The 61552-nt window shown below is 42.0% G+C and overlaps 3 long non-coding RNA genes across 3 annotated transcripts; all 3 read right to left on the bottom strand.

Moving 5' to 3' along the window:
• Window positions 1–11365: 11365 nt before the first annotated feature.
• On the bottom strand, window positions 11366–12099 carry LOC144892313 (uncharacterized). Its single transcript, XR_013623506.1, has 3 exons — window positions 11875–12099; window positions 11583–11788; window positions 11366–11490 (listed from the first exon to the last, which is right to left on the bottom strand). It is a non-coding gene; the product is annotated as an uncharacterized LOC144892313 (long non-coding RNA).
• A 12117-nt stretch (window positions 12100–24216) lies between these two features.
• Window positions 24217–26190, bottom strand: LOC144892312 (uncharacterized). Its single transcript, XR_013623505.1, has 3 exons — window positions 26131–26190; window positions 25869–26009; window positions 24217–24998 (listed from the first exon to the last, which is right to left on the bottom strand). It is a non-coding gene; the product is annotated as an uncharacterized LOC144892312 (long non-coding RNA).
• Window positions 26191–37183: 10993 nt separating this feature from the next.
• Window positions 37184–38927, bottom strand: LOC137428748 (uncharacterized). The gene is made up of 3 exons (XR_013623359.1): window positions 38829–38927; window positions 37698–37999; window positions 37184–37221 (listed from the first exon to the last, which is right to left on the bottom strand). It is a non-coding gene; the product is annotated as an uncharacterized LOC137428748 (long non-coding RNA).
• Window positions 38928–61552: the final 22625 nt, after the last annotated feature.

Below are 61552 nucleotides of genomic sequence, written 5' to 3'. Positions count from 1 at the left end.
AAGTGTGCTAGAATAGACCAGAGAAAACATTTATTGTCTTTATTTTTGATATTGATAACTGCTTTTCTATTTTTGATAACACTGGGTAAATCAATGTAGGAAGAAGCTTTTAGAGGATCTGATTTAAGAATATGAATGTCTATGTAAATAATTTTTCCTATATTGAATCCACTTCCTACGATTGAATTATCCACATCTTGCTCTTGTTTAATAAGTTCATCATAGACTCCTGATGTTTTAAAATCTTGATATGAAGATATAAAGTGTGGCTCAGTTCTCATGTATGGTGTATCTATAACTCCTTCGTCCTTTGTCATTTCTAATTTTACTCCCATATAAAATTTAAGTGGTTTCATTTCTTTTAGTGTTTTTTCAATCAACGTTTGAACAGCAGGTTTAACTATTTCTACAGCATCAACTATAGACTCTGGTTCAGGAGGTTTGAAGTTAAAGACTCTTATTTTAATATGTTCTTTGAATGCGCCATCAGAGTTTTTAGTTGTGATAAAATTTGATAAATGTAGAATTGTTTTAAGATGTATTTCGAAGCCTTTCTTGAGGATATTTTTATTACATGCAGAACAGTGTTTTGTTTCCTTCTGAATAGGAGATAGTAGGTGAAGTAGATTAAATGTGTGTTTGTTAGTTTTAAGGTGTCTTTTGTAGTGTTTATATTCTTGTTCACAAACATCACAATACGTTGCTTTGATCATATTTATTTATATAGTAAAATTATACTTAAAACAAAGTGCCTTTTTAGAGGCTTTTTAAAAGATGAAACTGTGCTTAAAGTAAAACACCTTTGAGCTTTTAAACTCGTTTTATGTATATAACTTTACTTAAAGTAAAACACCTTTGAGCTTTTCAACTCGTTTTATGTATATAACTTTACTTAAAGTAAAACACCTTTGAGCTTTTCAACTCGTTTTATGTATATAGCTTTACTTAAAGTAAAACACCTTTGAGCTTTTCAACTCGTTTTATGTATATAACTTTACTTAAAGTAAAGCGTCTATGTATTAGCCAGAAAGTTTAGATACTCTAGTTCATCAATTTCAATTTCACTATCTGAGTCATCAATAAAGCTACTCTCATAACTATCATTTGAACACAAACTATTAGTATCATAACTATCTTCAGATCCTAGACTCTCAGTATAATAACTCTCAGAGTATTGACTGTTAATATCACTCATTTACATACCATTAAACTTCCATCAATATCTATATGTTTTCTTTCATTAGAACTAATAACCACAATATTTTCTACATTAAATGTTATTTTCAAATAATCTCTAATAATCAGAGTACGGAATGATAGTTCACCACTAATATTCATATTATTAATTTCACCCACATCTTTGGGTCTATTAAAGAATATACAAATGTTTCCTCTAGAATCGTTGATGGTCTTATCATTCATTTTCAAAGCTTCTTTATCAATGACCTTTTCAAGCTTTGAGTAAATTGTTAGTAGTAGTGGAGAAACTTTTGTCAAATTTACTTTAATAGAGTTATTAATTAACATAGCTTGTCCCGTAAATTTAATAAAAGGACACATGTTATTCTCCATTATGGGTTTAATCCAAAAATTTCCATATTTATCTTTGTTCAATTTAACATCTTTGACATATTTTTCTATATCTTCCACCGAAGTAGAGATTGATTGAAATTTGTCTTTTGTGTTTTGAAACATTGTATTTATTAGCTAATAAATTTGCGTTTAGTTTAAGTAAAGTTATATACATAAAACGAGTTGAAAAGCTCAAAGGTGTTTTACTTTAAGCACAGTTTCATCTTTAAAAAAGCCTCTAAAAAAGGCACTTTGTTTTAAGTATAATTTTACTTTATAAATATGATAAATTCTGAAGGATATTTAGAATTTCCAGACTCTCCATATGATAAATTAGAGAATTGTCCGGCTTGTGGTAGAGTGGGGCTTAATACAGAATCAGAAGCATATAAACAATGTATTTTCTGTGATTATCTTCTAATTAATGATAATAAAAAATATAGAAAAATATATAACTCTTTTAAATTAGAACCAAAAATGAATTACTTTACAAGATTAATAAGAGAGATGAATGTTAAGTATTATGGTGATAATACACCATTTCTTACAAGGGAAGAGACTATTTGTATTGAGGAAATGTATAAGGGTTTAATGATATTTATTATTCAAAATAATTTTAATGGAAATGTTAATACAAGATACTATATAAACAAAATAATGGATTATTTTGAAATTAAACCTGAACTCAGGATAAAATATAGAGTTTCTCAAAAAACTCAAAAAAAGTTGGATGACTTGTTTTCCAAATATATAAATGAATGATTTTTTACCCGTTTGGGAAAATAAGATAAAATTTAATAACCATAAAAATCTTCCAAATTCATTGAGATGTCTAATAGTTGGTTCAAGCGGATGTGGAAAAACCTGTTTACTTTTAAAGATGCTCCTTAGTCCTAATTTTTTAGATTATGATAATTTAATAATTTTTACAAAGTCAAGTTTTCAACCTGAGTATCAACTACTCTCACAGGGTTTTAATGCGGGTCTTAAAAAGGAAGACATTATCGGTTTATTTAAACTTCAAAACAAACTAAATGATTATAATATTGATGATATAATACAATTATTTTGTGATACACAGAAATCAAAATCAAAACTAAAACCCATAACTTGTATTCTCAGTGATAATACGGATGATATACCTTCACCTCAAGATTTAGATAAATCAAAAAAGAACCTCGTTATCTTTGATGATTGTGTTAATGAGAGAAACCAAACAGTAATGGATAGCTACTATACAAGAGGGAGACATTCTTCTTGTAATTGTATTTATCTTAGTCAGTCATATTTTCAACTCCCTCGGCGCTCAATAAGAAACAATGCTAATACTTTTATTTTATTTAAGTTAAATTCAATAGATACAAATAATTTTTGGAGAGATAATTGTTCTACATTACGTAGTAAGAAGGAATTTGAAAATAATATGAAACACACGATCGGAAAATATAAATATATTGTTGTGAAACAAGATGAGATACTAAATGATATTTTTCAATAAATAAATATAGAAAATGAATACCGAAGAAAGAGTAAGAAAGTTTAAAGAACATCAAGAGTTGGTTTCAAAAGTTGTAAAGCAACAGGAAGACATAAAGAAGAAAAGGAGACAGAAACTAACTGGTGAAGAAGCCTTTGAAAGAAAACAAGAGAAATTTTTTAAACCACTTTTAAAAACTCAACAAACGATTTCACCTACAGTTCCCACGGTAGAATTTACTCCAAAAAAATTTCAAATGCTCAAAGATTTTAGTCAAATGACAGAGCAAGAACTTGGAGAATTAGAATATGATGATGAAGGATTATTTCGGCATCTTGAGAAGGTAAATAAACTTTCCAATTATATTGTAGAAGCTCTTCAAAACAATGAATATTTGAAGGGTTCAAAAACCAGAGCAGGTCTCATTCCAACAGAAGAACCAGCACAGTTCCATCTTGTGAAAGAAAAGTTATTGATATTTAATGATAAATTGGTGTTCTTAAGTTCTGACCAACCAAATGTTGAATTAACCCCAAGATTAATGTTTCTTCTAACAAAAGATGGACATTCTAATTCACCTTATTTTGATGAACCGCTTGAAATGGAAAGAGAGGAAGATAGAGAGTATATTGAGTTGCTAAACGCACTTGATTATGGAGTTTCTGTTGCTGGTAAAAGTAAGAAGAATGAGAAGGAGAAACATATTATTGATGCTTTAAGTAAGCTTGGTTCGGGTGTTAGTTTTCTTCCAAATGACCCATCACAATTAGTTAATAGGTTATTATTGTTGTTAGGTAGTAAGAAGGCTGGAAACAACAATTGTTTTAATGAAGCATCCGCCATTTTAGATCAGTTGATGAATATGAAAATAATTAATAAATGTCAATACAAAGATATTTTATTAGATATTAAATAAGATGAGAAGCACAATTCTTAGTTTTAATTTCACAACGAGTGATTACACAGCTTCATTCCCTTACCCACTACAACTTGACCCCAAAAAAGAATATGAGGCTTCTTTGTTGTCAATGGAGACTTATAATACCTTGTTTAATATCACAGAGAAAAACAACAAGTTTAGTTATAATCCAGGAAGTGGATATAAAACTATAACCGTTTCACCCGGTGCTTACGAGATTTCTCAAATATCTTCAGAAGTCTCTCGCCTTATGAAAGAAAAAGGTGATGAACCAAAAAATATTGTAATAGATATTCAAAAACACACTTCAAAATCAACTATTAAACTTAAAAATAATTATAAAGTTGATTTCACGATTGAAAATTCGTTCAGAGAGCTATTGGGGTTCTCTTCTAAAAAGATTGAAGCTAACGGGACGTCTTACAGTGATAATGTCATTCAAATATCCTCCGGTATAAATTCAGTATTAATTCATTGTGATTTGATTGATGGTGCTTATAACGATGGAATAAGAACAAATACAATATTTTCATTCAGCGCATACTCAACCCCGATTGGTTATAAATTTAATATGGAACCAAAAAATCTTGTCTATTTACCTGTGTCAGGAAAAACCATATATAGAGTAAATTTTAGAATAACCGACCAAGATAATCGTATGATATCCTTTAATGATGAAATTATATCCATCAGAATTCACCTACGTGAAGTTTTTCAATAAATAAATAATGGTTATTGTGAGAAAACACGAGTTGGGAAAATATAAAATAATTACAGGGGATGGGATGTTCCTTTCACCATACTATAAGGGTGAAGGTATGTTTCTTGGGAGAGGATACTATAAACCAAAGAGACAACGGGGTGTGGGACATCAATTTAGAAATAAAGGAGATGGGATAATTGATACTCTAATGGGTATTGGTTCAACCATCCTTAAACATAAAGACCTAATTGGTTCAACTGCTTCAGCCGTGGGCTCAGTTGCGGGTGCTATAAAGAGTATAAAAGATGCTCAAAAGGAGTCTCATAAATTACAAGCAATCAAAGAAATTAAAAAAGGTAAAACTCAACTATCTTCACAAGAACGACAAAAAATCATTAAAATACTTGGGTCAGGGTTTCAACGATTTTAATGCTATATAAATACAAGTATGGAAGCGATTGATAGTATCTATGATTTGGATGATACGATTATCATTTCAAACTCTACTAAAAAGGAAGACTATTTTAAGGTAAATGCTATAACAGGAACAGACTGGAATTCAAACGGAACAAAAAGTTTTGAAATAAATAATCAACAAACTTACTTGAATATAGCTGATAGTTTCTTGCTGTGTAAATTTAAATTCACTAAGGCTGCGAATAATACTAATGCTACACTCGTAAATGATTTCTTCTGGAAAATGTTTGACAGTGTCCGCCTGTATATTGGAACACAAGAGGTTGAAGCGGTTGATTATGTCTCTGCTACATCTGAAATGATGAAATTTACACTATATTCGTTTAGTGATAGAATGGGTAAGGGAGCTGTTGAAGGTTTTATTCCTGATATGTCAACGGGAACAAATGCTGACCCTGGTTATAGTCAAAGGAAGTCAATGTATAATGATGATACAAAAGCAGAGAATAGTTTTACGGTAGCAGTACCTCTGAAAGGTATATTTGGATTTTGTGATTATGATAAAGTTTTGTATGGTCTTAAAATTAGATTTCAACTACAAAGGAATGATAATGTAAATAGGTTGCTTTTTGGGGCTGAAAATGCTTTTGGCGACAATAATAAATTTGTTATTAATGATTTGTGTTGGTATATTAGTGAATATACTCCTAATCTTAAAACGGAAGAGATGTTAAATAGAAGACTTAACTCAAAGAAACCGCTAAATGTATCATACCTTAAAAGAAGATGTCAACACGTTAAACTGGAACACACTACCTACACTTGGAATTTGGGTGTTCTTGAAGGAAAGCCACGATACCTATGGCTCATTTTTAAGAAACCAGATGGAGAGGAGGGTACTGATAAGAATAATGCGCTGAGTGATAATGCTAAGGTGAAACAACTTCGGGTTTCTCTTGATGGAACATTTTATCCGCGAGATAGATTGGAAATTGATTGGGAAAAAAATGATTATGCGGAAGCCTACAAGTCTTACCAAATGGTGTGTGAAAGCAACGGTAATAATGAACCTATTTTGGATATGGTTGCGTTTCAAAAACTTTATACAATCTATGCAATTGACCTGAGTTCTCAAAAGGAAACTATAAAGTCTAATAGAGTGGATACTTCTCTATACATTGAAAGAGGAGAGAATGAAGAAGTTGATGCTTATTGTTTGCTTTTGGAGGAAACAGAATTACAGATTAATACAGATAATGGTGTTATGATTAATATCACATAGGTTTTTTCTCATAAATAAATGGTAGGGGTATATGTTAATCAAATCAATCTTAATAAATTAACATCTTGTATTCAAAATCAAAAGCCTTGTATTATTAACGTTAATACAATTCAAAGAAAAGGAGCAGTAAGAATTGATGTTTTACTCACAAGAGAGCAGGTGAAAACACTAAATGATGCTGGATCACTTAAAATTAAAATGACAAAACCTATGTTAAAGAAATATTCAATAGACGAGTCAAGAGGAGGATTTCTCCCATTTCTAATTCCTTTATTTGCTGGTTTAAGTGCGGCGGGAGCATTGACTGGTGGTATTTCAGCAGCGATAAAAACTGCTAACGAAAGGAAGGCACAACTAAAAGCTCAAAAAGAATTGGAAAGACATAACAAGGAGTTGGAGAAACAAATTAGTGGAAGTGGTGTAATTGTAGATTTTGCTCAAAAACTTGAAAGTCTACCTGATAAAGCTAGATTGTTAGTTGGAGATATGCTTTCCTCTATCGCTCAAGCGGGTGTTAAACTAACTAAAAGGGGTAATGGGTTATATCTTTCTCATAAATAAATGGATAAATGGTTTAAACAATTTGGAAAGAATACAACGTCAAATATAGAACTTGCTAAATATTGTAAAAAACTAAAAATTGATAATGTGGTTATTTGTATGAGAGATGAATTAAAAAAGTTGTCCAAGAATACAATGAATATTATTATGAATTTAGACACACAGAATGGTTCTCATTGGGTTTGTATTCATAATAGTCAGGATAAATATTATTTTGATAGTTATGGTATGCCACCACCTGTTGAAGTAATACAATTCTTACAGAATGGTGTTTATCAAACATTTCAAGTTCAAGAAATTAATTCTAAATGTTGTGGTCAATTATGTTTATATGTATTATTTCAACTCAACAATAATGAAAATTTTTATGATATCATTTTTAATCTAATATAAATGACTTATGTTGGAAAAGATGGTTCTATTTTTGGAAAATCCTCTCAGGATATTGATTTATCAAATTATTATACAAAGGCACAGGCTGAACGACAAAAATATAGTGTAAGTAAAAATATTAATATGAAGAATACTTATAAATTAATCAATTATCCAAACCCTACAGATGCGAATGACTTAATTAGATTAAGTGATTTATCACAATATATATTTTTAAAGAAAACAGCACGTTTTGTTAAACAAGTAAAATTTACAACCACAACACCCGGTTATACTGACCATACACCTTTCCTCATTGAATTTAACTACCTGCTTACAATTGAATTTTATAAAGAAGGACATTTAGTTAATATGCGAATTAATAAATGGGGGTATGATATGCCTGATTTAGGGTATAATTGGTCTTTTTCAATAAACATAGAAGACCTACATGATTTAAATCAGTCTCGTAAAGAAGAATATTATCCACTTGGTGAAGATAAGGATTTATGTGGAAGTACAATTAGTAAACAACAAATACGTGATTTTAAGAAAAGAAAAATATATGATAGTATAGCGATGGTTCGCATGACAAAGAAGGAAGGTAATGAGATAAGGATAGAAAGCCGAGGAATACAAACCGATTTGGTAGTGGGAAGATGGGGTGGTATTACCTGTCATAATATTAATCTCACATATATTTCTGATACATAAATGGCAGGAAGAAGACTACAAGAGAATTATAATTTTTGTATTCAAGGATACCTACAAGAAAAGGGTGCTCGGTATTACATACCTTATGATTTGGAGCATATACATGGGAATTTTGTCATAAAAAACTGGCCTTATACTGATATTGTTAAACCCACAAATAGAGACTTGTTTAAAGTATTAAATAAAAATGAACTTCTCAAAGTTATGAAATATAAAACTCTTTTAGAAATCGTCAACAAATCTTATTGGTATCCTATTATGAGAAAAATAATTATAGATACAAGAATATCTCAAAATCCAGATGAGTATATGTATAATATTCTTTGGGGCTCAAGCTCAAGGGTAGCAAGGGATGAGGAAGGAGTTGAAGAAGAGAAGGAGGAAGGAGTTGAAGAAGAGAAGGAGGAAAGAGAGAAGGAGGAGAAGGAGGAAAGGGAGAAAAAGGAGAAGGAGGAGAGGGAGAAAAAGGAGAAGGATGAAAGGGAGAAAAAGGAGAAGGAGGAGAAGGAGAAGGAGGAGAGGGAGGAAAGAGAGAGGGTGGAAAAATATAAAAATATGACCATTCCTGAGATTAATGAAAGATTGAAGGTATTACGGCAAATAAATAAATCTCAACGCACTGAAGAGGAAAATAAAGAATTAATGACTCTTACGAACATATTGGTTTTTAAATTTGCTATAATGAATTCAGAGCGCAGATATACAACATATAGTTGATGATGTTGGTGTTATTGACTTTAGTTAATTTTATTTGTAAATAAATGGAGGAGAGAGTGAAGCCATTTCTAAGGATTCTTTATGTTTTAAAAATCAAGATAGAAATGTATATGTTGAAAACCAAAAAGGTTTTGGCACTATGTAGGACTTTTTCTCATAAATAAATATGAGTTATTGTCTCAAATGTAAAAAGAAAACTAAATCTAAAAATATCTCTTATGTTAAAGCTAAAAATAATAGAGTTTATCAAAAAGGAATATGTCAAGTGTGTGGCTCTAAAAAGTGTCAATTCATCTCTCCTAAAAGTGGAGGAGACATACAAAAGTTTTTGTCAGGTAGCAAATTTACAACAACTGGAATTCCAGGGGAATTACACCTTCCAGGGTATTCTTTCTGTGGCCCAGGAACAAACTTGGATAAAAGATTAGATGAGGCTGACAATCCTAAACCTTGGTCTAAACCTACAAATAGGGTTGATGAAGTGTGTATGAAGCATGATATTGCTTATGGGAAAACCACTACGTTGACTGAAAAACATAAAGCCGACAGAGAAATGTTGTATAATTTGTCTTTGATACAAAATCCAACGTTGAGAGAGAAAGTTGATAGGTTTATTGTGAGAAATTTGATAAATGCTAAATTGAAACTTGGTCTTGGTTATTCACCCTCAAAAAACTATTAGGCTCTAATGATGTCATCAAGACTGAGGAGCTTTTGGCTGAAGAATTACACAAACCTATAATCACCAAGTTTAAAAGAAGGAAGGTTTATTCCAAAGACACTGACTACATATGGTCCGCTGATTTAATTGAATTGAATAATGACAGGGGATACAGGTATGCTTTAACCGTTATTGATTTGAGGAGTAGATTTGCCTGGGTTGTCCCTTTAAAAAATAAAAAGGGTGATACTTTAATGTTATCCTTTAAGCTAATATGTGATAGGGATAAAAGAAAACCAAAGAAACTGTGGACCGATGAGGGAACAGAGTTCTATAACAAAATATTTATGAAATTTCTTAAGGGGGAGGGTATTAAATTATACAGCACCTTTAATGAAGGAAAAGCAGTTGTTATTGAGCGTTTTAATCGTACTTTGAAAGAGAGGCTATATAAAAAATTCACACAACTCGGTTCTCAAAAATGGGTGTATTTAATTCAGGGTATTGTAGATAATTACAATAATACAGTTCATTCATCAACAAAATCAAAACCATCAGAATCATTTACAAAATTAGAATATGAAAAGGAGATTAATTTGAGAAAACCGAAGTTCAAAGTTGGTGATATTGTAAGAATATACAGATGGAAAAGCCATTTTGAGAAAGGTTATACAAAAAAATGGACTAATGAATTATTTAAAATCGTTGATGTAATGGATACAGTCCCTTGGACCTACAAATTATATGATTTAAATGGAGAAGAAATCTTAGGGTCATTTTATTCACAGGAATTACAAAAAACAAAGCTGATAACCCTTGAAAATAATAAATAAATAAAAAAATGTAATGGGGATACGTTTTTAAATCTGTGAACCCCAAACACAGAATCCCACAACTTTTTAGTTGGGGCTAACTTTTGTGTGTATAATGGGGATACGTTTTTAAATCTGTGAACCCCAAACACAGAATCCCACAACTTTTTAGTTGAGGCTTAACTTTTGTGTGTATAATGGGGATACGTTTTTAAATCTGTGAACCCCAAACACAGAATCCCACAACTTTTTAGTTGAGGCTTAACTTTTGTGTGTATAATGGGGATACGTTTTTAAATCTGTGAACCCCAAACACAGAATCCCACAACTTTTTAGTTGGGGCTTAACTTTTGTGTGTATAATGGGGATACGTTTTTAAATCTGTGAACCCCAAACACAGAATCCCACAACTTTTTAGTTGGGGCTTAACTTTTGTGTGTATAATGGGGATACGTTTTTAAATCTGTGAACCCCAAACACAGAATCCCACAACTTTTTAGTTGGGGCTTAACTTTTGTGTGTATCATGGGGATACGTTTTTAAATCTGTGAACCCCAAACACAGAATCCCACAACTTTTTAGTTGGGGCTTAACTTTTGTGTGTATAATGGGGATACGTTTTTAAATCTGTGAACCCCAAACACAGAATCCCACAACTTTTTAGTTGGGGCTTAACTTTTGTGTGTGTGAGTGGGTCATAATAATGTGCAAACCCTAACCCAACCCCCACATTAAAACACCATATTTGTTAGTCAAAACAACTGAATCCATTACATCAACCATTAAAAAAAAGTTCTTAACTCCATCTCTTTGTATGACCTTCCAATTCTATTTATCTTTTCTCAACTTTTTAAAAACAATTCAATGATAATATAAGATAAATGAGTCTGTGAGGTTTGACATTCATTCAAAAATTCACCTCACATCTAGAACCCTAACCCAACCCAATCCCTAACCCATCCCCATCCCTTACCCAACCCATCCCTAACCCTCACATTCAAAATCCCAACCCTAACCCAACCCATCCCTAACCCATTAACCCAACCCCATCCCTAACCCTCACATTCAAAATCCCAACCCTAACCCTAACATAATCTTTTTTTCCTTTTCTTTTTTTAAATACGTATTTCAATATTTTTTTAAAATGTTTTTTAATACGTATTTCAAAATATATATTTTTCCTCTTCCTCCAATTCTGTCTTTCAAGGCTTTCAAGTTGGAAAAAGTAGAAATGGGAAGAAAGTATTTTCCAGCATCTTCTTCTCTGAACTTTCTTGATATTGCTGAAATACATGTAAAAAAAGAAATATATTACTTATCTAATATTGAATGAAATAACATATACTTTAATTGATTATTAATCAACTGAACTTACCTTAAATCAAACGTCATTAAAGAAAGAACATTGTTCATTGCTTTAGAATCCAAAGAGCCTCCAAGGTAAAACTCTTTCATTGGATTATCAAGGCAAAACTCGTTCTCTTGGTCATGGTTGCTCAAAAGGTCTTTAAACAAATCGATCATTTCACCCCAGGTTGTGGCAAAAGTTGTATTTTCATTTTGAATCTCAGATACAATTTCCTGTGAGAGAAAATAACAACGTATTAATTAATTATTTTTTACATGTAATACACAATTATTATATGTATATTAAAATAAAATATTACCTTCATTGATGAGAAATTTGAATCGAGTTTATCAAGGTGAAGGTTTAGCTCCACACAGCTAGAGTCTCCAAAACGAAACCAGTTTTCAAAGTCTCCAAGGTAAAACTCTTTTCCTAATTTTATGAAATTTAGTGAGTCTCCAAGGTAGGCTCCACAGTTAGAACCATCTAGGCAGACCTCATAATTTGTTTTTCCCAAATTTAGTGAGTCTCCAAGGTAGGCTCCACAGTTAGAACCATCTCGGCAGACCTCATAATTTGTTTTTCCCAAATTTAGTGAGTCTCCAAGGTATAACTCTTTGGCTGGGTCATCAAGGTAGAACTCATTCTGTGGGTCTTGGTTGTTCAAAAGGTCTTCAAACAAATCAATCATCATTTCACCCCAGGTTGTGGCAAAAGTAGTATTTTCATTTTGTATCTCAGATACAATTTCCTGTGAGAGAAAATAACAACGTATTAATTTAAGACAATATTATTATTTATATAAATCAAGCTCTATGAATATTAAAAGAAACTTTGCTGACTCTTACACGAGTCTTATCTTAAAAAAAAAATACAAAAAAAAAAAATACAAAAAAAAAAAATACAAAAAAAAAAAAATACAAAAAAAAAAAATACAAAAAAAAAATACAAAAAAAAAAATACAAAAAAAAATATATACAAAAAAAATAAATAAATAAATACAAAAAAAAATAAAATAAATAAATAAATAAATAAACTTACCTCCATTGATAAGAGGTTCGAGTCCAGTTCATCAATCTGAAGGTTGAGCTCCACACAGGTAGTAGGACTCCAAGGAATGTCAAAGTTATCCAACTCCTTTTCAGCATAGTAGTTCATTCTCAAGTGAAGCAGGAAGTGTGTTTGAAAAGGCCTGTGTGGTTAGTGCCTTTTATAAGAAAGACTGGGTGTGTCATTTCCTGTGGAAATTCCCTTGGGCAAGTGTGGGCAAGTCTGGGCAAGTCTGGGCATGTCTTAACTGGAAATGATGTAATGTCTCAACAGAAAATGATGTAATGTTTCAACAGAAAATGATGTAATGTTTCAACAGAAAATGATGTAATGTTTCAACAGAAAATGATGTAATGTTTCAACAGAAAATGATGTAATGTTTCAACAGAAAATGATGTAATGTCTTAACTAAAAATAATGTAATGCTGGAGAGTTTATAAAGTGGGTGGGCTTTAGTAAAACGTGGGCGGGGCCTACCAAAAGTGGGCGGGGCTTAACAAAAAGTGGGCGGAGCTTAACAAAAAGTGGGCGGTGCTTAGCAAAAAAAGTGGCGCGGAGCTTAACAAAAAGTGTGTGGCACAGGACCCGAACATAATCAATGATCAATGAACAACAATGATCATTGATAGTAAGAGAAAAAGGCCCATAAGACCAAGGGGGTCAGGAATGAGGTGTTAAGGGGAAATGAAGAAAAGTGATGGTGAGAGGGAAATTTACATGGAAGTGAGAATGATCATAGGTTCATAAGGCTAGAAGGATTATAGGTTCATAAAGGAAGAAAATCATAGGTTCATAAGGCGAGAAGGATCATAGGTTCATAAGGTGAGAAGGATTATAGGTTCATAGAGGGAGAAAGAGAGGTGTTTATGATTTTTGAAAAAGACAAGGGGTAAATGACATTAGATAGGGATTTCCCATGTTAAACGGAGGTGTCCCAGAAGCAACATTTATCATCTACTCATGCCCACGTCTCTGGTCCTACGTCGAAGAGGCCGGCTTCTGAAGGTGGTTTGTATAGGGGGCAGGTGGTTTTGGGGAAGAAGACGACAGCCTCTCCAGGGCCTTCCCTACAAGTAACAAGAATTGTGAAACTAATGTCGCCACACAATCATCGAGCTGGCAGGCCAAGGTACAAGCCAAGGTCAAGACCAAGACCAAGGCATAGAACGTCCTTTTCAGGACGGGCGGCCATTCCGACCGTCGAAAACCAAGGCCTGTCAGTGCTCCAACTCAATGTCGAGGGCTGAGATCCCTTAGACCTTTGAAGTCCATTTAAGTCCCCCAAGACCCTTAAAATCAGAAAGACCCAGAGGAACCAAAATAACCAGAAGACCTAAAGGACCCGAGAAGGACCCAAAAGGACCAATATACCCAAAGACCCAGAAGATGCAAAAGTCCCATAAGACCCATAACACACCAAGATCCTGGTAAAAAGTGGTCTTGAGGGTCTTGGGGGGGGGGGGCAAGATCCAAGACCACTTTTACCTTTCAGACCTTTTTAATACTTCAGATACCTTCACATTCCTTCACCCTTCCAACCTTGTAAAACCTCCATGCTCGTTAAGTCCCTTTTGACCCTTGAGACCTTAACACCATTTAGGCCCCTTAAACCCTTCCGGTACTACAGAACTTTAAAATACAAGAAAACAAACACGACATAATAAGAAAAACCGCAGCTTTTCGTGCTGTACTCCTCAAGGTAATCCACAGCAAGACAAAGAGGAAGTCAAATATTGTGCATATTTAAACATATCCATGGAAGAGCGACACTGATTGGTTCATCAGTCATGACATAATTGGTAATCTGAACACCCATTGGTTGACTCAGTCATCACTGTCCCTGGCTCTGATTGGCTGGAGTAGAGGTGAGCGCCATGACTCACCATTTACACCAATACATTGGAGGGAGGGGGTATGCACAGTTGTGGCCAAAAATATTGGCACCCTTGCACTTTTTTCAAATAATAATAATAATAATAATAATAATAGATTTATTTTATATAGTGCTTTTCCAGAAGCCCAAAGGCGCTTTGACACAGTACAAAAAACAAGTGCAAAAAGACAAAAATCAATAGGTAAATAATCAAAGCAAAAGGAAGGAGAAGGAGAAGAGATAGTCAGGGGTTAAATGCTGTGGGTTAAATGTTGAATGCAGTGTTGAACAGGTGGGTCTTGAGTGATGTTTTGAATGTGGTGAGTGAGGAGGAGTCTCTGATGGTGTGAGGTAGTGAGTTCCAGAGGGTGGGAGCAGCGATGGAGAAGGCCCTGTCCCCCCAGGATCTGAATTTGGTCCGCATGGGGGGGGGGGTCAGGAGGTTGGTACCAGCAGAGCGGAGGTTGCGGGTGGGAGTGTGTCTGGAGAGGAGGTCAGTCAGGTAGAATGGGGCCAGGTTATGGAGGGCTTTGTAGGTCAAGAGGAGGATTTTGTACTGGATTCTCTGGGGGATGGGGAGCCAGTGAAGCTTGTAAAGGACGGGGGTGATGTGGTCACGGGTCCGGGAATGGGTGAGTAGACGGGCAGCGGTGTTCTGAATGTATTGGAGTTTATTGGTGATTATTGAGGGTGAACCATAGAGGAGGCTGTTGCAGTAGTCCAGACGGGAGGTGATGAGGGGTTTCTGCAGCCGTGGAGGAGAGGGATGGACGGAGACGGGCGATGTTTTTCAGGTGAAAGAAGGCTGTCTTTGTGATCTGTTTAGTGTATTTGTCGAAGGAGAGGGTTTGGTCAAAGATGATGCCAAGATTCCGGATGTGAGGGGAGGTGGATACTGGGAAACCGTCGATGTTGAGGGCAAAGTTATGGGTGGATTTGGTGAGCGTTTTTGGGCCAATGATGATTATTTCAGATTTATCATAGTTAAGTTTGAGGAAGTTGATTTGAAGCCAGGATTTTATTTCAGTGATGCAGTTTGTCAGGATAGAGTGGGTGGTGGTGGAGATGGACTTGGTGGAGATGAAAAGCTGGATGTCATCGGCGAAGCAGTGGAATTGGAGACCATGACGGCGGATTAAGTGACCAAGGGGGGACAGGTACAGGATGAAGAGGAGGGAGCCAAGAACTGAACCTTGGGGGACACCTTGGGGGAGGGGAGCAGTGGGGGATTTGCAGTTATTGATGGAAATGAACTGGCGTCTGTCAGAGAGGTATGATTTGATCCAAGAGAGGGCAGTGCCGGTAATGTTAAAGGTGGTTTCAAGTCGGGTGAGGAGGATGGTGTGATTGATGGTGTCAAAGGCGGCGCTGAGGTCGAGGAGGATGAGAATGTTGAGGTTGCCAACGTCAGAGGAGAGGAGAAGGTCTTTGGTGATTTTGAGGAGAGCAGTTTCAGTACTGTGGTTGGAGCGGAATCCGGATTGGAATGTTTCATGCAGGTTATTGGCAGAGAGGTGATGTTTGAGTTGAGTGGCTACAGCGCGTTCCAAAACTTTTGACAGAAAGGGTAGGTTGGAGATGGGTCTGAAGTTGTTTAGGGTGTCAGGGTTGAGTCCAGGTTTTTTCAGAATGGGGGTAACAGCAGCAATTTTGAGGGATGGTGGGACGATGCCTGTAGAAAGGGAGGAGTTTATTGTTGCAGTGATAAGTGGAGAGAGAGCAGGAAGGGAGGCCTTGACAAAGCTGGAGGGGATGGGGTCAAGAGTGCAGGTGGCAGTTTTCATTCCTATGAGGAGTACAGAGAGATCAGTAGGGGAGACTGGGGAGAATTGAGACAGGGGTTGGCAGGATAAGGGGGGGCAGGTGGTTTGAGGGGGAGCGGGTGCGGTAGTGGTTAAGCTGTTGTAGATGTTGTCAATTTTGCATTGGAAGAATGAAAGGAAGGAGATGCAGTTGTCTACTGTGAATGACTGGGTGGTGGTGTTCAGGGGGCTGAGGAGTTTGTTTATTGTAGAGAAGAGTGCTTTTGGGTTTCCAGAGCCAGATTGGATAATTTGAGAGTAGTAGGCGGAGCGGGCGCGGGAGAGCGCATCTTTGTAGTGCTGTAGGTGGTCCTTGTAGGCTTGGGAGTGAATTGTGAGACCTGTTTTATTGCGGAGTCTTTCAAGTTGGCGAGCACGAGTTTTCATCAGGCGGAGTTCAGGGGTAAACCAGGGAGCAGAATGGGTGAAAGAAACTGTTTTGGTTTTCATAGGCGCAAGCTGGTCAAGGCAGGAGGAGAGAGTGTGGTTGTAGTAGTCAGTGAGGTCAAAAGGGGTGTGGAGGTCAACGAAGGGAGAAGTAGACATTTTTTCAGAGAGGGTGGATGAGAATGAGGTAGGTGAAAGAGCTTTTAGCTTACGGAAGTTGATAGTGCGATAATGCCTTGGTGCTGGGGTGGGGATGTTGATGGTCATAGTGATGGCTAAGTGGTCAGAGAGGGTGAGGTCGGAACCAGAGAGATGATGCAAAATTAATCCAGTAGAGCAGACAAGGTCCAGAATGTGACCACGGTTATGGGTAGGAAAGTTGACATGTTGAGTGAGGTTAAAGCAGGTGAGTAAATCAGTGAAGTCAGTGGAGTCCATGTGGATATTGAAATCACCGAAGAGGAGGATTGAGGGGGAGAGGGAACAGAGCTGGGTCAGAAAGTAGGAGAAGTCAGACAGGAATGATGGGTGTGGTTTGGTAGGGCGGTAGACGACAGCCATGACTGACTGTGTGTGACCAGAGAGTTTAAAAGCCAGGTGTTCAAATGATGGAGCAGATGAGATGGAGATGAGGCTGGTCTTGATGTCCTGTCGGTGTATTACGGCAATTCCACCACCTCGGCCCCCCGAGCGTGGTTTATTGATGTATGAATATCCATTGGGTGTAGTGAGGTTGAGTGAGAAGTAGTCCAGTGGTTGTTGCCAGGTTTCAGTGAGACAGAGAAAGTCCAGTTTATTATCCAGAATGTAGTCGTTCAGGATGAGGCTTTTGTTGTTGAGGGACCGGGTATTGAACAGGGTGAGCTTGATGTTGCTTTGTACGGTGGGGATGAACTCAGGTGATTTAGCCAGGGTTTGCAGACAGGAGGTGCGATCGTGTGCGTTGCTGTGACCAGGTGCGCTGGGACGATGAGTCCCAGTCCAGAATAATGCACCATTTCTTCCAGAAAATTGTTGAAATAATAAATATTTTGGTATCCACAAATGTATTTCTTTGGTTTGCAGTGGGAGAAAACAAAAAAGCTGAAAAAATTACTAAATCTCAGCTTATTCCACACAGAAATCCTAAAATGGCCCGGACAATATTATTGGCACCTTTAGGAAGTTGTTCGAAAGAACTAGATTTCAAGCAGGTGATTATCCTTTACTTTGGAATTGAACTCCTGTGGTGAGTTGCAGGTGCCTTTTATATAAAAAATCACTCATTAACCGAGTTTGAATGGAGAAAAGGAGTCATTCTGCTGTTTTGTGTCACGCTGTGCACCACAATGAGCATGGAGAAAATATAGAAAACCAGAGAATTGTCTGAGAAGGTCAGACACAAGATTGTAGCCAAGCATGGACAATGTCAAGCCTACAAGTCCATTTCCAGAGACCTTGATGTTCCTGTGTCCACCATACGCAATGTTATCAGGAAGTTTAAGGCCCATGGCACTGTAGCCAACCTCCCTGGACGTGGCCGCAAGAGAAAACTTCATCGAAGATTGCAGCTGAGGATTGTTTGAATGGTGGAGAAAGCACCTCAATCAATTGCCAAACAGATTCAAGCTGAGCTGACCTTCAGACACAAGATACGACAGTTTCAACTCACACCATCCGTCGCCAACTCAATGAAAGGGGGTTCTATGGTAGGAGACCCAAGAGGACCCCACTGCTGAAAAAGCCCAACTCGAGTTTTCTAAAACACACCTGAACAAGCCAAATTCCTTCTGGGAGAATGTCTTGTGGACAGATGAGACCAAATTAGAGCTTTTTGGTAAAGCACATCATCTCCATGTTTACAGAAAACAGAATGAAGCCTTCAAAGAAAAGAACACCTTCCCTACAGTCAAACATGGAGGAGGTTCAGTGATGTTTTGGGGGTGCTGTGCTGCCTCTGGCACCGGGTACCTTGAATGTGTGCATGGCATCATGAAATCAGGAGATTATCAAGGCATTTTGGAGCACAATGTTCAACCCAGTGTCTGAAAGCTGGGTCTCTGTCGAAGGTCATGGGTCTTGCAACAGGACAATGACCCCAAACACACTTCAAAAAGCACCCAGGAATGGTTCAAGACAAAACACTGGACTGTTCTGAAATGGCCAGCATTGAGTCCAGATCTAAATCCCATTGAACACCTGTGGGGAGATCTGAAAACAGCAGTTGGGAGAAGGACCCTTCAAATCTGGGAGAACTGGAGCAGTTTGCACAAGAAGAGTGGGACAAACTGCCGGTGGAGAGGTGGAGGAAGCTCATTCTTGGCTATCGGAAGTGCTTGACTGCAGTTATTTTGTCCAAAGTCTGTGCTACCAAATATTAAGTCTCGGGTGTCAATAATTTTGTCAATGCCATTTCTTTTTAGTTTCTGATTTAAAAGGAAATATTAAGTTGTGAATCAAAAACAAAGGTTCTGTAATATTAACAGTGAAATAAATAATTGTGGAGACCAAATACTTTTGTCAATTTCAACATATTTTTGGGGAAAATTGTGAGTTATTTGAAAGAAAGTGCAAGGGTGCCAATATTTTTGGCCATGACTGTATGTATGTAGGTATATATACATATACGTATTGTTGGAATATATTGCTAAGGTTTTGAGATTGGCACATATTGATCATTAAGGGTTAACGGGTTGCCCCCCATAGTTTGTCCACGAGCTACACGTGGGCCACCTTAGAGTATTAGTTATGTCATAGTATGTGTAAGAATAGGCCATTTCCCCTAGTAATACCTGCGTTGTGTAAAGCCATGAGTTTAGGTCCTTTCATTTTGCGTCCACCCTCCAATCCCACCTCCATGGGCATAATTGATCCCGCGCCCCATTTGGCTGATCCCTCAATTTGTTACGCTTTGGCTGCCCGCAGCATTTTGTAACGATTTGGTTGCCAGCAGCATTCGCTGCCCTTTGTTTGCTCGCTAGTCGAGTAACACGAGGTAGGCCTGAGAAGAGGGAGGACCGTGGGGTCAGGGTGGGGCGGCGTCAAGGAGCGCGTCAGAGGCGATGACGGTAAGGGCCACCAGCCAACCAGGGCTCTAAGGGCATGGCGTGATAGGGCGTGGGAAGGTGCATCTCGTAAGTGCTAGAAGGTTCGCGAGGCATGCCTATAAAAGCCTTTGCACAAAGCCCATAAGGAGGACTTGCTACCAGGAGGACCCGTTGGGAAAGGACTTATGAGAAGACTTGCCAGAGCACGAGAGAGAGCACGAGTGAATGGTGAACAGGACTCGACTGAAGCAGCACTCGCTTTGGGGGGCATTTACACGATATCTCAGTATTACATACGTGCCGAAGGAAAGGCAGCCAGACGCGCCGGTGGCGAATATCACCTATTCAGCCACGCGAGTGAACGCAGCAATAGCCGCCAGTGTTAACCACCAACCGCCAAAGCCCAGACCCTACCGTTCGCCCCGTATTATCCCGTGTGTGCTGAACGACACGCGGAGAGCTCCTGCCCCTCCACTTACCATCTGCCCGGGACGAACCGGAGGCCGGAGGGAGCTGCACGAGAGCCATCCCTGGACGTGGTGAACGTCATCCTGCAGCTGCAAGCCCCGTGTGAGTGTGTCTGTGTGTGAGACGGGCCCGTTTGTCCTGGGGATTAAGTAAGACTGTTTTTAAGGCTGCACTGTGTCCTTGTTTTCTCGGAATCATTGTAAATAGTGTGAATAAAGTCTGTTCTTCCTTCCTTCCCAATTCGACCGCTTCTGTGATTTCTCCATTGGCTAAGCATGGTACGAACGAGATCGCTAGAACCGGGGTCACCATATAAACAGCACGAATTGCATGTATGCACCGCTTGGCGTCTCAGCACGCGTGATTCGTGCGGGGCTTATTTCCTCGTTTCAGGGCAGCGCGAGTAATTAGGTAATAGTGATTCTAGTCCTACGACCCTATTTCGCGCTGTCCGAGAAGGACCTCAAAGGTCCCGGGTCCCGTCGGCCAGTCAAAGACAAGGGGACTAATCCCCCCTTGGTAAGGGGAGAAGGCTGGCGCAGAGATCCGCAACAATATATATATTCCAGATACTTACCTTGCCTTACCTATTCTTCTTACCTTGCCAGAGGAGAGGGTATTGCATTGGGGCTCACTAGTTACTTGGAAAAAAAAAACCTGACATGTTGAAATGTGTCTGTCTGTCTGTCTGCACAGAACAGGAGTATGATTTTTCTCTGCAATTGTTGGTCCGATTGCCAAGAAATTTTCACCAGAGCAGCGGCCCCTCCTGTAGAATTTTTTATGATAGTTATGACGTCATATGTCATGTGGTACAGGTGCCATCTTGAGGGAAAAAAACTTTGCACCTCGATACTTCCAAAACCGCTGCATGGAAAAAAATTGAAACATGGCTCATTGTCAAGCACTCCCATGGCGAACAACATATATTCATGATGATGTCATCGGTGCCTTCATTATGACGTCATAATGACACAAGTATCAAGCTTGATCCGAGGAGTTTGAAATTTCTTGAGCATGGCCTGCACAAAAATTGCATGGGAGAATAAATTGTTGACGTCATCAGTCACGTGGGTGGGTAGCTATTGTGGAAGTGTAAATTTTATCGAGTGATTTATATGAGCCACAACCTGTCAAACGCGTGTGTTTATAACCTGCTCACCTCTTGTGCAATTTTTTTTGTGACTTCCATACAGAAGTTGAGATTTTCTCAAGTAGGTGAATTATCTCTGGCACCCTGATCAAAATTGTTTGCTCGAGTTCATAAACTCTTAAGAGGCAACGTTAGACCACATCTTGTCATAATTCTGTGGAGAACCACAGAATGGTAGAATCATTTTTTATGTCATGTTGGATCGGGTCTTCCCAGATGATAAATGATTCTGTGCAATATTGAATAATGATTCAGAAAATCATTATTGCGTTGTGTTTTAATACACTCAAATATAGAAATAAAATGTTTTTAAACTAAGTTCTATAAGCAAATTGTAGAAAAATGAGGCTTTCTTGGTAAACAAGCATTCTGAGTATTGCGCTGCAATACATGTCCCCTACCGGCAGTCTGTCGTCCGGAAAACTGTTGGGGCACACTGAACAGATGGATCTCCAAAAATATGCAAATTTATGCACGGTTCATGCTGGTTTTCAAACTTGATCTGAGTTATGCTGAGACACGTGTGTACAAAATTTTGTGGAAATCAGCCACTATTTCGTGGTTATCGCACGGAAACCAAAGTGTGACAGACGAACTTCATTAAATATGCAAATATATGCACGGTTGAATGTGGGCGCGGATGATGTGAGACCGGGTTATCCTGACCGGGTTATCCTGACCGGGTTATCCGCGGACCGTGGAAGCTAGGTTACTTCTGACGCATGCTGTATATACTGCTAAGAGGGCAGAGTGACAGGAATATCCTTTGTGAATGAATGAATGATCGTTGTAAGGCCATTTTTCCCTGCGAGAGCAGGGTTTAGCCTTGCAGGCCCCATGACAATCATGGTTCCCTTTTTGAGGCAATGTTTTTTGATGGCCGGATGCCCTTCCTGACGCCATTCATTCATTCATTCACATTCACGTAGTATAAAGTGAATGACTTTCACATTGTTGTTGAAGTCTCCAAGCAGAATTGGGAGAGTCTTGGCTCCGCGAGGTCTGATGCGAACAAAAGAACATATCTTCCTCATTAAGGATATTTTAATATGCATTCTTCAATCTCCCCACTCAGCGGGATATCCCTCCCACCCCAATATTTCATTCGACCAATCACATTGTATCCCTCGATCTTAGCTGCCTCCCACCCCAATATTTCATTTGACCAATCCCCACTGCCCTCATCCCTCCCACCTACACTTTGCTCAACCAATCCTACTATTCTCCTCCCCTTTTCTTCATGCGACCAATCCCATCTTCGCTCCTCCTTTTTGACTTGCTCCTCCCAATTCCAGCGAGTAGGGGAAGGCGGGGCAAGTTGAGCATTGGGGTACGTTGAGCCACCACCTCCCAGCCAGTTATGAATGAGTCAGACTTTGTGGTGGCGCCATCTATAGATGCCCCATTGCATAACTCCAAATTCTGCCATATTGTTTTATAAATTGAAACAGAAACCAGTGTTGCAGAGGGAAAAATCCAATTTTCAGCCATAAAAGTAAAAAGGTGTAAAACAGGTAAGTTCACGTTTCTTCCATATGCAGCATAGATATAATATGGATATCAGATGACAATTGTTAGTCCAGGTATGTGTCTCCATTCTTGTCATAGACTTTAATACGATGGATGCATAGAATATGTGTGTATGTGGAGACATCTCAGAAAGTTCAGACTGGGGTAAGTTGAGGCAGACCCTACGGGGCAAATCGAGCCATGGCTCAACTTGCCCCGTAGGGTCTGGCTCAACTTGCCAACTCATGTTGGTGGAGATAATAATAATACGTATCACCATCTGATGTTCACCCATTTCCGAAAGCAACAGCAAGAAAGAAAACGAAAGCTGGTCGCAAAAAAGGCAGCACAAAGATTCTGACTGACACCCCAGTACGCCAGGGGCTTGCAGCCCTATCTGAAAATCGCAAACGGAAGCCATCAGCCAAGAAATCAAAGAGATGCTTGTTCAAAGCTAATGGGAAAAAGACATGTCCCTCAAGATCAAAAACCCCTAGTTCCAGTGAGACAGATGGTGATTCAGAAGTTGAGTATGATGACGAATCAGATGTGGACAGTGATATGGATATCATTGAAGGTGACTTTGTAGTTGTCAAATGTGCTGGCAAATCAAGATTTGTGCATTACATTGCTCGGGTTGATGTACTGAATGGAGAGGAATTTCAGTTTGAAGGTGTCTTCCTGCAGAAGGTTGCTGGAAAAGTTGGATCTGACAACCCAGTGTTTGTTCCAAACCCAAAGGATGAAGCAGGATTTGAACTGGAAGACATCGTGCGTAAGCTGCCACAGCCTAAGTGCGTTGGCAGTTCTGCCCGTTGTTCTGGACAGCTTGTGTTCAATTGTGACTTGTCAGTTTGGCAGCTTAATTGACTTGATTTCTGACATGTTTTAGTTTTAGTTCCAGATCCAAATGATGAAGCTGGCATTGATGAGCAAGATATTGTGCCTTAATTGCCACAGTCTGACTGTTGGCCTTTCTGGGTGTATTTGGGACACTTTTGTTTTATTGTGACTTAAAACTGTGGCAGCTGTTTTCAACTCAATCCAGCTGCCACATTGAATTATAACCATGAACACAAGGTACATGTAAATATTTCGTTTAGTGTTGTAACAAGTACATTAAATATTTTTCAGGCAGACCAATTTTTGTACTTCAGTTATCTTTATTTGGGGCAATGATCAACTATTTGGGATACTTTTTGTTTAATTGTGACTTGAAACTGTGACAGGTGGATTGAGTTGACTTTTCTTACCACAGTTGACAATATTGTTTTTCTATGAGAGTGACTCAATTTGTTCGTAACTGATTACTATAACCATGAACACAAGGTAATCATTTCGTTCAGTGTTGTAGAACTTTACAACATTAAATATTTTTCTGGCAAAACAATGGTTTTCTACTTTAGTTATCTTTATTTGGGGCAATGATCAACTTACCCCTATGTGGTACAACTTACCCCAGAGGTTGGATCAACTTACCCCATCAGGTGGGCAAGTTGAGCCATTTGGCCTCCGTTTTTTCAAAAGTCACAGTGACTTTCAGTGTGGGGATAGAAAGTAAGAACTAGCTACAAAATGTTTCCCAAGGATTAAATTAGAAGGCAAGATACTCATTTGTGCAAGATCATCAGTAAGTTCAGTCCTAACATTCCAAGAACAAAAACTGGCTCAACTTGCCCCGCCTTCCCCTATTGTCCAAAATATCCACAACACTATATTGGATTGAACATAAATCTACATCAGCAATAAAACACAAAATACACCAAACAATCACATCCTGGGAGGGTATGCAATCTCTGCTCTTTCTTGTTTGCTTATGCGAGAGCTGAAGGTGTTGCTCTATTTATATGGCTTTGGCCAGTGAGAGCTAATCTCCCATATCGAGGAGTTTTTTCCGAGATCCTCTTTGCATCGGTATTCGGAATCCATGAAAATTATCCTCAGAATTGTTATTAAATGATCAAAAGAATCCCCACTCCGCTGGTGCCTTTGTTTCGGGTGGTGTCTGGCAACTCTCTTCGCTTTCTGGGTGGCACATAGTCCTGAAATTTGATGAGCATTTCCTCCAGATCGTCTTGGTCTCCTTCCCCCCCCAAGCGAGAGTTTAGTGGATTTGATGACCTCATTCGCTGTTCCACGGTCCGAGCCATCCTGCTTGACGAGGCTTCATTATACCTGCGGGCATCCCAGACAAGACAAAAAATGACGTGATTTCTTAAACGACGAAACTCCTCATGGAGATCGAGACAACAAAAGTGAAACTCCAACAACAAAAGATAGTGTGTGTGTGTGTGTGTGTGTGTGTGTGTGTGTGTGTGTGTGTGTGTGTGTGTGTGTGTGTGTGTATGTATATGTGTGTGTGTCTCTTCCATAACTCCGAAGCCATAAAATGTATCAGTCCAAAACTCTGCATGCATCCGAAGGGAACTCCAAGGGGGGGCATGAATGAAAATTAAGTGTTTGGGTAAATAACCAGGTTGAACAAAGTATTTGATGGTTTCCATTCACAGGGATTTGTTGTAGCTGTGTCCAATAAGCTGACTGCTGTCGTAATCGAGGCAACACCGGTCAACGAGCGTATTATGAGGTGTGCACAGGTGTGCACTGTATCAAAGGAAGAGCAACACCTGTCATGATGCAACCAGCATCCTCAATTCAGGAATGAATCCCAGTCCAACATGAACTTGCTAATAACCACCAGGTGGTTGATCAAGGTTTACAAAGCGTGTTACTCCACCAATCCATTTTGAGACTTGTCCTGGTGAAAGTCACTGGTTTTGTTCATGAAACTCGCCTCAGGTTTACTCAAAGGGACCGCCATCTGAAAGGTAACAACAGAGCACCACCCAGACACACCACCACCATAACCTGACACATCAGAGTTGCCCCGTGCTTTACCTCCTGTCATCAAAGAATGGGGGTCCCTGAGGCTTTGCTCCAGTCACATCATCTGGTGAACTGTCGGGTTCATCGTACTTTTACTTGTGTTTTACGGGAGCCGGAGTTCAAATCCTGCCACATACCTCCTTGAAAAAGGTAACCCACCTGCAGGAGGACATCCGCAGACACAGTTGGGCACCAGATATGGATGGCTGTTGGCTCACGTGGAGCTCCTCCGCCCCTTGACGGGTTTTGTTTTTAATCCTGTTGGGTGTCCATATCCATACACCCTCCGAACCAGGACACCTGGTGGGGGAGTCGGTTTAGTCGGTGACAACCTGACCATGAAACAGGTTAGCACAGGTTTACATAGTACCTGCAGCAAGTGACAGGCATGACCTACAGGTTGTTAACTTCACGGACATACACGGCAGTCGACCTGTGCTGGGTTCCTGCCCACGTGGGCATTGGTGGGAATGAATCACGTGACTAGGCAGACAAACGCGCTCTCAGGTCGGATTCGGAACGCCCAGTTCCGCTGTTCTGGCAGAAGTCTCGAATTTAATTAAACAGAATTTAATAATTTTAATTAATTCATAATAATATAAATTAATTAATAATTAAACAGAATTTAATAATAATTTAAAACGAATTTAATAATTTAATCAAATCAACAATGAATGTAAATCGCAATGGGAGTTTTCTCCACCAAGGGGAGATGGTGCCACGAGGTTCACCATTTGGTTCAATTCTCTGGGTCGTTCCCTCGGCTCTCCCGAAGGGATCAGACAATCTTACATAAGCTGCGACTCGGACACTGTTCTCTCAACTTCTACCGACATCAGATATGACGTCACCCGACGCCGACGGGGTTGTGTGGCCGGTGTGAGGTTCCCGAGGATTTGGATCATGTTTTCTCTTTCTGCCCTCGGCATGAGGAGCTCAAATCGCGTCGACTCGACCGCACACTGTCCGTCACGTGGGGATGACGTGGTGATCACGTGGTCAGGTCCACCCGATGTATTTCTCGGTCTAACTCAGAAGTATCCTCGATTCTGCAGATCAGTTTTAAGATTTATTAAAGGAACGGAGCAAGTAATATAATTATAAACCTCCAGTATCCATATCCGAGGTATTCAGGTGCGTGGCGTATATAGATCCTCGCGACGACTCTGAAAACACCAACAAATACTCATGAAAAATAGAAGAAGAAGAATTTATTAAGGACAAAGAACTTCCGGTTGATCTTCTCAACCTCGGACTGGAACTTCCTGTGACGAAGGTTCACGTGGTCTGATCACGGAGGTATATAATAAACTGGAGAGCCAATGACGGCTGTCGGCTGAAGCTAGCGGAAGTTGCTTGGCGGCCATATTGGGAAGCCGATTGTGTCTGCGTCCGTGTTTGATCTTACAATCAGCTGATCTCACAATTTCTGATTCATTTTGGATGCTTACCGACTGTAAGGAGTCTTATTTGTGAACGCGCTGTTTCAAAATGCCACAGTGTGTTGCATTTGACTGCACAAATACCTCAGGGAAGGCCTCCACATGCACATTTCACAAGTAAGTGACAAACCGCGATCGCGGGTGTTCTGCTTTTTCAGTTTTTGGCGTGGTCACGGTGGTGGGGCTAGGTAATTAAGTTTCAATGTAGTTTCAATGAAGTTTGAACACTGTGTTTGAATTTGATGATGTTAGACCACGCGCAGGGTGTGCAATACGACACAGATCTCAAATATAACTGTATTGTGTATTCACTAGGGCTATGTGAGTATGTCAGACTGATGTCTGATTGACTCATTCATTGATTCAGATTGAAGTATCGAGATTGACTCGTCAGCTCGTGATCATTGTCAAGTGATTTAATTTGTGATGAGCTTCACTTAATTGTCCAGTCTACTACCGTCAGGGTTTCCATGCCCTCCTGTGTCACTCGTGAGCAGAAAGAGCAAATGGGGGTTACTTGTGGAAGGTACGAAAGTCCGACACATGGCAAACATTAGCAGATGAAGTTGTATTTAACTATACATATGAAACTCAAAATATTATTTTGATATGGAGTCGTTTTGACTCGGATGTTTTGACCCGCAACCACATTTTGTGACCACAATGTATTTTGTTTCAAGGTTTCCAAAGGATAAGGACTTGTGCTCTCGATGGACATCTGCCCTGAGAAGGGAGTCCTTCTACCCCACCCCAGGCACCACAGTTCTGTGCAGTGATCACTTCAATGAGAGTGACTTCGACAGGACTGGTCAAACCGTCCGACTGAAGCCGAAGTCCGTCCCCAGCTGTTTCAACTTCCCAGCACATTTAAAGAAGGTAAACTATGCTATGTTGGTATTCCACCTATGTTATGATAGTAACCCATCACATGCCATGTCTGCTGCTTCATATGCAGCTCCTAAGACATAGTTTTATGGAGAACAACTCAGTTGCTTTTTAAAAGATTTAGAGCTGAGCCGAATCCCATTTTGTACACTTTCTTGGCATTTCCCCCCCGAAGCTTTGTTGTAATAATATTTAACAAAATGTTTAGTCTTTGAAACAATGTTACAATACGTCCAACGCAGTCACATCTATTTCTAATTAGAACCCCAATCTAATGAACGAAGCTTCTAAGCATTCGGCTCAGCCCTAAAAACAACTTGATGAGTATTAATGGTTCACCTTTTCTTTTCTTTCCAAATAGGTTACAGCTTTGAGGAAAGCGCCAGTGGCCAGGTCTGTCATCCAAGAAGATACACCAGAACCTCAAGCCACTACTCAAGATCCTGAACCTGAGGTGGGACCCTCATTTCAGACCACAGATCACTCCTACTCCGTCACAAGTCCACTGGTATTGAAGCACAAGCTCGATGAAGCAGTCCACAAGCTGGACAACTTTCGAAAAAAATTAAAAGTGAGTCAGCAACACAACAGAAGGTTAGCCAGAAAAGTGGAGTCCCTGAATACCATCGAGGAAGACCTGAGGGAGAATGGGATGGTCACCGACAATTGTATTGAAATGCTCAACACAACATTCTCTGGTGTGTCAAAAGCTATTGTGAGCAGAATGCTGAAGAACAAAGGCAGCGGCAAACGCTCGAGAGATGAATACGATCCAGTCATCAAAGCTTTCGCACTCACTCTTCAATTTTATTCTGCTAAAGGATACGACTATGTTCGAGAGACATTCGACTTGGCACTGCCAAGTCCATCCACAATCCGGAAATGGTACAGCGCAATTGATGGTTCACCTGGTTTTAGTGCAGTTGTATTCCAAGCACTAGAGAGCCGGTTTAAAGCAGAGAAGGAGACTGGCAAGAGAACACTGTGTAGCCTGATGTTAGACGAGATGGCCATCATGAAGGCAATTGACTTTTTAGGGGACAAGGTATTGGGGTACGTCGACATCGGAAACGGAGTCCAAGATGACAGTGCTCCCCAGGCCAGCAACGCACTGGTTTTCATGCTGGTTGCACTGAATGACAGTTGGAAAGTGCCTGTAACATACTTTATGATAAATGGATTGTCGGGGAAGGAACAGGCGAATTTGGTGACACAATGTCTACTAAAATTGCATGATATCGGTGCAGAGGTGGTTTCCTTAACTTGCGATGGACCGTCCGCTCATTTGACAATGTTACGTGAGCTAGGTGCCGACATCACGCCGCAGAATGTGAAACCAACATTTCCCCACCCAGCAAATCCCGAAAAGAAAATTTGTGTTGTACTCGATGCATGTCACATGCTTAAACTTGCAAGAAACTGTCTTGGATCCATGAAAATGATGGAGGATGGCAACAAAAAAGTCATCGCGTGGAAATACATCCAGGCACTCTTTGATCTGCAGAAGAGGGAAGGCTTGCGTCTGGGAAATAAGCTCTCCCGGAAACACATCGAGTGGAAGAGCAATGTCATGAAGGTGGACACAGCTGCTCAGACATTGAGCACTAGTGTGGCAGATGCAATTCGGTTTTGCAGGGACACTTTGCAACTATCAGAATTTCAGGGCAGTGAGGCTACCTGCCAATACATTGAAACATTGGACAAACTGTTTGACATTCTAAATTCTCGCAATCCATTGGCACGAAACTACAAGGCACCACTCATGACATCACGAGAAGGACTTTTCCTGCCATTCCTGGATACTGCCTACAGTTACTTGTCCAACATCAAAAACATGAATGGTCAAGTTATGACCAATACGCGTTTGAAAACCCCCTTCATTGGTTTCATGATCTGCATAGAGAGTGTCAAAATTTTGTATTTCACATATGTCAAACCTGCCTCATCTCCCCTGCGATACCTGCTCACGTACAAAATGAGCCAAGACCACATTGAACTTTTCTTTGGAGCGGTCCGCATTGCATGTGGAAGTGGGAATAACCCAACGGCCCGGCAGTTTGTTGCCGCATATAAGCGCCTCTTGATGCGACATGACATCAAGTCTGCAAGTGGGAACTGTTCTGCACAGGACTCAACCAGAATCCTGAATGCGGCTTCCTTCAAGTGCGTTGCAAAGCAGGCTGTGCCTGACGAGAGTCACGACATGTTGGTGGCCAGACGATACGACCTGGAGTTGAGATCGCCGGCAAAAGAGGACCACGACTATGCGGATATTCCAAATTTTGAGCAACTTTCCATCTTTACAGAGTCATGTGTTGGCTATATTGCCGGCTATGTGGTGAGGATGGTGAGGAAGACTCTGAAGTGTAGCCAATGTCTTTCTGCATTGACCAGTAACAACGAAGAATGGCAAACCACACCAATGTACAGCCTGATTGTTACCAAGAACAGGGGTGGCCTCATAGTTCCCTCGCACAGTGTTGTTCGTGTCTGTGAGGCGACTGAACGCTGTGTCAAGAGGCTCCTGGCTGTAAGCAATGGCAAAATGCCTCGTGAAAGTGGGATAAGAGCGGCAATTTCCACTTCTGTCCTTTCTGAGGTAGGTCCATCTACATTTGCTTCCTTGGATCGGCACATGTTTGACTGTGAGGCAGACAGCAACCATGTGTTTGCTTTAATACATTCTGTATCACAATCATACAGCAAGATACGTTTCCATCATGTTGTGAGAACACTCGATGATGACATGAAGGAAGAGCGCATCAGGAAAAAATATTGCAAACTGGTCCTGTTTGCTCACCAGTGAGGCAACACCAGAGCAAGCTGAAATATAAGAGCGACCTCATCTCTACATGGTGTGGGTGTGTTTTGTGGGTTAACTGTGAATTGTGTGGGTTAACTACATGACAGCGTTTCATGTCATTTATGTGACTGACTCACTGTTGATGTGTTGCTGACCCATGTCAGTGTAGAATAAACTCTGGTTATCATTATATCTGCGTGGTTTCTAACATCTCGGTAATAGAAACATACACATCTTAGTTACAATATAATGACTGAATTAAGTAACATCATATAACATGACAACAAATCAGATCTTTATATTGAGGAATATTATAGAACAAGCCAAAGAATGGCAAACGACGATGTACCTCAATTTTATAGATTTCTAGAAAGCTTTCGACTCCTTGCCCAGAGAAAGTCTGGGTCATAATGAAGAAATACAGCATACCTGGAAAATTAGTGAACCTTGTAAAAGCCCTTTACCAAGACTTTCAATGTGCGGTCGTCGACCAAGGTGAAACAACAGAATGGTTCAAGGTGAAGACAGGAGTTAAACAGGGGTGTAACATGTCAGGATTCTTATTCCTACTAGTGGGTGATTGGGTCATGAGAAGAACGATAAAGAACACCGAGCGGTAATTTTGGGCACTTTTTTTTCAAACAAGCTCAAACCATTGGATTCCCCAGGAAAAATGCGTCTAGAACCAACTTCAAACTTAATGAACACCATTTCCTTAAAGAACGGGATTCTGAGCCCGAATATCAGTTCAAATATTAGTATTCTATATTAATTAAATAGTCGGCGGTCCTAAAATTCGCTCCAGCTGCATCATCAGTGCGCCACGCCTTTGCTTTGACAGGCTTACGATCGGCTTCCCAATATGGCCGCCAGACTATTTCCGGTGGCTTCACGGCGGCTAATGCTGCGAGGTGGCCAATTGGCTCTCCATATTATATACCTCCGTGGCTCGAACGTGGCTAACATAACATCCGCCATCTTGGCGATTGGACATGCCGGTCAATGGGAAGTCGCCGGGTTGGGGCCGTTTACTTTTTACTTGGATCTTTCCGTTACGTTGGTTTATTTGGTATTCTCACTGAGGAGCTTTTCTTCATCTCTTGACAGGAAAGAAGGATCGCGATGTACTCGGCTGTGCTCCCTGCGATGAGGTCGAATCTCTGCAACGCGCCGCATGTTCAGCTCGCCGCGGAGGTGGAAGCTGCGGATCGGCCCGGATCGAACAGCCCGACCGAATATCGTCACTTCGCGGCTGCTTCCGCCGCCGGTAAGAACCTGGATGAGTGTTCGTGTGTCGCGCTTTGTCCTCACGGTCTCAGATCGCTCGGACCGCCATTTGCCTTCTCGTCGAGTTGCCAGATTGATGACCTTGTTGTTGTGAGAAGTGCATTATTTTTTATGGTTTCTTAGGAATATGGATCTGAAGAGAGAATTTAGTTTGGTTTCCAGATCGGCAACCTTGGGGAAATCCCGTAATTTGCATAAATCCAAAATGGCCGCCTCGGATGGCGGTGGATTATGACTTTTTAACCAAGTAACTTACAATCGCATATGACATGTTTTCCATATATTTTTGACCTCAGGAATCGGATATCTGGAGGCAGTTTTGTGATTTGGGATAAAATTCAGGGTAAAAGTTCAAATTCAAACTCATTTGCAGCCAAAAATAGAAACGATAGATTTCACATAAACAAGGCCATCATTCTGACAACTGGATAATAGTAAAGAGTTGAAAGGACTAATCGCTAATACCTAATTACCAACGCTGCCCAGGAAGCAAGGAAATAAACCCCGCCCGAATCACGGTTGTAGGTGGAAACGCCGAGCGATAGCGAACCGCGACCCGAGCCGTTAACAATGTCTAAACCCGATCCGAGCGGTTCTAATCGTGCCACGCTTACCCAATGGTGGAAAACACTGATAGTCGAATTAGGAAAGACAGGAAGAACAGGTTGGTTTATTCACAATGTACAATGATCAAGAAGAAGAACACACAGTGCAGCCTTATTACAGTCTTAACTTATACCCTGGACACGGGCCCGTTTCACACTCAGATACACTCACACGGGGCTGTAGATGGTCAGGTTGATGGTCCAGGGATGATGGCGTCCAGGCAGTTCGCTCCGGTCCCCGACTCGCACCGCGAAGAAGATGGTCAGGGCGTCAGAAGCTCCCCGCGGGTCGTTGGCGCACATGGGATTAAATGCGGGGCGAAAGGTATGGCTGGCTGGGTGGTTACTTGCGACCATGGTCACGTCGTAATAGATGAACCGGGCTTGGCGGTTATACTTGCGGTCACGGCCATGTACGTAATAGAAGAACCGGCGCTATATGCGTTCCCAATACAGTTCCATGGCAAAGCGCCTCTCCCGCAGGAGTCCTCTCTCAGAGCGCAAATCGGGCAAGTCCTCTTACAGTGCGCGTATCCTCTGCAAGTTCTCTTTCAACGAAGTTCTCCTGGCCAGTCCTCTCACCAAGCCCTCTCCCAACGAGTCCTCACAAAGCCAACTCTTCCAGTGAGTTCTTTACAGCGCGCGTATCCTCTGCAAGTCCTTTCACAAAGCGCGATTCCTTGCAGTCCTGTTCAAGGGCTTTGTGCACGCGCTTATATAGGCACGCCCTTACCACGCCCCTCACGCCATGCCCTTAGAGCCCTGATTGGCTGGTGGCTCTTACCGTCTCCCGCTGCCGCTCCCCGACCTCAAAGCCGGCCCCACCCTCTCTCAGGCTTACCTCGTGTCCCTTGACTAGTGAGCATCCTAATGCGAGGTGCAATAGCCAAAATAGGGCACGGGATGGATGCTGCCCAACGAGGTAGATTTGGAGGGTGGAGGCAAAATGAACGGGGCCTAAACTTATTTATTTTACACAACGCAGGTATCACTAGTGGAAATGGCCTTATCCTCACACATACTATGACATAACTAATATCCTAAATGGGCCTACGTGTTGCTTGTGGACTAACTATGGGGGCAAAGCTTTAACCTTTAATGATGTTATATTTACACTCTCAAAACCGCAACAATATATATGATCATGGTGTTGCTTCGCAGTTAGGGTGCTGGCTTGGGATCCTAGGATCCTGAGTTCGAATCCCGGTCGATCGCTGAATTAACGCCAGGGGGGTTGACTCAGCCTGTCATCCTTCCGAGGTCGGCAAATTGAGTACCAGCTTGCTGGGATGAATGATCACGGTGTGTACCCCGATTTTGAATAGGTACACCGTATCCCTGCGCATCGTAAGAGCGTGACCAAGGGTTGGCATCAGGAAGGGCATCCGGCCATAAAAACATTGCCTTAAACAGGGAACCATGATTGTCATGGGGCCCGCAAGGCTAACCCCCGCCCTAGCGGGAAAAATGGCCTTAAAAACGATCATTCATTCATTCATTCATATATATGATCATGATAATCTGCAAACAGTTATTTATTTAGACTCCAACGTAATACGAGTTTTAAGAAATAGTTTGGAAATAAAAGGACTTGTCCAACTTGTCACTGAACACTGGTCAAGGTCGGACCAGCCTCCATAACTTTGTCCACACCTGGTGAGCTGATAATTAAAATTACAAAACATTCTTTTTCTCCAAAGGACCATCGAGGATTTCATGTTACCTTTAAAAAGGATTTAAAACGTTAACTCATATCAAATGATTTAGTCTATAGAACAAACATTTAATTATTAGCAAGCGTATAAGCCCATAAGAGTAGTTCTGAAGCTATTATTAATAAGTGTTGAGTTTGTACAAGGTTGTACAATGTACATGTCACATCCCACAGGAAAAACTAGATTATCACTTGGCAACGACACTGAAGGAATGCTGTTCCCTCGGGAAATCTAATGAATGTACACTTTCTTTCTTTTTGACACTGCAATCAATCCTATTTAATTCAGTACACATATGCTTTATGATATAACTGTATTCTCCACAATTACTGAGAATTGTAATCTCTGTGATCCGAATCCCCTTCCCAAGCTGACTGGAGTGGGCCACGATCTGGTCTTCATCACGAACCCAGTTGTTATCTTAAAAGTCACAGAACTTGTTTGTACTGAATTGCAAGGCAGACCAGATTCTTTGTAATACCATTTAAATCATTGGTGACATATATGACTGAGTAAGAGATAACTGGTGTGCTATCCTTTCAATCGACCACGGAAAGAACCTGCAGTGCCACGGATGAATCCAACAGGTGGCGCTGAGAGACCACGAATTATTGTTTAGCTTGCTCACGTTTTTCTATCCGTCATCTTGTTCTTCGCCCACCACATCTATTCTCCTCCTTCACCTTCACCCCTCCCTGCATGTTCTTTAGTCTCCATCTATAAGACAGCCATGGAAAAGCAAGCATTTGGAGATTTTACTCTGTTCTTGTATGTGTCCTTTTAATGAGATCTCTTACTGAGAATTTGCGTATGAAAATAGAAGTGTGTGTGTTACTGAAACTCGTTTTCGTTGCTTTGTAATACCCTTTGTAAAAGTGAAGTGAGATCTCCCACGTTTCATGAAAAAAATCAGTCGATTGTCTTCTGAACAGTTTGGACTATTTATTCTTGAGTTTTTTGTCAATCATTCAAGGATAAATTAATTCCCGAACAATGACATCATGAAATTAGAAGATTAACAAGGCATTTTGGAGCGCAATGTTCAACCCAGTGTCAGAAAGCTGGGTCTCCGTCGAAGGTCATGGGTCTTGCAACAGGACAATGACCCCAAACACACTTCAAAAAGCACCCAGGAATGGTTCAAGAGAAAACGCTGCTGTTCTGTTCTGAAGTGGCCAGCAATTTTAGGGTGACATAGTTCCGAACCCGAAGGATCGGTAACCGACACAATTTCGGTCTTCGAGGCCGGCCGATAGGCACAGTGTGACCAGAAGGGACGAGGTTCTCCTGACCACGTGGCCCTCGACTTGGTGGGGTTTGTCCACACAATGTGGGCGCTTCAGGATGAACTTTAGCCGGGGAGCGTTTGGGCGCCCCGGTCTGATACTGCCGCCCACGCGCAGCACACCTTGTGAGTGCACGTGGGTCCCGGCGGTCCCACTGGCCGAGCGCTACCATGTTGAGACGGCGAAATCCGTCCCCGGGTACCGGCACCTACTCCCGGAAGTCGAGAGAATAGCGGCGCCAGGCACGGTAGGACACCCGCGGAGCCCCGGCGGACCAGGGACGCGCGAGCCTACGCGTTAGCGTGCTATGGCGGAGCCAACGGCTTCGGCCACGGCCGGGCCGATATTCGGCCCGGTCGCACCGGAAATGAACTGGTTCGACGCCCGCGCTGGGGAGGTCGCGGGCGACTGAGATGTATTAACAAATTAATTAATTAATTTGAGACGTCCGATTTCTAGTGTTTGGAAATTTGGAAGAGCTTGACCCTAGCCTTTCCCTTGCGAGGGCAAGGAGGAACTTAACACTTAAGCTTAGCTTGAAGTACACCCTGACCAGCGCTCACGGTGGGACGGCAAGGCAACCAGAAGGGACGAGGTTCTCCTGACCACGTGGCCCTCGATCTGGGAAGCGAGAGGCGTTCCATTAGTGGACGCGCCCCTCACGCCCGACTTTTGGGCGGCCCCGGCAGGCCGTTTGTTTTGACGTTCCGTGACAGGCCCCGCACCCCCACCTCCGGGCCGACCGGGCGACCGGAATGAATCCTGGTGTCCCGATCCGAACCTTCAGAGCGGGCCGGCTGGGGAGTCACTGGCACCCCGTACCTGCACTTTCCGTCCCTGCGGTCCCAAATACCGGAACCACCCGAATACCACTTTATTCGACAAAATGAGGTGCGGCCTACAGCCTTAGAAAACCAACCCTATATAAGTCAATACCTCCAACGACACAGGTGCGCATTTGTGCCGCGTGACGTGGTGACGTCATCGCGTTTTCCCCTTAAAAGACCTATTTGATATAAGTTAATATTTTGAATTAGTCGGTCAATTTTTGCCCAATCTTTGCTAAATAAAGGTTGTCCTTACTTACCTAGTGGTGTTCCTATCCACCACAAGTAACCCGGTGTCATAATCGAAAACCGATTCACTGAAAACCGATTCAAAATGGCCCCTCGCTACGATTTTCCACGATCACATTTTATTACACGATCATATTTTATTTCCCCCCCCCCCACCCCTTCCCACGCCTCCTCCCCCCGAGCCCTCTTCCTCCCACACATCTCCCTGCTCTCAAATGTTGTGTGCTCTCGAGTGTTTGTGTGCTTCCCATTCTCTTGTCTTCCGCTCCCTCTTTTTATATATTTTGTTTGTCTGGTTGATTTGTTTGTGAAGTAAATGTCAGCTCTTTCACGAGCCTCGATTCAGTATACAAAAAAAAAAAAAAAAAAAAATGAGTCCAGATCTAAATCCCATTGAACACCTGTGGGGAGATCTGAAAACAGCAGTTGGGAGAAGGTTAATCTGGGAGAACTGGAGCAGTTTGCACAAGAATATTGGACCAAACTGCCAGTAGAGAGGTGGAGGAAGCTCATTCATGGCTATAGGAAGTTATTGACTGTAGTTATTTTGTCCAAAGTCTGTGCTACCAAATATTAAATCTGGGGTGTCAATAATTTTGTCAATGCCATTTCTTTTTATTTTCTGATTTAAAAGGAAATATTAAGTTCTGAATCAAAAACAAAGGTTATGTAATATTCACAGTGAAATAAAGAATTGTGGAGACCAAATTCTTTTGTCAATTCCAACTTATTTTTGAGAAAATTGTGAGTTATTGGAAAAACGTGCAAAGGTGCCAATATTTTTGGCCACGACTGTGCATTACCCACAAATGCATTAGGAGGGTGGGGGCGGACCGCAGGGTTATTACCATTCCTTTCCATGCATACCTCAGTTTTTACTAGGTCGTACCTTTGGTTCCTGTTCATGGTCAATCCTATTTACAGAGCACCACCAGGCCATCATACACAGCTTCCCGAAAGCCTGGGGGCGAGCCAGCTAGCTCATTAGCCCGAAAGATAAATGCTGTCGGGGCGTTCACCTCATCTACTCTCTGGGCCTCATCTTTGCTCAAGAGGACCTCACGAAGTGATGTCAGACAGGGTCGAGTTTCATAACTAGCAGTGCGATGTGCCTCGTGAAGGGAGAGGCGTAGTGAACGACGTACAGGTGTCACGAACCGCATGTGCTTTGCCGAGTGTGAGGGCAAGTACCTGTGGAAAATGTGGGGAAAGTAGTTCGGTGATTCCTTACTGCAGGTGAGCTAGCTTTCTCAATAAGTCTGTGGCATGACAAAAAGTAAAGATTTTCTCCAGTTTTATCAACTTTTACAACTGTTAACATTCTAAAGGGCCATTCCACATATAGCTAAGTGGAGATTCATTTCCTGTAACCCATGGACCCGAGTACTTGCAGAGGCCAATTTAATTTAAGCGTCCATGGTTCATGGAAGAGTTGCAAGCAAAACACAAAACAAACACACAATTTTTTTTTTCTTCAAGCCACAATCTTATTGATCAATCCTTCAAAAACAAGTCAAAAACGTATCAAAGACTAGAACTGATGAATAATATTGTGTACATGCTGTGAATGACAGACAATAAAACCTTCAAAACTGCAAATAAGCTTTCCACCCCCCCCCCCCCCCCCACATCCCACCTCCCTTCCCGTGCCTCCTCCCCCCAAGCCCTCTCCCTCCCACAGATCTCCCGATGTCCCTGTTCTCTACTGTTGTGCTTGTGTGCTTCCCCCTCTCTCCCCATCTTGTCTCCCGTTCCATTTATTTTATGTTTTATGTGTCAGTTTGTCTTTTTGTGATTGCTCTTAGCTCTTCCACAAGCCTCGATCTTGTATACAAAAAAAAATTAAAAAATCGGAGAGCTTAAACGTCAAAACACAATAATTGTGAATGAAGCAGAATTAGTCTAACCTTGCAAAGAATATTGAATGTCTACTTGAAACAAAATCCAAAACATTTTTCTTTCGTCAAATGGGATTTCATGCAAGATAAGCTTTATGTTTTGTTGAAGGTACTCTTCTTACCCCGGTAGTGGTTTTTTGTCACTCAGTAGAAGCTTCAGTGTTGAGCCCAGTGCTGCTGGGGTCTGGTTGTCCGAGTTTGCTGCTGCTGCTGACTGCAGCTGAGGCACGTGGAGAAAAGGCAGGATGGATGGGGGAAAAGGGCATGAAAGCAAACACAAGAACTGTGAAAAAAGGGCAAGAGGTGCTTAACCTTCCAGGTACTTGGCAAAAGTTTAACAACTACCATGTATTTTGGCACTGCACGCCATGTACCATCATGGGGCCTAAGAACAGATCAAACCTTAAGCTTAGGTGGAGGCTCGGAGTCAGTTCTTTGATGAGTGTGTGAAAAATATATACATGGAAAATGTAACTAGAAGCGCTCTCCGTATATTCACGAATATACACAGAATGAAGGGGAACAGGTTCCGAAACCATAATATTTCCACCACCATGCTTTACAGTTGGTATCACGTTCTTGTGGTCAAATGCTGTCTTTGGTTTTCGCCAAACATGTCTTCTGGTACTGTGGCCAAATAGCTCTACCTTTCACTCATCTGTCCAGAGCACATTGTTCCAGAAGTGCTGGTCTTTGCCTTGGTGTTCATTGGCAAACTTTAGTCTTGCCCTGATGTTCTTTCTGGACAGCAAAGGTTTCCTCCTGGCACACCTCCCATGTAGATCAAATTTGTGCAGCCTCTTTCTAATGGTAGACTCGTGCACTTTGACATCAACAGTGGCAAGAGCTACCCGTAGGTCCCGTGATGACGTTCTGGGGTTCTTAGAGACTTCTTTCAGCATCTTGCGGTCAGCTCTCGGGCTGAACTTGCTGGGGCGGCCTGGCCTGAACAAGTTGGCAGTTGTTTGGAATCTTCTCCACTTGTAGATGATCTTCCGGGCAGTCGAATGATTGATTTCAAATTGTTTGGAGATCTTTTTAAATCCCTCCCAGACTCGTAGGCTTCTATAACCTTCTTTCTGAAGGCCTCAGAGAGCTCTTTTGATCTAGGGATGGTGACGCCACACACTTCAACAACAAAGAGCAAACCAAACGAAATGTCTGAGGTTTAAATAAGACAGGTTCCTCCAAGATCCTCTCTAACGATGTTCTAATCATTTGCACCTGAGCTGGTGCACCTGATTCTAATTTTAGGTATTTGAAGTCGTGATAAATGTAGGGGTGTACTTACTTTTTCCACATGCGAAATTTGCATTTATGTTTATTTAAATTATACAATGGACTACAAAATGTAAATGTTTCATGATATTTGTTATATTATATCACCTTTATCTGTCAATATTGTTGAAACGAAATAGCTGCATGTTGAAATATGTTGAAAAAGTCAAAACTTTACATGGGTTGTACTTACTTTTTCACGTGACTGGAGGTCGAAGGTGTTATCATGTGGACCTTTTGTTTTCTCTTTCAGGTTGCTTTGAAGAAAGCAATTCATGTGGAGGAGAACGACGACCTAAGTTTGTGTGAATGTGGAGATAACTGTGTTTTAACTGCTGAACCAACAGTTTAATGTACCTCGGAACTGTCTTGATAGAACTTTTGTCTGTGCTGGATCCTTGTCGATTGGCCCATGATGATGTGAGTCCCCCTGTGTGAGTTACAACTTTGTGGGTGCAGCTATGGGGTAAGTTTACCTTTTATACAGGTTTTCTTTTCTTCTTTTGTAGCTCTTGGAAGAAGCTGAGATTATGCAGAGACTTGACCATCCACACATTGGTAAGTGTGGATTTCACTCAAACTTATTGCAGTATGCACTATGACGTCACTCGAGTGAGTGCATACCTCCGCCAGGTTAAACCTTTTACATTTTCTATTCCATTGATAGGCCCGATCTGGATCCAGACCTCCAAAATCGAATGAGCTTGTTCTTGTCACCAACCCAACTCATCCACCAAGTTTTGTCCAAATCTGTCCGTGGATTGAAGCATCGACCAAATGTGGATTGAATAAAAATTGCTGGAACGGACGGAGTGGGAATTGTTGGAACGAACCGAACGGGAATTGAAAGAAACAGATAGTTTGAATTGGGGAGACACCACACTGGGAATACATCGACAAACTAACTACAACGCATGTTCCCATTCCTGGACCCCTTAGACAATGGGCAAAGGTGCACCTTTACCTGGACTAAGAAATAACTATCTTGGGATTCCTTTCGTGCACATGGATGCGCTCCCACATTGATACATTTTCCAAATCCACAGCAATATCCGGTACATAGTTTTTGGCCCTTTCTATCAATGATGAAGAATCGCTTTAGAAATAAAAAAATTCTCGTATCTGGATCCGGATCTTCACTAAAAAGAATCCAAAAAAGACCTTAGGATCCCAAGGCCGCCGCCCGAACCATTAGGCCAACACCAGTGCCAGTGATAACTCGCCCACTCTTCATGAAGGACCCCGTGGGATCCTCAACGCACACGGACTCATGTCCGCAGATGGGATGCCGGTTTAACGTCCATCCGAGGGACAGCACACAGAATCACCTGTGAAACACGAACTTGTCACACTGTTGATCAGTTGTCATCGGAAGGGTCACACTAAATTCATGTGTTCATCATGAATGTTTAAAGGTGTTTAACTTTGGACGAGTTTCTTTATGCCATCTTAACTTGTGCTCCGCCATGTTGTTTCCTGACAGTGAAGCTCATTGGCGCACATCAAGATCAGATCTCAAAGGAAGTGGTCATCGCGATGGATTATGTCGCTGCAGGTGAGGTTTCTGAAGTCGTTTTGCTGAAACTCCGCTGTTTGTGTCCATCACTTTTACTTGAGCAGACAAATAACTTGGTAATTGGCAAACTTGAATTATAATGTCTTGATTGTTGGGACTTTTTCGGTTCATGCTCGACCATGAATATTTGTTATGGGAACAGAAAGAGCAGAAAAGATCATGTGAACATGTTTTGTTTCATCTTCTCGTGTTCTCAATCTGATGTCCCGATAACCAGGTGTGTTGAGCTCAACCATGAGTGTTGATCAAAGGAGGAAAGTAAATAAATTGCATTTGAAGTTGAGGTCTGTTCCTCTGATATCTGGCACATCTTTCACTTCTTACAAATCCCAAGAGAATATCCATGGCGTTTGTGCAGAAAAATACAGAGAAGTCGCATGAACATTGAGCAGAGAACAAACACCAAGGTGCACATGCAGACCAAGCAGTGGGCGGAGGGGCGCAGGAAGGTGCGCGGTGTTGGGCCCGACAGCGAGAAGATCAGGTCATGAGCAGAGGGAGGGCAGCCGTGGCAGGAAGGGGGTCGTTTGGGAAGTGGTTTGGACAAGTTTGGTTTGGAGATGTGGTTTGGGAAGTGGTTTGGACAAGTTTGGTTTGGAGAAGTAGTTTGGGAAGTGGTTTGGGAAGTGGGTTGAAGAAGTGGTTTGGAGAAGTGGTTTGGGAAGTGGTTTGGGAAGTGGTTTGGAGAAGTGGTTTGGAGAAGTGGTTTGGGAAGTGGTTTGGGAAGTGGTTTGGAGAAGTGGTTTGGAGAAGTGGTTTGGGAAGTGGTTTGGAGATGTGGTTTGGGAAGTGGTTTGGGAAGTGGTTTGGAGATGTGGTTTGGAGAAGTGGTTTGGAGAAGTGGTTTGGAGATGTGGTTTGGAGAAGTGGTTTGGAGATGTGGTTTGGAGATGTGGTTTGGAGATGTGGTTTGGAGATGTGGTTTGGAGATGTGGTTTGGAGATGTGGTTTGGATATGTGGTTTGGAGAAGTGGTTTGGGATGTGGTTTGGAGAAGTGGTTTGGAGAAGTGGTTTGGAGAAGTGGTTTGGAGAAGTGGTTTGGAGATGTGGTTTGGAGAAGTGGTTTGGAGATGTGGTTTGGAGATGTGGTTTGGAGATGTGGTTTGGAGAAGTGGTTTGGACGGTTCGAAAGGTCTAAAGGTCTAAAGGTTCGAACGGTCTAAAGCTCTAAATGATCAAAGGTCAATGGGTCTTGTCTAATGGGTCTAAACTCTAAAGTGTCTTATGGGTCTTTGTGGTCTTCAGTGTATTTTGGGTCTTTGGGGTATTTTATGTTCTCTGGATCGTTTGGGTCTTCAAAGGTTTAAGGGTTCTCAGCAGTCTAAAGGGTCGAAAGGTACATTGCAACAGTACATAATTAATAGATATCACACGGCTTCACCACCTCACAGATTCACGGGCCATGTTTTTCAATTTTATAGATACTAGAATAGAAGACCCGTCGCTTCGCTGATGGAAATACCAATCTTTGCTGCGATGGCTGATCTATGGGGGTAGAAAAAGGATTCCTGAGAGATCCTGTTTTCCGTGCAGGGATAACCAACGTCACGTGTTGGCATTTGCAGTTTTCACACACGTGTCCATGTACCCTCAAAAAAAAATTAAATTAAAAAAGGATTTGTTTTTTTTTGGATCACAAACACTCTCTGGAGTTACACGAATCCACCGTACTTGGATTTATTGAAATCCGTTCTCAAGTTATAACAAGCCAAACAAACAGAAAAACAGACAGACACAACTCCTTTTATAAACTAGATTTGAAGAAGAAGACGAAGACGTTTTCGTCACACATACGTACATAACCATGTACGTTTGCTCTATGATAATAAGATAGTCAGGCAGTTTAGCAGCATATTTATCGAAAATGGGGAACGGCTTGACAAAAGCGCCATTTTTATTTTGGTGGTCCATTAGACCATGTACAATAGATTTAGGACCGGAGGCAAGAAATATACAGTGTTCTTCACCTTTTTATTGGACAAAAACCAATTATGTATATATTTTGAACAAGGAGGCTAACTTTTATTTCATTACGTGCAGTTATTTGTAAAACTTATGCATGCCTGCATAACAAATCTGACGCTTCCATGTAATATAATACCGAGTGTTTATACAAATGTGTTATACTTGTGCCTCGCGCACCTCTCATATATCTAACATGTACGCAACTACAAGGATGTAATGACAATGTAGCTTTAGAACAGACAACATGTTGTTCAAGGTAATTTGTCCAGCAATTTGTGTATTTACGATTTTAGTCTAACTCCAATAGCTGATGATTTATTTGCATAAATGTATTGCTCGATATCATGCTGTGCGAGTCGTATTTGCGCAAAAGTCAAACACTGTATATGTCTTGCCTCCGGTCCTAATTCTATTGCATATGGTCTAATGAACCACGAAAATAAAAATGGTACTTTTGTAAAGTCGTTCCCCAAAAAATTGCTCAGCTGCCAAATAGTGGGGGGGCCAATGTAGCAGATTGAAATGCCCGGTGAAATTGCTTGTTAATTTTTGGACACTGGTTGGGCTGTCTTTAGGGATGATATAAGTTCTAGAAAAAATATGTCTCCAATTGTTTCAAGTTCTTTATGGCGGCCATTTTGGATTTTCAAAATGGCGGATGTCGAAAACGTAAAATTCCATTATCTTGGCTTCTAAATGACCTAGAGTTTCGATTCTGGTGTCCAGTTGTACATTTTTGGGGATAGAGAATTGAATGAAACCTTCTTTAATAACCTACAAGAGATAAAAATAGGTTTTTATGGCACAGCCGAACCAGTGTCCAAAATCTAACTTAATGCACATCTATCTTAATTGTTATTTGTTATTTGTATGTTCCAGATTCGTGACCCTGAGCTATGATGGAGCCAAAAAGCAAGAAAACCAAGAAAGAAACTGATTTCACACTTTGCATTCAGTGCCAGGATCCCCAAGGTGCATTAGTGACTGAGCCAGCACTGGGCTCATATGCAAAGTTTCTCCAGTTCATCCAGGAGAGGGCACGATATGGTGATGCCGACTTCAAACAGATCAGCGAACGATTAAGCTGTTTCACTGCCACTGACTTGAGGAACAATAAAGCAAAGTGGCACCGGGCATGTTATGGATCTACATGCAACACTGCTCACCTGGAGCATGCTAGAGTTCGCCACCAGAAAGCCTGCGAACATGGCGACACCCAGCATCTTCATAAGAGGTGTGGACGTCCTTCTTCTGCACCTGCCGCTGCAAGTACCTCAGGTTCTACGCAAGACGAGACTCTTCGCTTCACACGTTCATCATCAACTCCATTCAACAGAGACCTTTGTTTCTTCTGTCAAGAGGTCACTAAGGAAAGTGTACATGTTGTATGCACGTTCAACGCAGGTAAACAGCTGAAGAAAGCTGTTGAAGAAGGCAGCAACCACAAGTGGAAAGTTCAGCTGAGTGCTGCCATCAGTGCACATGATGCTCATGCGATCGACGTCAAGTATCATCTCCCATGCTGGGTGCAGAATGTCCAACGTGCTCCCAAGAGTGGGACATCAAGTGATGACAAAGAACACATACTGCAAGAAACTAATGTTATCAAAATAGCCGCAGACATTGAGTTTGTCAGCCTTGTTCGCTCTCTACTCCAAGCTGGTGAAATTCTCAACATGTCTGACCTGAAGTCGGTTTACTCCAGGATTCTTGACAATAATGGTGTGCACAATGTCCCATCACCTACTACCCAAGGCATGAAGGAGAAAATAAACTCTCACATTGATGACGTTCACTTCATGAAACCAAAACGTCGAAACGAGTCAGACTGTGTATTCTCCACTGCCGTGCGTGATGCAGCTGTCGAAGATGCAATGACGAAGACAAATGAAAAAAACATCGAACAACTGTTTGAGAGTGCCTCTGTTCTCCGCAGTGCCATTGCTTGTCAGAACAAGCACCCATGGCAATTTGAAGGAGAAATGAACACTGATGATGCTGAAAAGCATGTACCCAAAGTACTCTATGCTTTCCTCCGCTGGCTACTGGAAGGACCAGCCACGAGCATTGAGCCAGAGACTATGCGCTCAGCCACTATTCATCGAGATGTTATAACCATCAGTCAGAACATCATGTACGGCTACAAGTCAAAACGCCAAGTCACGTACAAGCCCAAAGAGCCAGATGCACCATTCCGCCATCGCTTAGAATGGCCACAGCAGCTTGCCGTTGCCATTGTAGTCCATCAGTCCACCAGAAACAAGAAGCTTCTGGATTTCCTGCATGGGTTCGGTCTGTCTGTTGATTATAGTCGGATCTTGCGGTTGGAGACACAGCTGGCCAACTCAGTCATAGAGTCTACGACAGAACAGGGTGTATACTTTCCAAGAACCATGCGCATAGGGACGTTTGTCTTCTTTGCAGTGGACAACAGTGACTTCAATGAAGACACACCTGATGGGAAGCGGACACTCCATGCTACAGCCTGGGCACTCTACCAACGACGGGAACATGCACCCTCCACAGATGAACATAGAACACTGACACTACATGACCGAAAGGCCAGACACCGCTCACTCAAGGTTCTGACTGCTCCAGACTTTGTTCCTTGCCAAGCACCAAACAAACAATCTGCCACAGGTACCACATATAGCTTCAAGACACGGTCAAACCCAGATGCCACCAAGCCGTACTCTGCGACGGACACAGTGTGGCTACTTTCACGCACAATCATGCGAACAGCTGAAGCTGAGGACGTACAAGACGACATCATCCCACCAGATGACCAGCTGCAAGCTGCAGAACCCCAGCATGCTGACCCTGTTGGGTCACTCGTCCACGATCCAAAACAACCACCTGGCAGTAGGATCAAGCATCACGATATCCCAACTTGGACAGCCTACAACTCACTGCTCTCCTCTTCGAAGCCTCTGACAGAGGTCAACGCCCTGCCATTGGTAGCAGCACCAGCCCATGAATGGCAAACACTGATAACAGTCTTGAAACAGACACAGCAAATCAACTGCATGGTCATGGGTCCCGATAGGAAGACAGTGATCACCTTAGACATGGCCCTGTATGAGCGAGCCAAACAGCTGGAGATGACCAGAGATGACTGCAAAGGCAAGTGGGTACTGCGACTAGGGGAGATGCACACTGTGATGGCTGCACTGAGGGCTGCTGGGAATGCCATAGAGGACAGTGGTCTTGACGAGGCTTGGTCTGAGGCTGATATCTATGGCCCAACAACGACCAGACAAATACTGGAAGCCAAGCACATGAAGAGGGCTTTGGAGGCCCACATCACCACTGTCCAAGCCCTCTTCGACCTCTATGTGGACGAATTCTTCCAAGAGCATCCCCATCTGAGGGGCCCATGTACCCAGTCAGCACAACAGGTTGCCCAGAGCTGTCATCTACACAACCGAGAGGAGATGACAAGCGCGCAGAACAACATGCTAGCTGTCCTCGAGTCAAACGAAGTCCTGGAGGCCATGGCAAAGTTTGATGAGAGGAAAGAAGCCAAGAGTCCACTGTTCAAGTTTGTGCGACGCTACATGCGGATGATAATGCTGATATACACATTCATCCGTGCCACCCGTGATGGACAATTTGAGCTTCACCTGTCTTCACTGGATGAGATGTGCATATACTTCTTTGCACATGACAAACAGAAATATGCCAGGCTGACTCCCCGGTACCTTGCAGAGATGAAGGCCCTGAAGATGACAGATCCAGGGATCTACCAAGAGTTCATGGATGGGAACTTCAGTGTCCATAAGAATGAAATCCCCTTCTGTGCTGTAGGTGTGGACCATGCACTGGAGCACATCAACAGGATCATGAAGGTGACAGGGGGTATTGTGGGCATTACCCAGAATGCCAGTGCCCGCGAAAGGTTCTTTCTGACAGCACCAGAGCTGAGTAGGCTTGCTGAAGAAGCCCGTCAGATGGCTGGCTCACAATCAGCTACACGCAAGGAGCACCACGACCTATCAACCACAGTCTGGGCATAAGTGCATATATATATATATGTGTATATATATGTATATGTATGTGTAAAAAAATATATATATGTGTTGGCATAAGTGCGTGAAAATCCAAGATGGCTGCCATAAGAACCCTTTTGATCATATGTAGGTGTATAAATGTGTGTTTATTGGATTAAGTATCCGCAAATATGTACATTTGGACACCAAAATTAACACTCTAGGTCATTTAGAAGCCAAGATAATGACAATTTCGGTTTTCAACAAACGCCATTTTGATAATCCAAAATGGCCGCTATAAAGAACTTGAAAAAAATGGAGACATATTTTTTCTACAACTTCTATCATCCCTAAAGACAACCCAACCAGTGTCCACAAATTAACATTTGAATTCAACGGGAAAACATTGGCCCCCCCACTAAAACTAAGATACTTGTTTTCACTCTCATACTGATGTGTTTTCACAGAAATAACATTCTGAAAGTTGATGATTTGTTCTATTTATTTTCAGTATACACGTGTTTCAATTGAATTTGTTAGATTTTTTATTTGTTAGATTGAATTTGAAATTGAAATTTGTTGAAAATATTTTTTTTAAAATTGAATTTGTTAGATTTTTTTGTTCGATTTTATATTAATAAATTTCAATTGTGAGGGAAATGTTACCTTGTGCCATGGAATCATTATTTATCAGAAATAACCAAATTCACTCTCATCCAACAAAACAGTGAAAACCTTCATTTAACTTTTAACAGAACTGTTTTCTCACAAAAATATTTTATGTTCATGGGACCCAAATTCTGGAATGACGTGGAAACAGGTGTTGAACAGGTGACTGGCCTCGGAAGCTTTAAAATTGAAACATTGATTCTTTGATACATACAGCAAGTTTAATCATGCTCATGCATAATTATACCTCTGAGATCTGACACCTGATTATTGCTGTTGGACGTTGGTGCTATTTGAATATGCGTTTCTTTGTATACATAGAGATGTCATACCGTGGACTCCTTTACTTCTTACGTTGCCTCTATGTTCTAGATATTGTTACTGAAGTCGCCTCTGGATAACCCCAAGAGAGCAGTGAGTTCCAGAGAGACCACGAACATCAACTGCAACCCCAAACTTGGGCCGGGTACTCCCGCCCAACGTCGGTTTACCATACCGGTGAATCAAGCGTGGCAGATTTTGTCAAGCGAATCAACGCCGCATGCCACCTTATGAGGGCTACCATTACCAGTGAGAAATCGGACCAACTGCCCACTGGGAACGCAATTCAGACCAACCCCAAGCAGGATAAATCAGGACACATTCAACACTTCAATAATTTATGACACATCAAGCAAAGCGATCGAAAGAGCGGCACATAAAATACAAACACATTTCATGAATTAGAAATGAATGAATTAAAAGCAAATGAATAAAAAAAAAAAGAAAAAAAAAAAAAGCACATTGTATTAATGTGCACATCTCATTTTTCAAGTAAGGCATGAACAAACACAAATGAACAAACACATTTCATGAATTAGAAAAATTTCATGAACAAACACATTTCATGAACATGAATTATAAAAAATAAAAAAAAAGCATATTGTATTAATGTGCACATCTCATTTTTCAAGTAATAGCGGGGTGGCTTGGGGTCAATTTTCAAGATTACCGTTACCGGGCGGACAAAAGCGCCATTTTTGGTGTGAGGCTTCCTTAGGGTATATCAGTTGATTTTAGCCGAGGAGCCCTCTCGAAATATGTACGTAACCATGGTAACACAAACAAATCCAAGATGGCTGCCGTTCATGATAAAATACCAATTTTCTTGGGTTGTAGTTGTTAGAGGAAAGCCAAATTGTATCAAAATATTACTTAAATATCAGAACCATGTCCTCAACATGTTCGGTCACCCTCCTGAAATATTAAAGTAAAACATAAAAATCCAAAATGGCCGCCATTTATGCTGAAATAGCAATTTCCTTGGTTTTTAGCGGTCATACGATGGCTAAATTGTACCAAAGTATGATTATATTATACCAGAATATTTTTATTGAAGCCCTATTTTTAAAAAAGATACACAAATAACCTACCACATATGGACAACATGGTTGTTTATTTCCCGTAGGTCTAAAGATCAAAGAAATCAAACTACATAATATTGACTGCAACATCCAAACTAATTGAATTTAAAAGTGATCTAAACGATTTTTTCTCAAGATAGTGCGTTCTTGAGACAAGGGTTTGAACATGGAAATAATGTGAATGTTTTAATTATGCTTTTATCCTAACCTTAATGTGACCCTTGTGGGTATCCGTAGTTATATACCTAATTTAGAGGGCGACATTGTGACTACAGGCTGTCTTTACTATACTGCTAAGCACATGTATTGGTGGAAAGTTTTCTGGCCTCCTTTGTTAACAATCTACATATTTTATGGTAAGTAAGCAACTTTTCAAGTTATTATCTTTAATTACAGAACTTCAGTGATCAAGTCAGGTTTTTTTTAGCTAAACAAGTATGTGTTTATGTACATTTGGTAACAATCAGCATAATTAGACAAGCTTAAACACTCCTATAAATAATGGCCTATGCAAAATAATCAACACAATGTGCACTATATCAGGAATTTAGAAAATTCTGGCTAATTAGATATTTTTATACTGCATTATATAGCACTTATTAACTTTACCCATGATAATGATTAATACGTATAAATCAAATATAATAAAAAGCAACTGTTAAACAATGCTGTTGCCCAGGCCATTTTTAAAACTACGGAAGACATTATAGGACATCATTAGTGAAAACAAAAAATCAGATGTCCTATCTTGACTTGAAAATAAATGTGATTGATTATGTGTTTTTTTTCTCTTTATCACAATAAATTTTCCATATGGAAAGTATTATAGGACATCCATTGTGAATGATAAATTAAAGCTGGATTAATATTACTTGTGAGTAAAATTTATATTTTTGCCAAACTCAACTTAAGTTATTTATATTGATATTATTTTAATGTGAATAATATATACTTTTTTCTCAATTTCAGAGCACCGATTGAAAGCCAAGGAAACTGCTGGTACGGATTGGATTCATACATCGTGCCAAGAGAGACGAGCCCGTATACAAGATGGATCTAGATTGGAATTGTTGTATCATTTGTCAGCAACACACATCTGAACCTTTGAAATGCCCTTTGCAGAATCATATAGCAAGTCGTGACATGACAGATGCTTATACATCATTTTTGACAAATGTAGAACAGTTCAGAGACATTGATGCACTTCCAACTAACATCTACTTTGGCAGTGATGTTACTGCTGCAGATTTTGTAACCCACCATGCATCTTGGCATAAATCTTGCCATTTGAAATATAACAATTCCAAGTTGACAAGGACGCAAGCAAAGAAAAGGGGTGTCCCCAACACTGTCGAGTCTCAAAGGAGATCAAGTAAGCGCCAAACGATAAACACAGCAAAGTGCATCTTCTGTGACAAAGGACACGAGGACGGTGAGCTCTCTCAAGTTTTAACATATGATGCTGATACCAATATACGATGTATGATCACAGAGCTACATGACACACAGCTTCTTGCTCGAATTGTTGGAGGAGATTTGATTGCGATGGAAGCAAAGTATCATTTAAAATGCCTGACCCATCTGCGAAATCGTTACCGCAGTCTCGTCAGAAAGTTGAGTCGGGAATCACCAAATGTAAATGAAAAAGTGAATGAGTCTAGAGTGTTTGTAGAGCTGACAAGCTACATTGAGATAGCTGTAGACTCTGGGACTTTCCTCTTTAAGCTTTCAGAGATTCATTCACTCTATGTGAATCGTCTTCAGGACATGGGTATCCACAAAGAAGTCAACAAGACTAGGCTGAAGCGTCAACTGCTGGAACACTTCCCAAAGGCACAGGAACAGAACGATGGTAGAAACACGGTTATTGTTTTCAAAGAAGGAATGCGAAATATGTTGAAGGAAGCTTTGAAAAAACGGGATTTCTCAGAAGACGCTGAGATTCTAGCAAAAGCTGCAACGATAATCCGCAAAGACATTTTCAACCATCAATGCTTCAAATTCACTGGCTGTTTCCCAACACAATGTCAAGAAAATTCAATTCCCCCAAGCCTCAAATCACTTGTCTCCTTTATACTTAATGGCCTTAACTTGAAAGATCAAGACAGATGTGAATCACAGGCTTGCCTCACTATAGGACAGACCATTCTCTACAACACAAAGAAGAAAACTCCATCTGAATCAGCTGTTGAAACAAGACATACTCTGGAGCGTGAGACACCTCTCCCCATTTACATTGGTCTCAATATTCATGGATTAAGTTTCTTATTATTAAGTCTTAATTAAGTCTTAATCTAAACCTCTCATTGGTTTATAGTGGATACTGATTGTAATGGTAGGCGTGACATCCAATAAGCGACACGCCCAATTCTTGGGCTCGATATTTTGCACTCCTAATGATAATGTTGTATTTCCAGGGTACAATGTTTACAGCTTATCATTCGCAATAATTGATGACCTGGAGTTATAAGCAATGTATTCAAGCCAAAAGCTTCCCCCCCCCCTAACATTGAGGGCGCCCTTCACATGAAATCACTGAATGTCCCTTTAAATTTACTGGTGATATTGTAATATCAAAATACACATTCAGTATTTTATCCGATGTATAAAAAATTTATATTTTGATACCAATTTTTGCTATCCATGACTTATATAACCCGGGAAATGTGTTTTTAATTACTGGATGGCGGCCATTTTGGATTTTTTGGTTTTACACGAATACGCGTAAAAATTCGCGAGGGCTCCTCGGCTAATATTGATTAATAGGTCATTAGGAGTGTTCATGCCAAATTTGGTGATTTTGTCCACCGTGTAACGGTAATTTTGCTAAGCCACCCTACTATAAGGCACATTAAGCAAACATATACATTTCCCCTTACCCTCTGCCAATCATACTCGTACTTATGAACAATCACTTAAAACAACTATAATACTGGATCCACGAGGAAGACACAGAGAGATTGGGTTGAGGGGGAAAGAGAATGTAGAAGTGATAAAAGGTTTGAGGGACTTTGTCATGCTCTCGGCACACCCGAGCCCAAATTCGTGCCTCCCCTTGCAACAGAGCCCCAATAGTCGAGGTCTTTATATGGGGTGGCAGAATAATGGCGACACCCAACATAAGGTGAGAGAAAAGTCGCTCAGACAGAAGTTGTTTCGACCCCTTTCAGTGCCTGCCCCTTTGCGTGACGTGAATGCGGCATGGCAAAATCAGTGACAGGTGGACAACGAGGGGGAGAGGTACGGTATAAAACCAAGAGTGAAGGCGAAATCTCTCTCTCTTTGACAAACACCTGAACCAGAGCAGACTTTTGAGAACCAATGACCGAGATACTGCGCTGGAGCTGGAAAATACTGGGCCGGATTAACGCAAGTACGTCTGGGGAACAGGCTCTCCGGGAACAAGCTCTTGGGTAACAAGCTCTTGGGTAACAAGCTCTTGGGTAACAAGCTCTCGGGGAACAAGCTCTCGAAACACCGCTCTGGCCGAAGCATTCGTCGAAGAGAAAGATTTCGTCCCTGCTCTGGGTTTTATACCCTGACCCCCCCACCCCTCACTGGCCGCTTGCCATTGGCCTTACTGTTCCACATTCACATCAGGGGAAGGGGCGGACACATGAAAGGGTTGAAAACAACCTCTGCCTGAGCGACATCTGTCTCAGCTTGTGCAGGGCATTGCTGTTATTCCACCACCACAGGAGCGAATGAGTGAACGGGTTTGTGAGCACGCGAGCAATGAACGAGAATGGTGTGCGATGTAAGTGAACGGAGGAGAATGGTGATAAATGGAAGAGATAGAAAGACAGAGATATAAAGGAGGATGGAAAGGGGGAAAAGGAACAGAGCCCTATGCTGCTTACACACCTGACGCATATCGATCACATGAATACAATTTACCTTACTCTAAACAGAATAGGAAAGAAATAACTAACTAATATCTATGTGTGTGTGCATCCATTCCCTCGGGGGATGTACCAAGTCCGACCCCGGGCCACAACCATCACACTACCTCCACCTCTCCATTCAGCCTCTTCCACGGCTGTATCAGCCTCCTCTGTTCCTCTATTTCTCCCGCTCTTTCTTCCCCCTTATTTTACACAACTCCCCCTACTTTGACCTTCGTATACAATCGCATTCCGATGCTAAAAAAATAAGAAAAACTAATGCGTCGGGTAACTACGGCTAGCCATTCTACCTTAAACATCACTTATACTTCACATTCGGATTCTGTACATTCGGGGAAAAAAGGCCATTTGACCGGGTGGGCACTCTTCCGCTGATTTGTAGTCCAGAGTTCTTTTTAATAGTTCCCGCTGCCCGGCATCGACCCATCCCCATAGGGTTGATGGCACTCTTCAGCCTGAAGGGCCTGCATCGTGACACTGGGTCCACATGGCCACAAAGCATGAGGTGAATCCTTTGGCCCATGTGGCCTACATTTGAAAAAAAACACAATGTTCATCTCTTCGTCGACAATGGCAACATATTGATGGGACCACGTGGCCGCTCAACATGGGAGTCTTCTTTGCCCACGTGGCCCAATTCAATGACCAAGAAGTAAGGGTCGTCTCTCAGCAATGATGAGTTCAACGTCCTTGAACTGGCCTTTTTATCGCAGAAGGCCCGGAAACTGTGAACTTGGCCCTCAATAATATGATGGAAACATATTGGTGGGACCACGTGGCTGTTCAATGTGGGAGTCTTCTTTGCCCACGTGGCCCAATTCAATGACCAAGAAGTAAGGGTCGTCTCTCAGCAATGATGAGTTCAATGTCCTTGAACTGGCCTTTTTATCGCAGAAGGCCCGGAAACTGTGAACTTGTCCCTCCATGATCTGATGGCAACAAACACGCACAGCAGGTGAGGGACACATGGCAATGGCAAGATGGTTAGGCAAGACATGGCATGGCACGATGCACAGGGCATGCAAACAGGCAATACGTCAAGGCAACTTGACTGGCAGGCGTCGCTGGCTGGCTTCTCGTGGTCTCGTGCCTGGGAAAAGGATGGTATGGACGGCAACGGGTCAGACGGCCAACCCATACTCCAGCTTACCCGTCCCCTAATCCCTTTAACTACTCTCCCTTTGCCCCTTTCATTTGCTAACCCTGTCTTCCTATTACCTTCTAACTAGTCTCCCCAAGGTCCTTCTGATCTTATAGACTCAGTAAGAAGTCCGGCCTGCATGAAATCTTAGCAAAAGGTGAACATCCATTTGCAGGCACCTGGCTTCCCCGCATGGAGCATAACCGATGGTCATCCGAGGAAGGGGCAGGAGGAGGGCAAGAAAGTGCGAACATGCATGGTATCAAGGAGGAACACTGACTACCCCAACATTTCAAGAATCCCTTTCACTCTTAAAAACAAAATACTCTGAGTTGTTAGGATTAGGGTTAGAATGTCTTTGAAGAGAAAATCTTTGAGGGAGAAAGATGTACATGTTGAACACTTGTACACTTGAACACTTGAACACATGTTGAAAACTTGTATTATATCTTGTATTATTATCTTGTATTATTATCAAACTATCAAACTCTCCAAATCTCCAAATATATCTTCAGTTCTCCAGCTTTCAATGAGCGCACGTAATGACGTCACTGCCATGTACATACGCTCTGCCTGTCAAGCTCTCAAGAGAACCCTCCGCCAGAGTAGAATTTTGATCTTAGTTCAGATACTGTCATAAGTGCATGTAAAACTCACAGTTACCGACCTGGTTTCGCCCTTTTGGGGCTCATCAGGGCAACGCAGTGAGTCCTGCATACACTTATGACTCTGAAAACCTTTCTGTTATATACCAGTTACTATGCGATTTCATACCATCAGTGGTGAACCGTGATTAAGGTATCCCATCCAGCTATGCTGTACCTTAATGGGAGCGATAAGTACCATCTGCCACATGGCACATTATCTCTGGTATCCACTCATTATATGGAATCACCTGGATGCAGCCGGGAACAACCAATACAAATATATCTTCAGTTCTCCAGCTTTCAATGGGCGCACGTAATGACGTCACTGCCATGTACATACGCTCTGCCTGTCAAGCTCTCAAGAGAACCCTCCGACAGAGCAGAATTTTGATATTAGTTCAGATATTTTGATCTTAGTTCAGCTTGTCGAGAATTAAAGATCGACCGTCCTGAAGCTACGTCCGCGTCTGATTTAATCTCCCGATTATTTATATTATTTAATGCAAATGAGACGTCCTGCTCATACTGTGGAGTTTCTTCTATTTCTTACAGTTATATATTTATATATATATATATATATATACACAGACTTGGCATTTAATATGGAATATTTTTTTTGTGGGGGTGAACTTACTTTTCAAGATGTCTGAGAACCAAAAGTTCATTGGAATTATGTTGAAATTATTCTAGATTTTGTTAATGTGACCTTCAAAAGAAACAAAAACCACAGTTGACATTTCGAAGGAAATAAATTGATCCTTGAAAGTGATGTAAGCTGACATTGAACTCAATTCATGGACAGTACTGTGTTAAACTTCTGTACGTTTTCCAGAAGTATCTCTATTTTGCACATTAGTCAAATTTTTTTTTAACAAAAACAAAAGTTAAATTACGACTGGGATTACGGACAGTAAAATTACAGTTCAGTCCTTCGTGTAACCCCCATGAGCATTCAGGAGAGCACGTACACGTTGACGCATGCTGTTCATGAGATTTGCTAAGGTTCGGACAGGAATCGCTTGCCATGCAGTGACAATAGCCTGCTGCAATTCATGCACAGAGGTCGGCTGCTGGTCCAAGTGGTCGATTTGACGCGTTAATTCTGCCCACAAGTTCTCTATCGGATTCATATCCGGGGACATGGCAGGCCACTCCATATGCTCCACACCACAGTCAGCAAGAAAGTGTTGGATCATGCGAGCACGATGAGGCCGTGCATTGTCATCTTGGAAGACAAAGTTTCCTCGAAAGGCTGCACGAGCAAATGGAAGCAATGTTTCTTCCAGAATGGCCCTGTACTTGAACTGTTTCAGGTTTCCATTCAGAACAACCAGGTCAGTTTTGCCCCCTGCATGAAAAGCAGCCCAAACGGTCACCTCACCACCTCCAGCTTTGACTCTTGGCACTATACAATCTTTGTTGTAGGCTTCATGCACTTGTCTGCGCACTTGGACGTGGCCATCTTGACGATAGACCAGAAATCTAGACTCATCACTGAAGATCACGTGATTCCAGTGTCCTGGCTGCCATTGACGGTGCTCTCTGGCCCACTGCAATCGGCGCTGGCGGTGTTGTCTGGTCAGGCGTGGCTTTCTCAGGGGACGCCTGGCACGATAGCCTGCTTGAACCAGTCGTTGGTTGACTAGCCTTCTGGATACAGGCACATTTGTCAGTTGCTGCCACTCAGCCCTAAGCCGATTAGCTGACTTGGTACGGCCATTGCGGACTAACCGGTGCAGCTGGCGATCATCCCTCCTTGTGGTTCTGCGGGGACGTCCTGGCCTCGGTATTGGAGTAGGGACACCCCTCTGAGCATTTCGTTTCAGGATCTTTGACACCTGACCTTGAGTGATGCCATACTGCCGAGCAATAGCACGCTGTTTCATGCCGTAATTTCGTAAAGCCACCACTCCATGACAAACAGCATTATCGAGTTGACGGACCATCTCCAGAGGAAGCGGCAATAACTTTTGGAGACGTGCAGCAGTTGTTTTCCACTAATACAGAACGCAACAACCATTGTATGCCCGACTGTGAAGCCAATCATCAAATGCACCTGTCCGGAGATTTTGCCACGCCCCCTGTGATATAATCCTGTTGTTGACTTCTTGCTGCGACAGACAATCAGTGACGTGGTTCTTTTAACAAATAAATCACCAAAGTGTAAAAGAAACTCACCAGATTGATATACTGAGTTAAGAAAGTAAACCCAAGTCAAGAAAAAAAAATATTCCATATTAAATGCCAAGTCTGTATATATACATATATATGTGTGTGTGTGTGTGTGTGTGTGTGTGTGTTTGTGTGGGTGTACAGTGTGTGTGTGTACATTGTGTGTGTGTGTGTGTTTGTGTGTGTGTGTGTCTGTATGTGTGTTTGTCTATGTGTGTGTGTGTTCATTTTAAGACCTATGGGGAAAAAAGAGGAATTAAAGAGTGAAGGTGAGTAGTGAGTTGGTTTTGGCTGTTTCACCGGAAGTTGCTGCCAGATCTTGTGCATCCACCTTGAATATTGGGGGACAGAGCAGGGGTGCAAGGCCGGAGAGGAGTCGGTAGAAGAGATATTTATCCCAAGGCCGCCATGATGCAGGTAGGCGGCCTCAGATAAATATCCGGAAAAGAGCAGAGGAAGAGCACCACAAGTAGAGAAACATTGACAGATATTTGGGAAGAGATAGAAGGGGTCAAATTAAGGAGCTATGTGTCTAAAAGCAGCCATGATGCAGACAGGTGGCTTCAGATAATTGGGAGAGGGGCGGGGCAGAGAGAGGGAGAGAGGGAAAGAGGCGGGGCAGAGAGAAGCAGAGAGGCGGGGCAGAGAGAGGTGTTGTGAAAATCAACCAAATCCACAACTCGTCCCATAGATAGGTTTAATGTCAATCAGATCCTTACATCATCCTGTAAAATAGAGCATGCAATATATATCAGGATCTAGGCATCATATGAGAAAGATTGAATATATCAGTCAATGCAAGCAAGCCTAGACTATAAGTGGGTACGTACCATTCAATTCTACATGTCGTTGTATAATGTCGCAGGGGTGGCCTCGAGTCGCGGACGTCCGAGGTCTTATAGACGCCGCTCAGCGGTTTAGGTGAGCATCACACCTGGGTTCAACTTTGGTACATTTCTGGGTTCACCTTTGGTACATTTTCACTACAAGAGGTAAAGGGCGGGGCAGAGAGAAGCAGAGAGGGGGGGCAGAGAGAGGGAGAGAGGCGGGGCAGAGAGAGAGAGGGAGAGAGGCGGGGCAGAGAGAGGGAGAGAGGCGGGGCAGAGAGAGGGAAAGAGGCGGGGCAGAGAGAGGGAGAGAGTGGGGGCAGAGAGAGGGAGAGAGGCAAGAGCGAGATGGTGAGAGAGTGGGGGCAGAGAGAGGGAGAGAGGCGGGGCAGAGAGAGGGGGAGAGGCGGGGCAGAGAGAGGGGGAGAGGCGGGGCAGAGAGAGGGGGAGAGGCGGGGCAGAGAGAGGGGGAGAGGCGGGGCAGAGAGAGGGGGAGAGGCGGGGCAGAGAGAGGGGGAGAGGCGGGGCAGAGAGAGGGAGAGAGGCGGGGCAGAGAGAGGGAAAGAGGCGGGGCAGAGAGAGGGAAAGAGGCGGGGCAGAGAGAGGGAAAGAGGCGGGGCAGAGAGAGGGAAAGAGGCGGGGCAGAGAGAGGGAAAGAGGCGGGGCAGAGAGAGGGAAAGAGGCGGGGCAGAGAGAGGGAAAGAGGCGGGGCAGAGAGAGGGAAAGAGGCGGGGCAGAGAGAGGGAAAGAGGCGGGGCAGAGAGGGGGAGAGGCGGGGCAGAGAGAGGGAGAGAGGCGGGGCAGAGAGAGGGGGAGAGGTGGGGCAGAGAGAGGGAGAGAGATGGGGCAGAGAGAGGGAGAGAGGCAAGAGCGAGATGGTGAGAGAGTGGGGGAGTAGTGAGAGGGAGATGAGGCAGTATTTGAGGTGAAGGAATTAAACATCATGATAAGCTATAGAGACAGTCGGAAGAGGCATTGAACCTGTCGAGATTTCAGAGGCAGATGGTGACTTTGGAGGTGTGCTTTGAGATATGATCTCCCCAACACCGCTCATAACTGACGGTGAGACCCAGGAGCTCCAGAGACGACATCTCTGATTGGATGGCCACAGAAATAAATTTGGGGCTTGACAGCTCAACATTACAGCAGCACGAGGTGACAGTTATGCCATTCCTGCCTCAGGATGAATGTTCACAGACAGGTGACAATTTACATGTTTTTAAACATCGTCAGAGAGGGATGTTACTGCAGCCTGTGTGAGGGAAAGATTGTGCGGACACAACTCGGTTTCTCAACATGGAAGGCAAATCAGACTTTGAGGAATGTTCGATCATTCTGTAAGACTCAGTACTCGGTGCTCAGTATTTGCCTCCAAATCTCATGCATCCAATCTCACCAGCTCTGTCCCCATTCGACGACACTGTGCCCTCTGTCTACTGGACTCTTGGAAGTGTCCTCATCCGAGAAATTTGAGAAAGCTATGTCCAGCCTTGACAGCAGACAAGATGGCATCCGTGTGACATGGCCTGAGACCCTGTGCTGCCTTCCACGCCCACTGCCTGTGGCATTCGAGACCACCTTCAAACGTACCTTTACTCAGACCCGGTGACATAATGATCAGAGCGTCCATTCTGAGTCTGGGAGGATTCTTCTACATTGAAATATGGTTCCAAAAACGATATGTAGCATGATATGTAAAAAAATCTGTGGACGAGTTATGACAAAACTTGGTGGATGAGTTGATTTGGTGACGAGAACAAGGTGATTAGATTTTGGTTCAGGTACGGATGCAGATCCGACCTATGAGTGGGATACAAAACGTATAAACTGTGCAGTATAACTGGAGGGATGCGTTCTACCAAGTGCTGTTCTAGTTACATTATGCACTATTCAGATTGCATCACCAGGTTGGAGGAAGCAATTTGCAGAGGAGATGGCAACAAGAAAAGGTGACGGAGAAAAGAAGGTATAGGTGGGATAGCGGAGCATAAGGAAAGAGCAACCGGTGTTGATGGAGGAGCAGGATAATTGTAAGAGAGGTGGCACATGTGGAGCATGTAAGTATTGAGAAGTTTGGAGCATGGAAAAGATGCATTCCTGTTAAAGATGCCAGACTCAGCAGCTCATGCACACAGTACTTTAGATTTTAAAACATGGATCATTTCAACGACTCAACATAGCCAGACTGTAAACATGCGTACCAGCTCATGGGATATCTTGGAAGAAGCTAATCTTCGTTTGAATGGCAACAGGAACCCAACGAATGCAGAATGTTGCGTGTGGCAGAGGCAATTCTCGCCCTTATCGAAAAGGTACTTTCCTCAGTCAGAACCTGCTTGGGACACACAGAATACAATTCACAATGATTTTTACAGAAACAGTGCACACGTCTCAACATTGTTTTTCAATTCCTTTTTATGGAGCACCAAAAAAACATTGTGAAGACGCATAAGGACACCAAAATAAGAAAGACTATTTATTTGCCAACTTAACCCTTTCTCCAATATCACGAGACCTTGGTCATCCTAAATAGCAAGACAACACAGGAACTAATGGATTTGAAAAACTTTGTCACATTTTCCTTCCAATTCTAGATTTTGGGGGTTTAACCAAAAGGGGGTTGCTCATGGACCGTGTGTGCTCTGCATCAACCTGGGGGAGGGGTGCACAAAAAGCAGGGGGTGCAACACAAGAAAGGAGGCGGAAGAAGACAGAGAGACCACCGATCTGTCTGCAATGGGAAAGTGATAGGCCTATAGACTCAGCTTCATCGCGGGAGATTCCAATGATCTTGAAGGCCTTGTTTTGCCAGCATTGAGCTGAGTAAGGTGTGAGGCAGGGGCGCCAGTCCTGAAGAGAGGGCATCAGGCTGCAGATGAAGGCCTTGTAAGTGAATGCCGAGGAAGGACTTTTTACAACAGAGGATGCCCATTCCGCGACTAGGTTTGGAGGCCAACTTGGAGGTGGGGTTTTCCCAAGAAAGTTCATAGCTGATAGTGAGACCCAGGAGTTTGACTGACTGAACTTCTTCGAGAGGATTGTAAAGAAAATATATGGAAGGGTTTATCAGACGAGAGAGAGAGGAAGAGAGAGGAAGAGAGAGAGAGAAGGTGTGGGACCTGTCAGGATTGAAAGACATGAAGTGTTTGACCAGCTTGTGATGTTTTTCAAGGTCTGAGGAGAGGGAAGAGGCTGCAACACGCCTGTCTGAAGGATGTCACAGCAGAGGGTGAAGTCATCAGCAAATTGAAAAAGGGAGTTTTCCAAAGGGTC

This window comes from Myxine glutinosa, chromosome 5 (genome assembly GCF_964187855.1).
Source record: "Myxine glutinosa chromosome 5, kmMyxGlut1.1, whole genome shotgun sequence".
Classification (NCBI taxonomy): Eukaryota; Metazoa; Chordata; class Myxini; order Myxiniformes; family Myxinidae; genus Myxine; species Myxine glutinosa.
The sequence above is the reverse complement of the archived record's forward strand: the minus strand, read 5'-3'. Positions and strand labels throughout refer to the sequence as shown.